Source organism: Onychomys torridus, chromosome X, assembly GCF_903995425.1.
Source record: "Onychomys torridus chromosome X, mOncTor1.1, whole genome shotgun sequence".
NCBI lineage: Eukaryota > Metazoa > Chordata > Mammalia > Rodentia > Cricetidae > Onychomys > Onychomys torridus.
The window spans coordinates 116,993,953-117,066,041 of record NC_050466.1 but is presented as its reverse complement, the minus strand read 5'-3'; the positions used below and the strand labels follow the sequence as shown (position 1 = coordinate 117,066,041).

Genomic DNA, 72,089 nt, shown 5'->3' with positions numbered 1-72,089 from the left:
AAGATCACTAAATCTAACATTTGGAATGTAAATGACTCTTTATAAGGGTGTGGACTTATAAGATGTAAATTTCCAAGAAAAGTCTTCCTAGCACCTTGAGAGCTTAACCAAGGGATTGTCTCAAACTATAATCATTTGCTTAAAGAGGAGCTGAGAAGGTCTATTATTCTTTTTTGTGAATTTTATGGACTAAAACAACTACCTCAATTTGCAGATGAATGTAGGATGAGTTGAAATGAAAAAAGAAACATTAAAATTGTGCTGAAAGACATGTTAAAAATTGTTGTATAACCTGTGCCAAATATCCTACTTTATATTAGATAAAAATTACAGGAGGCCATTGTTTGGGATTCTAAGCTTCTGCAGGAAGCCCCAACACAGCATAATAAATATTGAAATATTGTTACTCATACTGAAGCAAGTTATCCTACCTTCCAAAAATGAGAGGCAATAATGCAATTTCTCAGACAAGCCAGTTATAGTAGGCATGAAAACAAAACCCTCCCTGTTTCCAATCTTTATCCCAAAAAGTAACCTAAAGTTAACCAGTGTGTTTTCTTTTGTTCTCTCTATATATATCTTCTTCCAAAGGAACCTTGAAACAACTAATATGGTTTGTTATTTGTGTATGCTTTTTTCAGCTTCTCTTCGTTTATCAATCTTCTGCTCACTTCATTGGAACATGTCTTTCTGTTTAGCGATCTTTGAGATAAATTCATTGTATTTTGCCTTTTGACAGCAGTCTCGTTCAGATTGCCTATGTGCACATAACTTGAGTATGCTTATTAAATAATCAAACGTAATTATTTTCTATGCTTTATAGAGTATCCTGTGTTGGTAGCATTTTTACTTCCTGAATATGGTGCTACCCAACAGATATAAAGCAGGGTGAAAATGTTAGAAGTCAGAAGTCCAGGCAATGTATATAATACCTACTTATCTAGACTTGAAAGCAGCTAGAAGTCTGAATTCACAAACAAATCAAATCCCAGGTAAAACACCCAACTAGAAACCATGCCTGCAGGCAGAAGACATAGAATTGTAAGGCATGTGGAATGGAGTGAACTTGGCACCAAGCACAGATAGCTATGTCAAGGACATTCGGAGAAGAATAAACACTGAAAAACAAGGAAAAGAGGGTAGTCAGATATTCAAGTACAGTCAGCATTTCTTCCAGGGCCAAAGTGGATGAGGTAAAGCAAAATGCAAATACATTGTTTCCTATATTGAAAGAACAGTATGTACAAAGTTTGTGCTGGCCAGAGGATACATGTGTACTCTGTGACCAATCATAGGGCTGGCCAGGAGCACCAGAAAGAACAGAAGGGAAAGTGGAAATTTCTACCAACGATATGACAGTTTTTCTAGTCTATTAAAACTAATTCCAACTCTCCATTTACCTTTTGGTAACTTTAAGATGAGTAATTTCACCAAGCAACATCTTCCACAAACCTGAAAAGAACTGTAGCTTACTTAATTCTACTTTTAAAACATTGACATAACCAGGGATCTGTTTAAAATATGCTAACTGCATATGGCGAAAAACTGATGTAGCTATTTTTTTTCCGAGTTTCGAGACAGGGTTTCTCTATGTAGCTATGGAGCCTGTCCTGGAACTCGCTCTGTTAGACCAGGCTGGCCTCGAACTCACAGAGATCTGCCTGGATCTGCCTCTCGGGTGCTGAGATTAAAGGTGTGTGCCACCACTGCCCAGCTGATGTAGCTATTTTCAAAGGACAAATTCAAATTTTCACACAGAAAAAATATTTATTTTATGTAATTTAAAAAAATTAACTAGTACATACAGGTAAGCCTACATCATATTTATATATGACCCATGTGTCTGTTCTGATGATTTCCTGTCTTACACCAGTTATTAAATATTTTCAATGTTTTCTTTCTATATATGCAGAAAATGTTCACTGAAGATCTAGCTGTGATATCTCTCACTCCTGTGTGTTCTAGAAATCTACTTTATTGTCCTTTAAACAAAAAATAATAACACTAAAAAGAAATAATTAAGAGCTAATCCATGTTGCCCATTTCCCTCAGGATGTAAGCAAGTGATTCTCAAATCTCACAGTGAACTAGAACTGTCCAAGTACTTTAAGAGCTATAGAAAATTTCTTTTAATTGAGTGTGGTAGGTATGGACACAAATATATCTTACAAATATTCCAAGTGAGTTTAATATGCACTCAGAACTGAGAATCTGCCAGGAACACAGGTGAGACAACTAGACAACTTGAACTTGAATCTTGGCTCTGTCATTTATTCTTCATATAGGCAAAATACTTAAGGCTCTCTCTACTTCAGTTTTCTCACCTGACAAAAACCCATGAATGTTAGTAGCAACTATTTCTTACAGTTTTGTGAGATTAACCCTATGTACCCCATGTACACATAAAATGTAGGATAAAGTTTCTTCTGCCCTCCGGTAAGTATTGTCATCCCGGATCTGGTAGCAGCTCCTCATTTAGCATCTGTAATAGAGTGCTGCTAAACTTATGTCCTATTAAATAATATATTATTTACAAAAATAATTTTGAAACATCTTTCTTCTCTCAAAAATGCAGCCCTTAAACATATGAGATCTTCTCCCTGAAAACAGGAACTTTTAGCTAACTGAACTTTAAAATCATTGTTCTAGACAATGACAACCTACTTAAGCTGAAACCTTTTCTGGTGCCATATAGAATCTTGGGGCAGGAGGAGGTTCTGGATTCTCAGTGAGCCTCATTCATTCTATTATCTATCCTCAATCCATGTGCTAATCTGGCATAATCTGTGAAAAGTTAGATGATGTATGGTAGAATGGGGAGATGGAATTAACAAGAAGGTAGTGTTACATTTGGGTGTTGTGTAGCTAGCTGCGGAAGTGGGAAGTAGCCCCTGATAGCAAGGAAAAACGCTGATAAAAGGTTAAGGAATAGAAAGGCAAGTTCAAAAGAAATCTAATATCTAAAAACATGTCACGAGGTTCTATTTTCTTTAGGAACTTATTTCTTCACCTATAAAATAGACATTAAAATGTACACATATTAAAGGGTATTGTTCCTGGCACTTACATTCTCAAATTCTCAGCACAGGTTCTTTGCATATCATTATTCCTTCTAGCCACTCAGAAGAATGAAGATTAGAAGAGATTGTGGGAAATTTAATGCATTTTGTCTAATCCAATGCCCTATCTCTTGTGCCATAATATGAATAGACACTATATAGATTCTCTGCTTCTGCTTAAAATGGGTAGCCCAGGAATTTGATTGGTTAGCTCTGGTGGTAAGTGATTGACATATTGGCATTTTTGCAAGACCATTTAGGTAATCTCTAAAGATAATGAGACTTTTTCTATAGCTTTCATCTATAAGCCTTTCATCAGACTTGTTCTTATTGTGTTCACAGCAAAGCAGGTTTTTTGTTTTTTTGTCTGTTTTGGGTTGTATCGGGTATTTTGTTTTGTTTGGAGACAGGGCCTCACTATTTGCTCTAGCTGTCCTGGAATGCACTAGGTAGACCTGGCTGGCCTCAAACTCACAGGAGATCTGCCTGCCTCTTCCTCCTGAGTGCTGGGATTAAAGGCATGTACCTTCAGGCAAGCTGCAAAGTTTTGGGTTTGGTAGGTTTTGTTTGGGGGGTATTTGGTTTGTTTTGTTTTGTTTTGTTTTTTTTAACCACATCATACTGCTTCAAATGATTCGATCTTATACCCATGGCCCAGTATCCAAGCCTCTTTCACATTTTATTTATTCTATGTATGAATTTGTGCCCTGATCTATTTGAACTAATACCACGGCCTGAATAATTAATAAACAAGGAAACATAATGCCTACAGCCCTAGGAATTCTGAGATGGAGGTGCCAGTGGGTTTGGGGCTTAATGAAAGCTCATCTATCACAGAATCCCCTTCCAGCTCTGTCTTCACATGGCAGAAGGACAAAGGGGGGGCAAAAAGAAGCTCCATCAAGCCTCTTTTATAAGGATACTAATGTCATCTGGTCACTTGCAGGAAGTCCCACCATTTTTTGTTTGTTTGTTTGTTTTGTTTTTTGTTTTTCGAGACAGGGTTTCTCTGTGTAGCTTTGCACCTTTTCCTGGAACTCACTTGGTAGCCCAGGCTGGCCTCGAACTCACAGAGATTCGCCTGGCTCTGCCTCCCGAGTGCTGGGATTAAAGGTGTGTGCCACCACCGCCTGGCAAGTCCCACCTTTTAATACCAATGAGAAGTCAGTTTTAGCATATGAATTTGGAAGGACACAAAGTTTCAGGCCAAAGGCAATGGTGAAGAATTTGTGACAATTTTTGTCATCCTGCTGCCTTTTTTATCTTGGTAACATACACCCTTTTGTTTCACTAACTTCTCATAACAAATACACAAGCAAGTAATATTACCTTAAAATTGTTTCATCACTATCATTAAATTTCCATTGGTATTTGTGAGGTTTGAATAAAGTATGGTGATTGTGCTATGGGTACTGCAGGGGATGCTGCCTGTCTCTGGGCCAGGCTCCCAGCTTGTTCCTTGAAAAACATATTCCAGTTATTCCCTGCAACTTTGATGTACAGCATTATCGTTTCTATTCACTAGATGGCAGTCTTGGGTAATACAGTAACTATAGAAAGATTTACACTGTAATCCGTGTCCTTGTGATACTATAGTCAATCTTATTGCCTTTAGAATTACTCATCAGCATCAGGTACTGACTTGCTGAAGGAGGGGGAGGCAGGAGGATCACGAGTTTGAGGCCAGCCTGAGCTACACATTTGAGCTGGGCATAGTGGTGAACACCTTTAATCCCAGCACTCAGGAAGCAAAGGCAGGTGGATTTCTATGAGTTTGAGGCCTGCCTAGTCTAGATATTTCCAGGACAGCCAGGGCTACAGAGAGGGACCCCATCTCAAAAACAACATACAAATAAATAAACAAACTGAAAGGTGTCAAGTGTTTTTAAGTCATGTGGATTCTGGAAAATAAAAATGTGGCTTGATTTTGTGTTAAAGAAACAGCTGGATAGAAAGGCTGATTTTGTGTTAAAGAAACAGCTGGATAGAAAGGCTGATTTTGTGTTAAAGAAACAGCTGGATAGAAAGGCTGAGTTTATCAGCTGAGCTTTTGTGACCATGGTCATCCTGTGAAAGTGGCACACTGGCTGTCTTGTGATTAATGTCTCTTAATCAACTATACCCTTACTAAATAGGTCTTTTGTATGCAGAGGTCTATTTAGAAATTCAGCTGGTTTACATTTTAAATTCTGGTACTGTGAGGAAGGCCTGAAATACAACTCACTACATTATTATTTGAGTGTAGAAAGGGGGCCCCTGGTTGTGAATATATGGATACATACACACATAAGTATGTATAATAGGAAATAGTGCCCTTAAGTAATAGATACGTGTTGGTTTGATAGAGACTTGGTTTAACTGTCATTGAGTTGACTCTCTTATGTTAATCTGGATTCCATCTTGTAGTGAAATGATAACTACTACTAACTTCAATTCAGGGTGCATTAACTACTTTAACAAGCATCTCATAAAGGTGGAAACAGGATCAGAGCAACTGAATGAAGACTGGAGAGTTGGCTCAGTGGTTAAGAAGACCTCAACTCTTGCTAGTAATTAACACTAGGTGCTTCTTGATGCCAATCTACTTTAGTGTTATGAACCAAAGGGTGTTTAGTTAAGACAGTTCACCTACACCCCACATTACCTTCCTGTGCAATTATGGATATTTGAGAAACAAAGTAGATGAAACCTTGCTGCTATGTGAAGTAAAGAAGACAGGTGATAGGTCAGGTTTATAAAAGGTTGTTAAAGTTCTTCAGTTAGGCCTATCAGAAAAGGTGTCCTGAATTCACTCTAGTGGTCTCTCGAGCAGTCAAAATACTTTTTTTTTTTTTTTTTTTTGGCTAAATCCCATCTCACCTTTAAGAAGAGTTCTTGTGCAGGTACATTAGCAGGGAAGAGAGAATAGCATGTCACATTTTCAAACTTCAGTAGTTACAGGATTAAATACACACTAGAGTTGGTAAAGAAGAAAAGGATATATTCTAACATTTTTCTTTGTGTTGTCAAACCCCTGGGCTTATTGTTATTTAGTAGAAAATTTCCTGTTGTGTTCCAAAAGTAAAAGATGATGGTATAAAAACCACAGCACGGTGCCAAAATTGCTAGATGGATAAATGAATTCAGGAAACTCATGCTGTTTTACTCAGCCATTGCCTCCATAGTGACTGTAACTGGCCATTTGTTTTGTGCACTTGGGTTTTTATTTTTCACACTTTAGTAGACTGCTAATAATAACTGGATGGTGTCAACTGATTGCATTATCCTTCCTTTTCACTGCTTACTATCCCTTCTGTAGTAGATGCTCTCTAGTGAGCATTAGTACACAATACAAAGATTTCACTGTTTACTGACCTCCTATTTTCTAGTCCCATGCCTTCTCCCCCAACACCGCCTTGTACCTGATATGCCAGTCATTCCCTCTGCAGTACTCAGATCATTTTAAGAAGTCATCTTCCTCTATGTATAAATTTACAAACATTTTACTTTTGCTTCAAACAAAGTAAATGGCTCTTCACCTTGTGCCAGTACTAAGAAAAGCCATCCATAAATCAGGTTAGGTCATTTTCCTTCTGTATTCACCAAGACCAATAATAATGTGGAAATCTGGAACTCCCTGCACATTCTAGAGCTGCATACGCCAGTCTTAGAAAAACCACTTTCATCATGCATTGAGTTATCACTGGGCCCATTCAAACAGGTAATTGTGTAGGTTTAACAGTATTACATTTGCAGTGGGAAACTTCTGCTCTATACAAATTCTTTGATAAATGATCAGATGTTCTGTCTGTACCAAGGCCCAATAATATGCCAGAGACTCTTTTTAACTCATGTCTAATTTTTCACTGCAGATAGCATGCCCCTGTTCCAGACCATCAAAGATTATGCTGTAAATTTCTTGTGATAGTTGTCACAAATTGCATATGGAATCTGTTCCCTCCACATCTATTCTAATACCATTAAGAGCCATGAGATCACTGTTTCTCAACCTGTGGGTTGTGACCCCTTGGCATCACATATCAGATATCCTGCATTTCAGATGTTTACATTATGATACGTAACAGTAGCAAAATTATAGTTATAAAGTAACAATTAAATAATTTTAATAATACTTAAGTATAACCATCAATTCTTTCTCACAATTATTGGTGTTATCTGTATAGTGGATTAAATTCTCTCCTTCAGAATATCCATATGATCCACATCTTTATACAAAGTGGGAGTGTTAATATATCCCTGAGGCAAAGCCATCAATTATTTATGTTGTCTAAATAATGTGAATGTAATTTACTCCTGTTTGTTTTTCATGGAAAATAATTTTATTAGATTGATGGCTACATACCATGTATCTGAAGTCATGTTAATCTCTCCTAGCACATATACCATGTCTAGTATGGAGAAAGCATCTTGTTTTGAATGTTTGGTAATTATTTTCTTTTTCATAATATCTTGGGATTTTTATAATGGCATAGACTGGCTAACTAAGTAGGGAAGTGACTGCCATCAATTCCTATGCATCATCAACTCTTTAAGGATGGCATGAATTTCTGTTGTTCACCACAAAATTTTCTATAGCTGTTTTTTGTTGCTGTGTAATTTACTGTTTTGGATATAGTAGCATCTTCAGAGTTTTCACTTACAGATATTCCCAGAATCAGAACACCTTTTTCTTCACAGATTAAGGATGTGCTGGTTAGCATTAACTGTCGACTTGATACAACCTAGAATCACCTGAGAAGAGTCTTAATGAGGAATTCTCTAGATCAGGTTTGCCTGTGGGCATGTTGCCAGTAGACTGACTTAATTGTTACTTGATTTGGGTAGACCCAGTCCACTAGGGACAGCACCATTTCCTAGGCTTGGTCCTGAACTGTATAATACTGTAGAAAGTGAGCAAGCAAGGACTCACGTATTTTTTTTTCCTACTCTTGATAATGGATGTAATTCTTAATGTTCTTCCTTGACTCCCACACCGTAATGGACTATATCCTGGAACTGTAAGCCAAATAAGTCCTTTCTTCCCCAAGTCGCTTTTTGTCAGGGTATTTGTAAGAGCAACAGCAATTGAAGGCCACTGCCATACAATCAGATTCTCAGCACAGGTAAGTCTAACTTAATGGAAAGCGTTTCCATATACTTGGGGTTAACCAGTAGAATTTTCTGTACATTTTGTGGTGTTTATAAACACGGGAAGTGTGAAGCATGATTTTGGAATAGAATTGCATACTAAACATGTTAAGATATTTCTTTTTTAGACTCATCTCTAATCTGACAAGAAAAGTGTGCGTGTGCGTGCGTGCGTGAAAGTGGCACCTTTAGAAGGTAATTAAATTAGGAGAAGAATGCCACTAGCAGGGCTTGAAGACACATGCATACAGAAAGTGCACACACGTATGCGCGCGCGTGCACACACACACACACACACAGTTTATTTTGTAAACTAATCTATAAAACCATTTTTTAAAGGCCTGAGGGAGTTCATTATCTTCTGTTCTTCTACTGTGAGGACACAGCATTCATCCTTTAACCCTCATTCACCATTTCCACCAGTGTCTTAATCTAAAAATCTCAGCCTTTAGAACAATAAGAAAAAAATCTTGTATCCTTTCTTTTGAGGTAGGGTATCACAGTTCTAGGATTTCAATCATGAGTCACCACACTGTTTATAAATTTGTTTTGTAAATTATTTAGCAGCATAAATACACCATTTTCTGCATTTGCATTTGTGTATCTTAATATGTCTATTCGACATCCTTTTAATATTGTTGAACAACTTTAGATATTTCTATCACTTATCACCTTTGAATCATTGGTTTGATAAAATTAAGCATTTCTGTTCTATCCAGTAAGATTCACCTTTGATTTTTTTTTAGTTGTGAGCTATAGCCTTTAATGGCTGAGACATCTCTCCAGCACTATTTTTTATGTGTATGAGTGTTTTGCTTGCATATATGTCTGTGCACCAAATATATGACTGGCTCCCACAGAGGCCAAAAGAGAATGTTAGTCCTGGCAGTTATAGACTGTTGTGAACCACTATGTGGGTCCTGGGACCTGAACCTTGGTTCTCTGCAAAAGCCTCAGGTATTGTGTAGAAGACAGCAGCATTAACTAAAGAGAAATAGGATAGGTTATGGAAGAAATGCACTATTATCTAAGTTTCAAGGAGTGTGTGAAGTTTATTAGGCACTTGCCTAATATGGGAGGGAGTGAAAAAACAGATTATCTGATGACACCATGAAATAACATGGTTTTCACAGGAATCTGTAAGACTGAGTATTGTTGATTCCTTTAGTAAAAGGGAGAAGTAAGTACAGTGAAGGATAAGATCAAGGAAATGAGGACATCAGTAATATAGAACCATGTCCCTACGCTTCATCCAACCAAACAAGGGAAGCTAGTGATGAGTAACAGCAATATGGAAATAGGCTGGAGGGATGGACACTAGAGGAGAATGATCAGTGGGACTGATGCCACAGCTCTGTAAAGACATGACAAGGAAGTAAGCAATGAAAGACTGGAAAGGAGAGCAAACACAAAGGAAACAATGTCCAAGTCTGCTGGGTTTGTCTATTAACAAGGAAATAGCTGAGTCTGTCCAGGGAATAACTGCAGCTTCAACTAGCAACATGGATGTAACTTACAAGCACCATGTTAAATAAATGAACTAAGTCCTAAAATACTATCCAAAGAAAGTTCCAAATTTGAGTGAGTTTCATAACCAAACCTAAAGAATACTATTTATTCACAATGTGAAGATGGTTGTATTACATAATTATTTACTTCTGCCAAGTAATTTTAAAATTGCAGGCCAAATTTAATACTATCAAAAAGACTCACAAATTTTAAAATACAGTATTTTTTTAAATTTTATGTCTTCTTTGTTTTTTTAAACAACCCAATGAGTCCAATTTGTGCTGCTCTTACATTCCTGGTTGTGGGGCCATCTGCCGGAGCATTGTGGACCTACCAGGGGCCACAGCCTTAAAGATAATTGACCCTTCTTACCCCAGAAGCCTTGTCAATAGCTGCCCAGCTATGGTTGAGCTCTTAAAGCCCTCTCCCCAATGATGGAATGTAGTCTTGAACAGGTCCTGTGAGGGCTCTGAATTCCTGATGCACCTGTCTTATGCAGAGGCAGTTTTACTTGTCCTCTCCAACCTCTGTCTCTTACAATCCTGGCACAACCTCCTCTTCAGTGGGTCCTGAGCCTTGCCAGGACGGGATGTGACATAAGTGTCCCATCTGTGGCTGTGCACTCACAGACACTTCCTTCTGTATTTTTTGACTAGTTGTCAGTTTCTGCATTAATATCCAGACACTCGCTGCACAAAGAAACTTCTATCATGTCCGAGAGCTGCACTAATCTGTGGGTATAGTGATAGGAATTTAGAGGGCAGTTTGCTATTATGTCCACTTAGCAAAACAGTAGTAGGCTCACCCCTGGGGCCTATGAACTCCCCAGCCATGGGTTCTTGGGCAGATTTACAATACTGGACATTTGTTTCCTTTTAAAAGAAAATTTTGATGCATGGACCCTTACAGAGTTGATGAACAGCTGGCAGGACTACCTAACAGAATACAAGCAGTAATTTACTTGAAAGAGTCTAATAAATACCAAGGATGAAACTGTTCCCTTTAAATTTCATTTTTGGGGTCTGGGGAGATGGCTCCACTGTTTAGAGCACTAACTACTCTTGCAGAGGATTTGGTTTGGTTCCCAGCACCCACATGGTGGCTCACAACAGTCTGTTTTAGTTCCAGGGGATCTGATGCCTCTTCTGATCTCCTTGAGCTCCTGAATGAACTGTGGTGCACTTGCACACACAAAGATGCACACACCACACATACACACACACACACACACACACACACACACACACACACACACACACTTACACATAACATTAAATACTTTTTAAATTAAAAAATAAGTCTCAATGCTGGAAAAAAGCTTGGAACCTTTCAAATTTAATGTAGGTGTCATAAGCATTATTTGAAACCAAAAATAAATTTTGTGTTTAAAAAATGAAAATTTTGCTGGGCGGCCAGTGGCACGTGTCTTTAATCCCAGCACTCGGGAGGCAGAGCCAGGCTGGTCTCTGTGAGTTCGAGGCCAGCCTGGTCTACAGAGCAAGATCCAGGACAAGCACCAAAACTACACAGAGAAACCCTGGCTTGAACAACCAAAAAAAAGAAATATTTTAAATTTAGTTACTTATAAAACTGTTCTAGCTTTTAAACAATTTCTTTAGAGAAATAATCATATTATAAGTAGCACTTCTAAATACCGATTTCTGTATATGTGATCAATTTGGAAAATCTTTAAAATTTAATACTTGGGAGCAACAAACTGAAACATTATAGTTGGGGAATTCTAAAATATAAGTAATGCTTCACTCAGGGCCAGGCAATTAGATTATTTCCATTAAATACATAATCACATTCACTTTTCAAACTAAAAGTCTTATCTTGATTAGTAATACCAGGTTTTAAAGGTTCATGATTATAACAAAATCATACTATTTAGGCATATATCTCTGTGACAAATTAGTATGTTTTAAAGGCAAGGAAATAAACAAAATATCGGAGTTCTGAGAGTTTGGGGTAAAAGTGATGATACTTAAATAATCAGTAATATTTCAGTTCTTCCACTGAGTACCAGATTTACCGTAATTTAGATGGAGAAGCTGTTGTTTAAGGGGCCATGAAGACTGTAGTACCAGAGTCTGCTTATTTCAATCCTAAGATTTCTCAAACAGGAGAAAAATGTCTTTTAGAGGTATTTTGGAGGTAGGATCAAGAAATATGCTGACATATTTTTTAAAAATTTGAGTGTTAGAGTAGCGTTTCAATCCCCACCGTATAAGGACATTTGTTTTCCCATCCCGCGCTTTTTGCCCTTCGCCCTTGGCCATCTTTTCTTCCTCTCAGGAGGGAGGTCCGTGATGCAGAGCCAAGAGGGAAGGGGGAGGCGTCCTGCGGGTGCATGGCTCTCTTATTGGTGAACACCAGGAGCCAGAATGAGGCCCGAGTTGGAAAAGAGGAAGCAAGGGACGGGGGCGGAGCTAGGGAGAAGGCGGGGCTTAAAAAGCCTAACGGAATCCAGACGCCAGTGCAATTGTGCGCGCCAGGCTGCGACGGCGGCGGCGGCGGTGGCGTCGCCGAAAGCTGTAGCTCAGCTGGCGAAGTCTTCCCCTCGGGAAGCTCCCTAATCTGTCGCCTCCGCCGCCGCCTACGCGGCGGCAGCGGCGGCGGCCTTGCTGGTGCCTCCCTCCTCTGCCACCTCCACCCCTGCCTGCTCACTTGCCGGTGCGTGGAGAAGGCGGCAGCAGCTTTGGCGGCTCCACTATGGCGGCGGCGGGGAGGGGGGACAGTAGTTTTAAAGTAGACACCTGCCCTTGCCTCAGAGAAGGTGAGTTCCCGTCCCGGGACGCGAAGGCGGCCTGTTCGCCTTCGCCGCCAGTCTCCTGCCGGCCCGAAACCCGGGCTGGGCGCGGTTCGACACCGCCCCACCCCCCACCTGCTGTGGCGCAGTAAAGGCCAAGCTCGCCCCGCCCCGCCCCGCCCCGCTCCGCTGGGCTTGGTCCCGTCCCACCCCACCCTACCCCACCCCACCCCACCCTCCCTTATTAAGCCCTAGAGTGCCAGAGGGACTGAAGCTGTGAAGGGCGTCCCTAACCTCTCCTTCCCCAAAGGCCCCCAGGCAAAGGAATGGCAGGTACTCTTAAGGCAGGAGTTTGAAGGGAAATAAAAATAAACATATTTTTTGTTTAAGACAGCTTTAGTGTAAAGTAGGACTCAGAGGTGCGATTTGCGACGACGAGGCAGAGCAGAAGTGCTGTGGATCTCCAGGGCCAGGGAAAGGAAAGGGAGAGCAAAGAGAGACTATCATAAGTGTAACAGGAACCCCTACCCACCCACCCTGAAGAAATTCTAGGTATTACAGTGTAGAAAGTCAGTGTAGAAACTTGGCAGTGAGATATTTACAGAGATGGAGTTTGTAATTTGGGTAGGGTAGCATGTGTACTTGAGAATTCAAGTAGAATTTGTTGGATGATAGGGTCATAGGGTCCTCTGGGGCAGTGAGGCCTGTACTGAAGAGAAACAGTGTTTGGCAGAAGCACAGATTTCAGAAGTCATTTGGAGAATTTTCTTTGGTATTTGAGGTTATGACCTAGTAAAACAGGGTTTAAGGGCCCATCTTTAACATTTCTTTGGTTTCCAGTAAGTGCTGTTGTACCTGCCAACACTTACTATGCCAGACATGGAAAGATGTCTCTTGACTGTTTGAATATAAGCGATCTTCACACAGACTATTATAGATCTGTAAACAGCCTACTATTGGACTGTGAAATTTGCCATTGCAATGTGTTTTAAAGCAGTTTTGGAAATGTACTTAAATGGTTAAGACTGATTCTGCTTCAGAAGCTCTCAGATTTAATAAGTACTGTAAAATATTTGCTGGATTACCTTATCTTGCTCATGTACATCCAAAGTGAAAGATTGTGAATGTAAAAATAGAGGAAGTAAATTAAGTTCGTTTTTTCTTGGATAAAGGACACTCATTAAAATTAACCTCATAAAATAATTTCACATTTATAAATTATATACCCTTGTGTGCAATTCCATAGTATTTCACACCTTCCACTTTGGTGGAATGGCAAAGCAATAAAAAAAAATCCCCCATTATATTTGTAATAGGCACATTATATAAGTACCACCTATTAAATACAGAAATTGGGAATCCACTGTGATATCATGCTTTATTAACAGTTCTTACTGAAGACAGTCTTTGAAAGACTAATATCTTTAATCAGCCATGAATTATACCATTGTTTGGAAACTCCTGGGCTTTTAAATTTTCAAGGGATTTTGTGATTGTTTTTTTTTTTCCCCCTTTTTGTCTGTTTTGTTCGGAAACATGGTCTCATGTACTTCATACTGGCCTCAAACTCACTGTGTAGCAGTGAACCAACTGATCCTCCAGTTTCCATCTCCTGAATGCTGGGATTGCAGGTTTGTGGCACCATACCTGGCTTTAACTTGAATAACAAACTTTGTCTATAACCAGCAAATAGGTGAGCGTGGTTTTGTAGGCATCAAACAATTTGGCTCTGGTGACCTGTTCATAGTAAAGTTTTGAAACAGTATTTCATAGAAAAATGGCTTTTTGCCTCACTGTGTAACTGCTTTGGTTGCAGTGTCTTTAAATATATGCAAGTAACAAAAGCATTATAAGAGAGAGAATTTCAGGGGCCTCTATGATGGCACAGTAGGAAAAGGAGCCTGCTATCAGGCTTCAGGACCTGAGTTAATTTCCAAGAACCCCCATGATGAGAAAGGACTCCTACAAGTTGTCCTCTGACCTACACACACACACACACACACACATGAACACACACACACACACACACACATGAACACACACACACATGAACACACACACACATATTGTGGCACACACATACTCACACAAAATAAATAAATGTGAGAAAAGATAATTTAATAAAGGAGAAACAATATCTGAAGTCTGGTACGGGAAATACAGATTATGATGCTCACAAATGCACTAGACTTTGTGATCCATTTCTGAAATATGGGACTTGGACACGACAGACTCTGAGATTAATTTTTGATCTGAAAATATGAAAGATGATTTTGAAGTTGGCATTGATAATTCTTTTGGTGGAATTTCTGTAGCTTTATATAAAAACAATAATTCATAAATCATAAGAAACTTTGACTATAATTACCACTTGGCACTCCCTGAGTAGCAAACTCTGTGTTGAAATACTGTTGAGAAAGTTTACTAGGATATGAAAAAACATATGTACTTTCAATCTAAAAATTATCTGTCATGTCATTTTAGTTAAGTATCCTTCACTAACCCTGAAGTCCAAACTAAAATCCCCTTATGTTTTCACCAAAAAATGGTAGATATTTAATACATTGTAGTAGTCAAACACTGTTAGGCCTCAGAATCTTGTTTAGGTATTTATAAAACACTATTTTCCTAGTTATAGTGTACAAAAGACAAGGAAATATTGCTTAGTTGTGTGCCAATGTCCTAGTTTCTAAATTCTAGTTAAGATATTACTCTGAAATATGTCAGAGTATTGTCAAGATCCCAATTATTACACGATCACTGCTGCTAAGATCATTAAAAGTGGTGTGAAAAAGTTTTTGCTGGCCCATTTACAATTGTAGCCAACATTCACAAGGCCTTTTTTCTACCTTAGGAGTGAGCAAATGGCAGGAGACATAAAAATTGTCATACAGGGAATGTTAACATTTTTCAAAACATTCTATTGTGATATTGAACAACAAACTTAAAACAAGCAAAAGAAATGCCAAGAAAATAATATGCAAAAGACATACACAGAGAGAATAGCTGGATAAGGGGAGTCAGAAGGCTTTTTAGGACACTTCATATTTCGTTAAGTGAAGTTTTCCAAAAATATTTATGACAAAATGAATCTGATCCAGTAATGATGCTACATGTATTTGTATTTTTTTAGCCCTCCTTGCATATTTTTCCCTTTAAAAACAAAATGAAAAAAGGTTCTGAGATTGTATTTTAGATTAGAACCATTGTGAATTTCAATTTAGTTGTTAAATAGTTCCCATAGCAATTACCTTCTCATGGCAATTACAAGGGCTTTCCTTTGTCTCCCTAGTGTTCAGTAATGCTTTGAGTCATATGTCACTAAGTCCTCCATCAGAAAACCTAGTTAATCTTTCCTTCATTTACTAAGTAATAATTGAGTGCCTGTGTGTGTGTGTGTGTGTGTAAACCATACTGGCTAGTGCTGAGAACCTACAGATGAATTCGAAACATCTGTAATGGGCCCGGGCAGATGACTCAGTGGTTTTAAAGGTACTTACTGTTCTTCCAGAGGACCCAAGTTCGTTCCCAGCATCCACGTCAGGAGGCTCATGACTGCCTGGAACTCCAATTCCAGGGGATCTGATGCCTGCTAATACATGCCCAAGGCATACATTTATGCACATACACACAAATACAAATAATAAAAGTAAATCCCTAAAGAAACAGCTATAAAAACAACTCAGTAATGGTCTGTGGACATAGCTCATTTGGTAAGTGTGTGCCTTAAATGCATAAGGCTCTGAGTTCTGTCCCTCAGAACCCATGTAAAAACATACATGGTAACACACACTTGCCATCCCAGCATCAGAGAGGCAAATGCAAGAGGACCTCTGAGGCTCACTAGCCAGCCAGTCTAGACTAGTTGGTGACCAAGCCAGGGAAAGATCATGTCTCAAAGGACATGGATGGCAATCTTGAGGAAGACACCACATGCATATGTACGAGTGTGCACACAGATGCATAATAAAGAAAAGAAACTATGCTTGGTAGTGCTTGATAGGAAAATTCTAACAAATCAACAGTGGGAAAAGTATAGTTTCAAATATGACTGATCAGATTCCTGAACTGTCAGTACTGTTCAGATATTTCTTATAAATCTGATTCTGTGATACCTTATGTACTATAGGCACACCAAAGCATATTGTGAGTCTGATGTTGGTGTTTGACAAAAATAATTAGTAAACAGGATTAAATTTCCATTTTCTACATTTGGCAGATTGGAGATATCTAGACTGAGATAAATGGGCATTTGTTGGTGTCTGTCTCCCTGAATTATATCAATATGTAAAAATAATCTCTAGTCATTCTAACAAGGAAGTCTCCTACTATGTGTTACATATATGCTAGAATAGAACTTATTTACTCTCCGTCAGAAACAATCTTGCACATTCATTCACATGTATTAAATGGTTGGCATGAGTAGCATATATTTATCTGATATAAAGCAGCTGTCACGGATCAAGGAAATTAAGATTACACAGAGCCTTAGCATTATTGCTGGCTTCATAAGCATGACTCCTGAGTTCCCTAGCCACAAAAGCTTATTATTCCAAAGGTCAAATACTCATTGTGCATAAAACAGCACAAATATTAATCATAAACATAGTATTCCCAATTGTTTTAATTCTGTTTTATTTTGTTATTGTTGAGGTACCATGGAAAACCCTGCATTGACTGTGATGACCTACGTAAAATTGCAAGAACTTGTCAAACTCATAAGCCAGAAGCTATTTTAATCATCTTAAAACTAAGGATGCAAAATAGCACTATAGTTATGAGCATTTGTCATGCTGATGGGTACATTCTTATAAAGTTAATATTTCTGAGTACTCCTTAAATAGAGTGTAGCTGAGAGAGAGAGAGAGAGAGAGAGAGAGAGAGAGAGAGAGAGAATTGAAAATATTGTGGCAAGTTTAACAGTCATCCCCATTCTCTTCTATCTCAGGACTAGTCTCTGCTGATTTTTTTCCTATAATGATGGTACTAAAGGAATACAAAAGTCAACTCTTGCCCAAAAAATCCTCTTTAATTAAGAATGTTTAAGGAAGACTATCTTTAAAGGTCTATTCACAGAAAATATAACATGTATGTTCTTTGCAAAAGCAAAATTAATATTTCACAGATTTCTCTGTGAATGATGAGATTTGTGTATATAGTGCTGCAGTTCACTCTTGGATTTTCTCTATTCTGTCACTATTAAAGTGGAATATATAAGTTCTTTACAATGCTGTGTTTCTTTACATCAAGATCATTTAGATTATGAAACTCACAATTCAGAAAAGCATAAAAATTCATATTAAGTAATTGTATAAACATCTGGGTTTCCTAAGGATAAAATTTGATATTTTATGGAACAAAATCAAATTATCATTTAAGAAATGTGAGAATTATTTTGTGATATATAACCAGTTATATCTAGAATCATCTAATCTGAGTAAGTTTAAATTTATCAGACTAACCGAAGCACATTTCATTACAGTAAACAGACAAAATTCTCATTCCCAGAACTGAAGAAATATGATAACCTTCCATTTCCTTTCTTCAGAAATACTCTGTGGTTTATAATTCCATAAGTGAAATTGGACCAAAACCATTATTCTTTTCTGACTTCTGCCATATTAACCTTTTGTTACAAAAATCTATTTCACCCTAAATTTCCTGGTTTGTAGTGTGATGAAAAAGTCTCAAATATAGTCATTTAGATTTCACATGCAGTTGCATTATTTTTTATTCAGAAGTTAATGTTATTTTACTCCAACATGACATGACAGTTTAGCTGTTTGCAAAAGGCACAATCCGACAAAAAAGTAAGTTTCTGTAGAGTGGATTAATTTTTATATTATCAAAGCATACATTCTGATGTAAACTGAATGAATAATCAATAAAGGAAATTCTACTAATTCCTAAGTCTAGAATGTTACCAATATTAATATTCATAACTATAAGTTACCTAAGAGCATCCCTCTGCTGTTACTATTGTCTTTCCCTAGACTGTTGCAATTATTTTTTTAACCAAATCTATGTAAACTTAGAATCACAAATTTAAAATTTTAGCTCTCCCAAATCCTTTATTTGTTCTGTGGTCTCTAGCTTTTTCTTTTATGAAGTAAAGTCATAGATTGGATTGGTTCTACACTGTAGGTGGTTTTATCCCACAAAGAACATTTGGCAATGTTTCCAGACACATTAGGTTTTCATACTAGGGAATGCTACTGCCAGCTTACTGGTCAGAAGCCAGGGATGCTGCCAAATACTTGCAGTGCATAGGACAGCCTCCAGCAATGAGTTCTGTGGCCCAAAGTGACTGTCGTGTCAAGACTGAAAAAGACTAGATGATCTCTTAAAGAACACTGAACTAAACTAGGGTGATTATCTACTAGTATATCAAATTTGCAAAGCTTCTAGATAAGTAAATAATTGTACTTTTATTGAGTATAGAACAGTTGTTGAACTTTTTGTGGGAAAACATCTTTTAAGTTTGTCTGATCCTGGGAATTAGAAATTATACACTATATGTCTGTATTATTAAGGAGAAATAGGTTAGAATAGTTAAATGATTTATTCAAGGTTGTAAGTCTTTTTACTAATACAACATTTTTACTTTTTTCCTGTTACCTACAGATCAGAGGCCCTAACCTCATTCCAAATTATTATTAAAGTTATATTTTATCAAATTATATAGCCCTTCCATGTAGGAAGGAAATAAAATAGAAAAATACCTTTTTGAGGTGAAGTCTCACTGTGTTTCTCTTATTGGCCAAGAACTCTCTGTGTAGAGCAGGATAGCCTCAGACTCACAAAGATCTGCCTACTACATGCTGGTATTCAAGGTATGCACCACCAGACTCCACTGATATTTTTTATTAATAGGAAACTAGGGTTGATTCATTCTCCTTCTGAAGACTGAAGGCACATTTCAACATCAATCATTGAATGGATGAACTGTCTCATCCAATACCATTTATAATTTGTCATAAAACTGCTCTTCATTTCAGATAATCTTCCTAAGTGTCATGCAAGGGATGATCACTGACATCATGATACGAAACCAAAAGTTAATGAAAAAAATTTAAGTACAAAATAAACTTTAGCAATAGAAATCTGAAAGGTTAGCCTTTGTCCAACAACTAACTAGTTAACAGCAGAATGAACCCGGCAGTGCTCTTTCTCTCAGTCTGGTGCTTTTTACAACTCATTTCTTTTGAAATTAAGGATCTTCACAAGTTCATATTTACCTATCTACCAAAAATGTTAATACGGAAGAGGAGGAAGCATGGGAAAAGTGTAAGGAGAAAAAGGACAAAAGGAAGATAAACACCCCTCAAGTTTCTCCAGCTGTGCCTCAGTTCTTAAATCCCAATTCTTTCCAAACACTTCTCAGTTTAGGGGCCCAAGTATTCTCTGGAAGCTAGTTTGTTAAAAGGAAGGTTTTGCTACTAGGGAGTGCTAGTCACTTGTCACCTCAGGAAAGTGGACTCTCCCTCTCCCAGCAGCTATGGGATGCCAATAGCCTCTCAGCTTCTCCTCCGAGCTTCCAGCCTAAAGAACCCTGGCATTCAATGCTTCAACCCACTTACGAAGCAGCTTTCAGGGAATGCTTGGGCAGAAGGAGATTTGAATCCTGCCTCCAATCCATAGTAAATGTGTGACTCTGAGAAGATCACTAATCCTGCAAGCTTCACATTGCACTTTTGAGCAAATAGAATCCCGGTCATGATGAATGTGGGGGACATGCAGCTTGAGAGGAAATTGGACAGCATAGCCTGGGCCTTAAGAACAATAAATTTGTTCTCAGAAGAAATCCAACTTCCACAATCCCCCTGACCACAAGTTTAAGACTTAAAAAAATCTTTATTTTTTTTGTAAATTTGGGGGGAGGTGGTGTGTGTTGATGTATACCACAGCATGCATGTGATAGTCAGAGGATGACTAATGGAAGTAAGTTCTGACCTTCTATCGTGTGGGTTCTGAGAATCCAACTCGGGTCTTCAGGCCTGGCAGCAAGCACCATTACCCTCTGTGCCATCTCATTAGCTCAAACGGAATCTTAAAAGGTTGAAATAATTAGTTGGACACAGCAAGACAAAATGTAAATAGAAGTAATTAAATATATATTGGGTCTGCTTTGAGGAGCCGTTTAATCAACTCCAGGTGGAATAGAACCATGTATATGTTAGAAATCAGCCAAGTGTGAGTCAGCAATATTGTATGAAGTTGTCTTGGGCTATGTTAGCATCAGATATGTATTCAAAATAAGAGTTTATGTATACATAACTCTGCCAAACCGTACATTTAAAATGGTTGCAATGCTAAATATTACGTTTTTCAGAATTAAAAAAAAAAAAAAAGATGGAGCAGAGTTGCAGGTATCACACATATAATAATAGCACTTAGGAGGCTGAGTATATAAATTGAAGGCCAGCCTGAATTACAGAATGAGACACCATCTCAAAACAAAAACAACAATAAAGGGATGGCCCCTTTTTAATGGTCATTATTATGACATTGTTAAGGGGACTGTGGTTAAAAGAACTGCAGTTAATTTACAAAAGAAGAGAAAGGGGAAGACGAAAAACATAATTCTAAATATTGAATGAATATTATACTGGAAGAAAGGGGATTTATACTTACTGTGTGTTAGGAAACAAAGTGGATCCAGTGGAGGCTCTAAGTAGTAGTCAAAGAATTGGTACTATACCAGCACCATTGGTATTGCCAGGGAACTTTTGAGCAATTTATAGCTTGAGCCCCACCCCGGAACTATGGAATCATAAATTCTAGGTATGGGTTCTGATGCTATTTCTTAACATCTCTCTAGTTCTTGAGTACTAGGATTATAGATGTTTATCCCTATATCAGATTCATACAATGCTTGGGATTGAACCCAGGTTATGATACACTCTGCCAGATGAGTCCCATCCCCAACACTGAAACCCTGAATAAAAATAATTACATATAATAATGAGTTCCAAAAATTTGAGATTCAATAATATTCAAATTGATTAGGACAACTTGCTATTTAGATAAAATTAAAGTAAACCTTTAGTATATTTTTGTTTGACGTTTTTATTTACATTGGTATTATTGAATTAGAATATAAAATAATCTATGACATCTTAATACAAACATATTGTGATTTATTCAAGCTTACCTCCTCTTACCCTCCATTGACTTAGTTCCTTTTTTCTCTTTGCCCCTTTCTTTCTGACAATTGTATATTTAATATTTGTAGTTCTTTCCTGAACTAGTCTCTTTTATTCTTCCCTTATTTCCCTTTTAGACCCCTTCCTCACGTGACATGTCCAGCCTTTGACTTTCATGTCATATATCTATATAAATAAAATTAAATATATCATATGTTAACTAAAAATTATGGAATAAAAGTATTTCAAGTAAGGCAAGTGTATAAATAATAATGGAAAGCTTAGATTGGAACCAAATAATGATAGGTTTCATTAGGGCATTTGAATTTAATTGTACATTAAAAAGGGGGAAATTAATGATTTAACATGAGCCTTTAATAAAAAAATTTGATATATGACATAATCTAGATTCTGCATAGGAGAAAAACATAGTATTTGTCAGAGTCTAGCTAATTTTCTTAACATTTCCCATCCATTTTCCTATAGTTGACATAATTTCATTCTTATGTATGAGTGAAATACTATATTTTCATTATCCATTTATTTATTGATGGGCATCATGAGTAGTTCCATGTCTTGACTATTTGTGACTAGCACTCTAGTAAACAGGAATGTGCAGATTGCTCCGAGAATTATAACAAAGGGTTGGTATATTAAGTATGCTTCAAGAGTGAATCACCACTCATCTTCTATAATTTCTCATTTCATGTATTTCAAGTTTTTATACTCTAAACTTGGAACTTCAACACTTCTATGCTATAATCACAAAGAATTTGCCACTGATAATTATAGATGGTAAGGTTGAATCTCCACCTCTTATTAGGAGCAGCATTACCTAAGCTTAAATGCAATAGATCTAAATGTCTACCATATTGACAGCAAAAGCTAAGCTCAGCTTTTAATGCCCTTTGGTTTTGAAGATGGGCCTTTTCTTTATGTATCTAAACCACTTTTCTGGTTTAACCTTCAAGCCTACAACTGACTGACTGTTAGTTAATATACCCATGTTGAGTCACTCATTTCTTTCTAATGTATATTCAAATGCCCTAAAGTAGCCTGTCATTATGTGATTCCATTCTGAGCCTTCCATTATTATTTATTCTCTTGCCTTCCTTGAAATACTTTGATTCTGTTATTTTTATTAATTTTAAAACTGGGTATTAATATTTTTAGTAAGGTGTTTGTTTCCTTTTGGTGTTTTCTTGTATGTATCATTATACATTGTTCTAATTTGTCTCCCTTCCCCATTGCCCTCCTTTGTGCCTGTGTTTCCCATGGTTGGTTCTCTGCCACCCTTGAAAGTAATCTCCATTTTGCTTCCTTGTTCCTCTTTTTCTCTCACCCCTTAAGATACCTTCCTCCCCTTTCACAATCCCCTTTCTAGCTTGGTGATCTGCACACGTACATGTATGCATATGCATATGCATAAACACAGGTTTATACACATACATATAATTTTAAATCTAGGTTCCACATATGCCAGAAAACATACAGTATTTGTCTTTTAGAATTTTGCTTATTTCACTTAGCATGATTTCCAGTCCATCCATTTTCCTGCAAATGTCATGATTTCATTTTTATTCGTAGCTTAGTGAGATTCCATTGTTTACATGTATTTTAAAGCTTAGACAAGGCCTTATTTATAATTTTCATCCCAGTTCCCTCAGAAAGAATGTACTGTACTCTCTTATATCTTTTATCACCTGAAACATTTTGGTCTGGGGATTATAGTTTTTCCATACACATCTTCCTTATTCAATTTTACTCTCCTTGGAGTTAGGGATTAGTCATTTCCAACATGTATAACAGTTGTGTATATATAATGGAAAGAGTCAAAGTAAAGCAAAGGTTTATGTACCTGCTCCACCAAAGAAAACATGACACTTTATTTCAATTTCACTTGTTCCCACTTTCCTAACTCAAAATGTACAAAGTGCTATTTACTGTATACATTTGTGTTAAAGTCTAAGGGTTTAACATGAAAAGGTCCTCAATTATCCTCATTTTGTCTACTTCCTTCCAGAATATGTAACATAATAGTTTGAAGTTAAGCTCAATTAGTATCAGTAAAGCTAAATCATGTTAGAATCTATGGAGGGCGTGAACTAAAGTATTGTTATGTGGAATTCAAAGGAAAAAGTAGATAGGAAAGGATATTATAAGTCAGAATTGTTAGGAATCAGTGATTAAGTGAAGAGAATGGCTGAGATTTTGAACCCTGGTATGTTGTGCCATTTGATAAACAAAAATAGACCAAACTTTATTTGAGAAAATAAGTTGAAGACAGTAAGTCTTAACTGCACGATTCTGAAGGAAAAAAAATACAGTAGAGTAAACAGATTTATTAAGGAAAAGGAAAGAACTCCCAAGAGTGGGAGGGGCTCCCAGATGGGGAATGACACTTTCCTCCTCAAGAAATTTTCCGTCTGTAGTAATATTATTTTGTCATCAAGGGATTACCTATCCAAAACTTTTTGACAAGCCACATGATGTGATCCTTTACAAGGCTCAGTGCTAGTGTCCTTGTGCACTTTCTGGCTTAGGTCAGCAAATGGGCATGCCCATGTTATCAGGATTGACTCTAAAATCTGAATCTGGTGTGGTAGACTTACTTGTCAGTTATTTAGAGATGGGCCTAGAGTCTGGGTCCACAAGGGTGGTCCTGGATCTTGTACCTGTGCTGAGCATCCTGAAATCTGGGAACTTCAGTTCCTGGGGACTGACTAGGTGTATAAGGGCTTAGTATAGGTCATGGAGCTCCAGGAGCCAGCCTGGGAACTGGTTACACAAGAGTAATGCTGGAACCTGGGTATGTGGGAAGGTGTCCAGCTCTAAAGTCTAGTGGGACAGACCTGAACACTAGTCTTCTAGAGCATGGGACTGCAGGGTCTAGCATGGAGGGTGATGCTGCAGGTATTGACCTAGAGATATAATGTTCTAGTTGGCACTGTGACAAGCTAAAGGTTCTGTCCACAAGCACAAGCCTGGAACTTGTGTCCACAATAGCTTGCTTAAGAAGTTGGGGTCCATGTGAACTGGCCTGATGGAGCAGGACTTACAGGAATCAGCCTGATTGTCAGGCTAGCCTAAAACCCAAGGCTGTTGAGGTCAGTCTGGTGTTTGAGATCAGTCTGATGCTAAGATGAGGTTGGCCAGACCTTATAGCAGCCTGGAAACTGAAACTATTGCACTGCCCTAGAGCCTGAGATGGCAGGATCCAGATAGTTCCCAGAGCTGGCTTAGAAACTCAATCTGGAGCCACCTGCCTGATTAGTCTGGAGCTTTTGGGTGCCTGCTAGGTGCTAACTTTTAACAATGTGTGCCCACTATTAGGGTTCAAAGTAAAACACGATTTTCATTACCTGCTTCTTCCTTACACACAAAGTATCTTCCTTCATTCTGTCCCACCTAGGATTGGAGAAGGCATGATCTAGGTAAATGAAAAATTCCATCTTATGCTATTCAATTGATTTCATTTCTGAAATATACCCAGGTACTATAATCTACAGCCTGATTTCCTTAACTTCTGCAAAGATGTTTTGTGAATGGATAATTTTTTGAATTGAGGTCCTACCATTTTGCTGGTATCTATCCTCACCATATATAGAAATCCCTACATGTTTTTTACAAGACAAGAATTATAGTGAGTAAAATGTTAAGACTTCTTCTCTTGTCTGCCCCCACTTTCTGGAGATAAATACATTTAAATTTAGTTTAAACCATTCTGTAACTTTCTATGTATATATGTATGTACACTTCATGCTATCATTGTTAGAAATGGAATATATTGTATTTTAGTAAAACTTTTATTTATTCAGTATATCATCCATGAAAGTGTGTGTAATACAGACTTACTCATTTAAATAGCCAAATAACAAGCAAAAGTATGATTATTTTGATTAATAACCTATAGATAAACTAATAAACATTGACAACAGAATACACTGAAGTTGTTTAGGACATTAGATATAAGTGTGGACCCAAAGTGCAGATATAAAACTATTTTATATGTGCTATTTATTATAGACACAGGCACTACAGCATAAACTTCTTAATTGTAGTACATGAACATTACTTTATATATTTGGAGGAAGACTTATGTGAGATCTGTGTATACAAATAAATGCCCTGGTATTTTTGCAATGATGGGAGAGATTTGCCTATCATATATAGTTGTGATTTTTAAATAACACTGGAGCCATATCTCAAAGTATATGACAGTCTTATATTCCTTAGGGATTGTCTTACATTTCTTAGGATTGTCTTCTATAAAACAAAATATCAAGGCTTTTTTTTTAATTCAGCCTTTCATTACTGATTCCTTAAATCATTCTATAAAGTTCATGTAATTACCTGTATCCATTTAACTATTCCTTTATAATGTTATTGCCTGGACTTGCCATTCTAAATTGGTAACTATTGCCATATTATACATTAAATATGTATGTGTGTATATACTTGCACACACATATTGCGCATTGAATAACATATTTGAGGAAAAGGCTACTACTACATACTCCCAAACTTGAAAATTTGATTAATTCAAATTTCATTGATCTGATAGATTTTTGTCTTTATTGATAGATGCCACCTATGATGGACAAGAAAGATCTGCATACTTTACAGATGATTTTTGTCGAGCATGCGGAGTGGTACTGCAACTTGAATCAGAAAGGATTTCACATTATGAGGTTGGTTAAATGCAGTGGGAATAAGGATGAGAAGTCATATTTTAAGTGTAGCAATTCAACTTCATATAAGTCTTCTTACTTGATTAATTTAAGATCCTGAAACATGGTAACATTTCTATTTGACAGACAAAAATATTGGTTCAGAAAAAGATAGTCACGTAAAAATTTAAGTTTAGGGAATGTAGATTAAACTCAGTGGTTTGACTGCAGTTTCTTTTCTTTCCTTCACACCATTCTGCCTCCATTTGTATTCTCTATTATCGTAGTGAATATAATGTAGGTATTAGCAAGTTTGAGCGATACTGTTGAACTCCTAGAGTCTCCCTTTATAATAAATGTAGACTACAGATTTGACTTGTCAGCATCCTGCCATTGAAGTTGGAGAGGCTCATCCATTGATGGTTAACAGGTGCTAGGAGGCAGGAGATCATGAGTCCTCATCACTCCCTGCACATCTATTGGCAATTGATGGTTGCTGGGAAAGGGAGAGATTTTCTACAGCAATGTAGTCACTGATAAGGTGCTCATAGTCCTGTAAATATCTTTTACTAATCTTCATGTAGGCAATCCTAATGAAGATCATTGTGGTACACATAAAAAGACACGAAAGTAGAAGAGGTAGTGAGTTGGGAAGAGGGAATAAGCAGGCCCTGGAGAAGAAAAGATTATAGGTAATATAATGAAAATATATACATGCATGAAAATATCATAATGAAACCCATTATAATGTTTAACTAACATGATAATAAAAACATAAAAATACTGACTTGTAAGTTGTAGAATCATTTTATTTGAATTTTAACTGAGATTTAGAAATTTGAAAGGAGGGAAACTCTTTCTAGTTATTGCAGTCACAGGTTGAGGATGTAGCTCAAAAGTATGTCATTTGCCTAGCCTGTTCAAGGCACCGGCCTCAAAAAAAAGTTAATGCAAAGACTACTAAAACTGATGTCTCCTGACCTCACATTCAAAGAGGTATACATTTTGGGAGTCTATTGTTAAATAAACAAAGTCATATCTAAATAAACAAAGTCATATATTTTTTTCAGAGTGAAATACATGCTCAGAATGTTAAGTTCTATTTTCAAGTGCATGGGGAACAAAACAAAGTGCCTGGTAGAAAAGTGAGCATGCATGTTGAGAATTCTCAGGTGAGTTGTCTATGTTGGATGTTATAATTCTGAACTGTAAGTTTTTTAATCTTTCCAAAATGAAAAGAATTGATTTGCTTTTTACAGGTGTGCAGACTTGGAGAAGTCAACAGAAACAAATTTAGTGGTTTCTGCAACATGACTTTTGACTCCTCAGCTATTGCTCACTCTCCCTATGTGGGAAAGAGCCATACACAAAACCAGAAGCATTTACTGGAAGAATGTGACAGACTATCTCCATCAGGATGTCAACCAAAGATGGGTAAGATTCTGTTCATCTCTTTGTCTCCGATACATAATATATATATTTCCCCCCACTGTACCATCACTTTTGGGGAGCAAACTTTTACTACAGTTCAAACAACTTGATTGCTCTGCTTAGTAAATCACTTTTTGTGTCCTTGTCTATGGAGATAATTGCTAACTAAATTTTAAGAAATATTATGGCCACTAATTAGTTTACTAAATCCACATAAAGCAAGTGACTGCTGTATGCTACAAATAGCAATGAGCAGCTAGAGAAATCAAAAATCTTGCATTTTTTTATTATGTTTCCCCCCTTGCCATAATTTTTGATGTACTCCTTTCTCAAACTTCATCTCACTTGTCTATGTACATCAATGTCTTCCCTGTGGTATGGTTATATACTACACTGCGTATAAGATATAGTATGCTTATGAGCAAAACTGTAAAAAACTCTCCTACAATCCTGATGATCCATTATTTTATTTCTGTAAACATGAAGTACCAGAGAGTAATTACAGTATGCTAACTCCCAAAGGTACAGAGCATTATAGAACATTGCTTCTTCCTTCTAGTAATATTCAAATGAGCAAATGAAAGACCTTCTACTGAATTACCTGAACTGGCAGACTGCATTTTGGAAAACAGCTTACATTTTGAAAAATTCACATGCTACCACAAAAATGATGATTGATCAGCTGGAATAAATAATTTACAGATTCTTAGGATCTTTAACACTATGTCACTAAGGCATTCATTCCTAAAAAACAATTCATCAGTATTCATGTCCAGCACATCATAGTCATATAGGTATTGTCCAGAGCAAAGACATTACCTCAGCATATTATTAGAAATTATTTTTTCTAATAAGCTAAACTATAATAATTTTTATATTTATTCTAGTCTCTCATATTATCATATACTTGTTTCCCTATCCTTTGATTTAAAGAGGGACAGAGTCATTGTGCCTTACAAGAGAAACCATTTTGTAAATATCTTACCTATAGTTCCCAAATTCATTTTTTGGCTTCAATGAGGAGAGTAATTGAAAGAGACATACAATAAAACACATAGAGCCAGGAAGTGGTGGCGCATGCCTTTAATCCCAGCACTCGGGAGGCAGAGGCAGGCGGATCTCTTTGAGTTCAAGGCCGGCCTGGTCTACAGAGCTAGTCCAGGACAGGCTCCAAAGCTACAGAGAAACCCTGTCTTGGAAAAAAAAAAAGAAAGAAAGAAAGAAAAACATATAGTTTCAAGTTATTAAGTGCTGAGAGTTCATTCTGGTGTAAACATCACAAGTCAAGACAGACTAGATATGTTGTTCAAGAAAAATATCAACCTAGGATTTCACGTCATCTGATTTATCCTTTGAATTGCAAAAGAATAATCTTTAAATGGTTCCCATGCTTCTATTATTTCCTTAAGCGAAAAGGGTTGAACAATACTGGATGTAAAGTAGTCCTTCCTTCCCATGTCTTTAGTGTACAAACTAGGTGACAGACTAGATTCACATTTGTCTCACAGAAGAGCCTTCACAACTTAATTTCCTTTATCCAGAAGCCCTGTGCTGAAAATGTAGAATGATAGTACATTTTTAGAGAATTTCTTTAGTTCTTTACAATGGATGCAGTTCTACTATCTGATCACACGTTGCTAATTTGTCATTGCAATTATTTCTGCAGATAAACCCAATATTACTTCAGTAGCACCAACCTTCCTAAAGTCTGTTATTGTGAAGCCTCCTCCAGGTAGGAATAAAGACAAAACTTCTCCTTTTCCCCCTAGCAGCACTTTGGATCTGGGTAATCCAAGCAAAAAGTGGAAGCTCTTTCCTGCTTCTTTTAATAATCTGCTAATGCTCCACAACATTGTAGTAGGAGTAAAAAGAAATGAAGCTAGGAGAGCATTTCTAGATAAATGTCTTTCAGCAAATCAAATACAAATGGCGAACAGGACAAGTATTCTGTCCTCTTTCACAGGAAGTTTGTAGTTTATAAAATATACTAGTTTACCACTTTCTTTTTATTGATTCAAGAACTGGTAGCATTCAAACAATCAGGTCCATATATTTTGATTTGTTTTTCTAGGACATGAGAGCCAGAAAGTCTTTTATGTATCTTAATGTTAAAATCATATGTGCCCTTTCATTATTCTCTCTTCTACCTTCATTTCTTCAACTCATTGTATTTCATCTCTTCTTAGCAGATAGACTTTCTGCTCCATGTGAAAATGTTCATTACTCTTGGCTTCATAAAATTCTGTTCTTTCTTTGCACAACTCCTGATGGTCTGGTTCTTCTTTGTTTCTGTTTATTTGCTTTCTATATCAGTTCTCATTGCCTAGATTTGGGTGCTCCCAGCTTTCCATTATGCCCTGACTCTACAAGCACAAATCTTTGCATTCCCCTGGTTTTACCTGTCATCAGTATTCTCATAACCCATCCATCTAACTTTATACTGCATGTCAAAATGGCAGAGATTATTGCACTTGGACACCTCAAAGCCATTTTAAATTAATACTCTTCCAAGTAAAAACCTAAAGTTAACTGTCAACTCCCCAATACCACACCATTATAATACCAAGTTGTGGTTGTTTTATCTCCTGAATTATTACTGTCCTCTTAACTCCATCCCTTCTCTTCTTACACTGCTACAGGTCTTTACATGCTCCTAGAGCTTTCTTAGTCAGACTGTGAGGTATGGACCGGCATTGTTGGTATCATTTGAGAGATTATCCAGCCCTGCTTAGAGACCTAGTTATTCAGAATTTACTTAACAAGACCTATAAATGATTTATGCTTAAGAAACTTGAAGACATAGAGCCATAGCCTTCTAAATACTTTCCTTCCCACTGGTTTTGTCTCCATGAATGCACTCTCAATTCAATTACTGGAATGTTTCATTCAAAACACAGTTATTTCCATGACACTGTCTAACTTGAATTTCTTCACTGTTTTTTTCAAACTTCTAAGGGTGAAATCTAAACGCCACAGTTCTCTCTTTCTTTTCCTCTTCATGCTTGTCCTCTACTACTGACCTGCTGTCATCTATGCACGTCAGTACCTGCTTCCAAAAACAATTACCTTACTTCTTTTATTTGTACTCTTTCTCATACCTTGTTGCCTGAAATATTTCTATAACCTGCTTCTGACTGATTCATACTCATTCTTAAACATTCTGATATTACCTGGACACACTTTTATTTCCCTTAAGGCTACCTCTCCTTCTGTGTGTCTACTTGTCTCTCTACATGTTTTTTCTGCCATTTCAGTTTAAGGTCTTTACAGGAGGAAATGGCATACAATTCATCTCTATTTCTAGTACTAGACTTAAAAACAAGCATAGAGCCGGGCAGTGGTGGTGCACACCTTTAATCCCAGCACTAGGGAGGCAGATGCAGGCAGATCTCTGTGAGTTCAAGGCCAGCCTGGTCTACCAAGTGAGTTCCAGGATAGGCGCAAAGCTACACAGAGAAACCCTGTCTTGAAAAAACAAAAACAAAACAAAAACAAAAACAAAAAACACCAAGCATAGAAATATCCCTACCTTGGTAGAGATTAGTTTACTATATGAATTTGTGAACTATTAATGACTCTTTATCTCAAGTGTTCTCCCTATGTTTGTACTACTTCAGTTTCCTACAGAGTGTGCTTCAAAGTACTAAAACATTTTGTAGGGACATGTAGTTTTACCTGGTATTTTAAAGAATGTTGATTTAAGTAAGCATAAAAGTAGAAGTAGCAGTGTACTTTAAAAATAGATGTCTGAAGAAATGATGAATTGCCAGTTGTTGGGTATGTTTCCTACTGGTGAGCTGAGAGTGTCTGAAATGTGTGGCTTCTGTGTAAATTTGAACTGAATCTAAATGAGAAGTATTTGGACTGTTGTTGCTGCTGTGGGAGATAGCATTTTAGCACTCTGAAATGTCAAGGCTATTAGAATGAAGGAAGAAGAATATCTTAGTTTGCTTTCTGTGATAAAACACCATGACCAAAAGCACTTTGGAAGAAAAGGGTTTATTTTAGCTTAGCATTTGTAGTCAACCATGGAGGGAATTCAAGTCAGGAACCTGGAAGCAACAACTGAAGCAGAGACTGTGGAGGAATATTGATTACTGGCTTGCCATCATAGCTTGCTCAGTCTGCTTTCTTATACAAATAGCACTACTTGCCAAGGGGTGGCACTGTCCACAATGGGCTGGGCCTTCCACATCAATCATAAATCAAGGAAGTTCCCCACACACTTGCCTGCAGTCCAATCTGGTCAGTTTTCTCAATCGAGGTTTCCTCATCCCAGATGACCCTAACGCTTGTGTCAAGTTGACAAAAAAAAAAAAAAAAAAAATCTTACCAGCAAAAAATTTGGTTCTTACCTGATCATGAAATAGCATCAGTAAAATTTAGTCTCCTTACTGAAAGCATTTTCCACTAATCTCTGAAGCTAGTGCTCAAAGAATAGATGTACCCTGTTGTACCTCCTGTCTTCTGAGCATAAACAGTTAAGCATTATGAAAACAGCTAGTTCAGCTGGACATGGTCGTACATGTCTACAATGTTAGTACTCAGGAGGAAGAGGAAAGAGGATTACTGTACACTATATGTTTGAAACCAGCCTAGGCTACATAGTGAGTTCCAGGCCAGCAAAGGCTACATAACAAAAGCCTTTTTCAAACAACAGCAACAAAAATAAAACCAACAGCAACAACAAAATCATATCTAGAAATTAAACTAGCTAATGAGAATTTCCAGCTGGGGGCTCCACAGCCTTTGGTTCATAATTCATTATGGGGATGTAGAGATAGCCCAGAAGCTAAGAGCCCTGGCCTCTCTTACAGAGGATCTGAGTTCAAGTCCCAGCATCAGAGGATCTAACACCATCTTCTGTCCCCTATGGGCACTGCATAAACACAGTACACAGACATGAAGGCAAAACACCCCTCTATACATAATATTTTGAAAAAGGCAACTTAATACCATATGCCACTTTAATTATTCCACTATTTTCATTTCTCCTTTCTATCTTTGCCTCTGTTCATCTGCTATTATGTGCATGTCTCTCCATATTTGATCTTTTTCTTCATCATTATCACTGCTTGATTAAGTCTCTAATCTAGCTCAGCGCTTAAAGCTTAGGATTGGCTACAAGACTAATAGAGAACTAAAGTATGTCTGTATTTTTTAAATGTTGTGTTTGTTTTAGTTATCTTACAAATTCTAGCTCCACTATTGCACTCAGATGTCTCAGCTTTACTACTAACTCAACATATCTAAAATTAAATTAATAATTTCTAAATCCAACTTAAATTGCAAAACTTTTGTCTTTACCAGTATCACTATCAGATACCTACACTCGAAGCTCTCACTGCTTAATTCCCTATATGCTTTCTATATGCAAGTATCATCAACGCTACTATTTCTCTTTTCTGTACTTCCCTTACATTTCCATTACCATCTTTTCATATGGAACCATAAGTATATGGCAGACTTCTGTCCTTTAAACTCCTTTGTGTATGATAATTAAAAATTAAAGTAAGACTTTCTAAAAGGTGCAAAAAAAGCTGAGTTTCCAGGTGAACTTAGAAATGATTGTAGCAGAGCTACACAGGCCCAAGGAGCAGTCTCTGAGATAAGAGAGTGGAGGGTGTAAGAAGCAGTCGAGACAGGTTATAAGATTGGGCCAGCTAGCCTACAAGATGGCTCATCAGGCAAAGGTGGTTGGTGCTAAGCCTAACAACCTGAGCTCAGTTCCTTGAACCACATGGTTTAAGTAGAGAACTACCTCCCCTAAGTTGCCCTCTGGCCTCCACATGCACAACATGGCACAATGCTTGGACAACATAATATACACATCATATATGTGCACATACAAAATAAACGTTAAAATAATTTTAAGATATTGGGCCATGAATTCTGATAACTGGGGCATTGAATAGGCTTGCTGTCTATACAGAAAGGTTTTATATATATTTTACTTACTATATCTGAGTTACCCATATTCTAGAAAATGGTAGCATCAACATGTGCAAGAGTTTAGGTAATAGTAATCACACCACAGTTCTGGAATTGCCTCTAAACATTTCACATGTGACCAGCAACCCTTTTAACTCCTGTATTTCCACTATTAGAATCTTAATAATGATGGAATCTGTGGAGAAACACAGGTGGAACTCAACAGACAATGGTTCAGTAACCTTTATAAATACTAAAGAACTATACAAACAGTCAAGTTTAAGAGACTTTATAATCACAAAGAAGATCACTGAACTCAGTAATCTAGATAGAACTTCAATAGTGGCTGCATAGTAAAGTTATCTAGAAAGCTTTCATAAAGTATGACAGTTCATTTCTACCCCTGGAGATTCAGATTTAATTGGTCTCATGTGAAGCTGACTAATATAATTATTCTAGAAAAAAAGTGATGAACATGAGTGTATGGAAAAGCCAAGGTCTAAGGACACATGAACATTGTCCACATGACTCTATTGTATAACCAGCTTGGAAAACCACAAATCTAGAGAAACCCCAGAGTCTTGTTTATCCTGCATCACTTTGGTACACTCTCTCTATGTGCAGTTGATCAAGGCCCTTTCTGGTTTGGTTTTCACATCTATAAAGATAGCAGTAATTTCCTGGAAAGGGCAGCTATGAATACCCACAATTTCTGGTTGAGTAGTTTGTTTTGTAGGAAATCCTTAGTCTTCAGTTAATTGTCTTTAAACTGAGGACTCACTCACAAACAAACTTGAAAGAGGCCAATAGATAACCAAGGAATTATAAAAATGTTCCATTCAGGATAATTCTCACGTCTTTGATAATCTACTGGCAGTATTAGTTTGCAAAACTAATTCCCAATTCCATTATAGAAACTGAACTCTGATCTCCAGGATGGAGTTCTAGGAATCTATAGCTAACACCCCAGGTGATTCTTACCAGAGGAATTTGGTAAACATTGTACTTCATGTTAGTGAATTGCCATTCTAGTATTCATTTACAGTAACAGGAGACATTTCCAGTTTTTTTTTCTTTTTGATGTCTATGAATCCACACTGTACTTTTCCTGGTTTCAAAGAATATAGGAAACCAAATTAGAAACAGAAAGTTATTTAATCAGCATGCAATAAGAGCATAGAGACAGAAGATGATTTTAAAGAATCATTCATTCAAAGTTTTCAAACACACAAAAACATTAAAGCTGTAAGTATGTGTGGGAGTATCATATTTGATACAGGTATACTTTGTGTAATATATAAGACAAGTTAAACACATTTATGTCTTAAGACATTTATGATTTCTTGTAGTGAAAATTTTTAAAATCTATTTCCTTGCTTTTTGAAATATATAGGTTGTAATTGTTATTTATAATTACTGTACAATGGACTAATACCCCAAACCTTCTTGCCCCATCTCACTGTTAACAGTACACATTGACCAACTAATACATACCCTTTCCTTGCTTCCTATTATCCTTGGCCTTGGTGATGACCATTCTAATCTAAACTTCCATTGTATTAAATATTTTAGATTTAACATAGGCAGAAGGTACATTTCATACTGGCTTATATCACCTAAAATGGTTACATTCAGTTCTGTGTTGTCACAAGAGACAGGATTTTAGTATTTTTTTGGCAGAATAACATCCATTCAACAATTGGTGAGCACTTGAATTGTTTCATTTCTTGCCTATTGTGAATAATGTAAAATCATCATGGGAATGCATATGTCTCTTACATATTGATTTCAGTTCCTTTGGCTATACACTAATATTGTGTTTACAACAACATAAGGTAATTTTTTTCTTATTTGATAAGTGGCACTTTAAATGGCTATTTTAATTTTGGTTTCCACCAACATTTTCTCCACATCCTCACAAGCATTTCCTATCCTTAGGGTTTTTTTTTTTTATATTAGCCATTCTTCTTCAGGTATGGTGGAATCTTCTTGTTCTTTCAGTTTGCATCTACCTGATGATTACTGATGTTCTGTGATGTTCATGTACTCATTGGGCATTTGGATGTCTCCTTCTGAGAAATTAACAAAGGTTTTGTTGTTGTTGAGGTTTTGGTTCCTTATATATTCTGGATATCAATTGCTTGTTACACACACAAATCACAATATTTTCTCCCATTTGTAGATTGTTAATTCTGTTGTGTGCTTCTTTTGTCATGCAGGAGCATTAACATTTTTTAAAATCCTATTTTTCTGTATTTGCATTTGCTTCCTGAATTTTGAGAGACTTTTCTAAGAAGTCCTCACATACTACAGTATCCTGGAGCATTTTACCTGTGCTTTCTTCTAGTAATTTCATAGCTGACAGTCTTTTTGTTGTTGTTGTTTAGTTTTGAAATTATATTTTAATTACAGCCTTGATCCCTTCCCTTTCCTCCCTCAAAGCTCTCCTATATATTCCTCCCTATGTATTCCTCCCCCCTCCTTGAAATTTATATCCTCTTTTTTATCAATTGTTATTGCCTACATATATGTGTTTGCTCCTATGCCAATCTTATGTTTAAGACTTTAGTTCATTTTGAATTGATCAACGTTACTGGTGAGAGACAGAAATCTACTTCCATTTTTATGTAGATAATCAATTTTACTAACACCAATTTTGAAAGACTGTTTTCTGTCTAAAGGATGTTCTGAGTATTCTTATCAAAACTTTCATTCAAATTTTAATGTAACCTGTTGATTCCTGGTCATTAACAATATGTATTAATAGTGAACATGTTATTCAATATCATTTTTATTTTACCCTGCAAGTAGTCTCTTGCTTCTGTAAACAATTTTTGTTCAACAAAGGTCAATGCACTTGAATATGATTAACTTATCTCCCTTTAAGTTGATTAAGCTACTCTTTGATTTACAGGAAGATGGTTGTGGTTGTCTTAAAATTTATATGGTTCCAATTTCTTGCCTTGTCTCTAGAGTAGTGTTTATTTTATACTTGTCTCATGCGAGCTGTTCATCTTCTTCTCACCAAGAAGAAAGTGGAAGGCTGCTGGGATCGAAAATAAGTTTATTGTCTGCTTCTAATTCGACTTTGAAAGCACAACAGTGAGCTGTTATACAGCCTTTTTATAATTTTGAAGTTTTTGTTTGTTTGGGGGAAGAATTTGTTTTGGTTTTGTGTTTTTGTTGGTTTTTGTTTTGTTTTGTTTTTTACTCACTTTAAGTGGCAACTATCATTTCAGAATTTTTCTTTCAACTTTTATCCTATGCATGGGGCTCACTGATTCTCTTTTCTAAAATTTGTGAGAATTATTTTTGGTAACTAGTGAACTACAGTGATTTAATAATAGCGAGCAAAAAAAAGCTGTTGAAGAACAAGGAATAATAAGTGTGTTAACCATGTTAAGTTTAAGGTCCTTGCTATACAGTGTATATAGTAACAGCAAGCAAGCAGATAGCAGGTTCTTAGGAAATAAATGAAGACTATAGATATAGTGTATAGTATAAAGAATTCTGAGCTGGGCGGTGGTGGCGCACACCTGTAATCCCAGCACTCGGGAGGCAGAGCCAGGCACATCTCTGTGAGTTCAAGGCCAGCCTGGGCTACCAAGTGAGTTCCAGGAAAGGCGCAAAGCTACACAGAGAAACCCTGTCTCGAAAAACAACAATAACAACAACAACAACAACAAAAACCCTGTGCATTAAATTTAGAGACATGGGCTAAGAGATGCTAACTTTACTCTTTGTTTCTGTGGATATCAGCAAGTGATTTTATGTCTTGGGACCAGTCTTTCTTGGGAAATTTCAGGTAGAGGGTCTCTAATAAATGATTATCCATCACTGACATTATATGATTCTAAGTGTTTCCATATTTATCTTCTTAAACTCTATCATTTTTATAGCATATAGAATGAGAACCTACGTATGCCATATCTGCAGTATCACCTTTACATCTTTACATATGTTCCGGTCCCACATGCAAGGAAGTGAACATCAAATTAAGTAAGTGGTTTTTGCCAAAAACATTTTCATGTTACCAAAGGCCAAAGCTTCATAGTCAAATGCTCTTTAATATACTTTACAAACTTTCTGGATATTCATTTTCCTATGACCTGAACCTAGAAGTGGTAGATGGTATTTGTAACATATTACACACTAGTACCAAGGATATTTTCTAATTACAGTAATGAACTGGCAGATATGTCTGGCAAATATGGTACCCCATCCTCCAACATTATTCTTCTTTGTAGATGTGCTGAAAGATCTTTTTTTTTTCAAGCTAGCCATGCAAATACAAGGCATCTCAAAAGGTTTTCTTGGTTCTAATCATCATCTTTATAATGAGGTATATAATGGTTAAGAACAAAAGACATGCTGTATAACTAGAATACAGATCCACATATGTTTTTAGACACTATTAATATATGGTTTTAAGATGAGGAGAAATTGGTAGCAATTATAGAGTAGGTAATTTTGGTAGCAGAGCAAAAGGTCATTTATATTTGGTATATTTTTGGTTGTTGATTTTTAAATCAAAATGTAAGATTTATTATTTTATCCTATAAGGAAGTATTTATAGTATTGGAGTGTGATTACTTAGAGCTGTCTTAGTACTTTTCTATTGCTATGACAAAACACCATTATCAAAGGCAACTAATAAAAGAAAGCATTTAATTGGGATTAATGGTTTCAGAGGAATAAGAAATCAAGATGATGAAGCAAAGGCCTGGTGGCAGGAACAGCTGAGAACTCACATCTTGATACACAAATAGAAGGTAGAGAAAGAACACTGAGAATGGCCAGAGTCTTTTGAAACCTTAAATTCTGCCCCCAGTGATACACCTCCTTCAACAAAGCCACACCTTCTAATCCTTTCCAAACAATTCCACCAACTGGGGACCAAAGTATTCAAGAATGAACCTATGGGGGCCATTCTCATTCAAACCACCACAGCAGGGCCGGTGGTGGTGGTATAGGCTTTTAATCCCAGCACTCAAGCAGATAGCAGGTTCTTAGGAAATAAATGAAGACTATAGATATAGTGTATAGTATAAAGAATTCTGAGCTGGGCGGTGGTGGCGCACACCTATAATCCCAGCACTCGGGAGGCAGAGCCAGGCAGATCTCTGTGAGTTCAAGGCCAACCTGGTCTACAACTAAATTGTCAGACTCAGGAAATGGAACTACATTTTAGACATTAAAAAGAAAAGCTCAGAATTTTAAATAAATAATCTGTCACATCTGTGTATCTAATCAAAGAACTGGTTTTTAAAATGTTATATTCAGACAGTTTATTAGGACATTAGTTATTAATGTTGATTAGCCACACATACCAACATATATTAATATTTGTGGTATTACAGTAGAATGAGATCATTCCACTCTTACGGCCATCCTCCATTTTATCCCAGGCCTGAAAATTTATTAGTGTGTATTTCTTATGCAAAATACTTGGTTTCATTGTGATGTTTTCATGTATTTATAAAACACAATTGGATCATATTCATTCTCCCATTATCCTAATATCCTACCTCTTCCCTAATGGCCCCCCTTTTACTGTGATGGGAGTTTTAAAAAAATTACCTAGATCCCACATATGAAAGAAAACAGTCAATAGTTGCCTTTCTGGCTTTCTGGGCCTGGGGTAGAGGCCCACTTGACACCATAATCTCCATGTCTATCTTTTTTTTTCAGCCAACAATATGATTTTTTGTGATTAAACAGTATTTGAACATCACAACATATCCTTTATTTATCTGCTGGTGGTCACCTAAACTATTGTGTTACTTAGCTATGGTAAATAGTATTGCATTCGGTATTGCTGTATAGGCATCTCTCCTGTAAGCAACGTAGGATTATTTGGGGTATATGTCTGGGAGTAATATAGTTGGATCTTATGGCAGTTATACATTTAGTTTTTGAGGAACTTCCATATAGATTTCCATAATGGCTGCACTAATTTACATTCCTACCAAAATGTATATTCTTTTTTGCTGCATTCTCAACATTTTTTTGTCTTGTGTTTTCCTTCTTTAATAAGTAAACTTTGTTCTTTAACAATTTTCTACATGTACACTATGTATTCTTTTTTTACTCTCCATATCTCTTCTGTTCCCTCCCCCCCCCCCACACACACACACCCTGCTAACCACCTTTGCTATAAATCTCTTCCCCCTGTGTTCTAGCTTTGGTTCTTTTTAGTGTTCCACAAAGTTTATTTAGGGCTGTTTGCATGATCTTGAGTTTGGAACTAACCATCAGAACCTTGTGGGATCACTATTGGGTATACATCTGGATACCATGCTTTCCCTTCTCCAAGAATCTGTTGGTTGACAATAGTATGTGGTAGGACCTCATGAATCCTTTTCCTCTTCAGAGCTGTTAGGATGGCCAAACTTCTGTGGACCTGGTAATGGTATGCACAGCTGCTGTAAGTTCATAGTTGTCACTTCTGTGTTATGATTAAAAGATACAATTTTTAGCCCCTCTCCCCACTCACCAGAACTTAATATTCTTTCTGATCCATCTTCCCTAGTATTCCTTGAATATTAAGTGGGTGGTGTAAATGTCTAGTCTAGGGCTGAGCCTTTATTCTCAGCATCTTGGGCAATCATGGGTCTCTGCATTTATCTGCAAAGGAGAGGATTCTCTGTTCAAGGCAGAGAATAGCCTTTGTCTGTGAGTATAAACCTAGACATTTAGAGGATGGTCTGATGCTGTCTTACCATCCCTTCCCAGAGTCTAAGACCTCTTCAACCATGGGTTTTGGAGCAGGTTTATAGCAGTAGGCATATTCCCTCTTATGAAGCAAGCTCCAAATCTGTTTTCTCTCCGTTCCGTGGCTGTGCAATTCCAGAAGCTGTTCAGAAGAATATGTATCCTGCAACTGCTGAATCAAATGCTGTATGCTTAGTCCACTTGATTAATGGTGCAATCTAACTCTAAAGTCTCTTTGATCTTTTTAGTCTTATGATGTATGTATTTGGTGAATCAGAGGGATAGTTGGGATTTTGGAGATATTAAAATGCATGGGTTTATACATCCACAAGTAAGGCTGGACAACGTGAGATGAACCTTTTAAGATGGTTTTTCATTTCAGCAACAATGAGTTAAGCTGTGAAATACAGGAGACTCCTTCTTTGGGGCCAGCTTACTAATAGATCATAGGCCTCCTATCTTAGACTGTGTTTTTACAAGGTTCTAGTTTCTGTACTTTGAAACTCACCAAGAGTTTCCTTCTCTCTTCTGCTAAGAACCCCACTGAGGGGCACCTTCCTTTTCCGTAGTTTATTGCTGTGTGCTTGGTATTATGGTTCTCTATTTAAATCTCTTACAGTTCACACATTTAGTAGTCCTGTAGTTGACTTTGTTATTGTCTACTGTTGCACTCTGCTATCTTTCCACAGCATTCCCTCTCCCTGCTGCTCTTCATCTGTGAGTTTAATTCAGTATCATGCAGAAAATGAAAGTGTCAGTGACTCCACTCTACCATCTTCTAAGAAATGTTTTTGCATAAAATTTGTGGAATTATGGAGAGATATCTGACTATCCATGCTATGTCTTTTGAGCATCAAAATTCTTTTTATAGTTTAAAATTTTTATTTCAGCCTTTGTAGGTTTTGTTTAAACTAATATTTTAGAGCAAAGAAAATATTCATAATAATCAAAACTTTGTGTTATTTTCTTGTAGAGAATCTCATGTTATCAGTCAAGTGAAGAATTCAAAGAAAATACAAGAGTCTTACCAAGGTGAATGTGCAGATTATATCAACTTGAAGAAATCTAGAGAACTAGAGTCCAAGGCTCATTTCAGGAAGATGGAAGATAATTATTTCGAAGTCCATGGGTACGGAGAAATGGTTGATTCCAGACCCAGACATAAAATGCCTGAACAAACACTTCCACTTGAAAATTTCTGGGCACACCCAGGACTATACAATAATTCTCGAGCAGTAGAAGACCAGTTACCTCATTGTTCACCAGCACAGTCAAAAACATATGACTCTTTCCAGGATGAGCTTGAAGATTACATCAAAGGGCAGAAGGCTAGAGGACTTGATCCCAATATTAGTTTTAGACGGATGACAGAAAACTATAGGTATAGGGATCATAGGTACAGAGAAAGGGTTGATTCTGAACACAGACAAAGGATGTGTGAGGAAAGATTTTCATTTGAGAGTCCACAGACCTACCAGCGACAATATAATGGTTCACCAGTGGAAGGCCAGTTACCTCACTGGTTGCCACCTCATTCAAAGAGGAGAAATGATGAGTTCCAAAATGAATTTGATGATTACAACAAGATGCAGGAATCTAGAGAACTCAAGCCAAAGACTTCTTTTAGAAGAATTGATAGTGCTGCTGAAACTCATGATTACAGAGAAATGGTTGACAGAAGATCTAAGCATAGCATGTTTGAGCAAAGATTCCCATGTGAGACTTTCCAGACTTACACAGATCCATACAACAATTCACAAGCTATAGAAAACAAGTTACCTCATTATTTACCAGCTTATGAGAGCCAACAGAGCTTAGACTCTGAGAGCTACTATCATTTCACCAGAGATTATTTCTCAGAAAAACCTGTTCCCCTGAGCCTTAGTCAGCAAGAAAATAACCCTGGCTCACACAGTGTAGAATATGACATTTATAAGCAGATGCTGCCCCCATATGACAATGCCAGTGCCCATGAAACAAGTCATAAAAGACGACATCAGAAGAGAAGACGACACCTGGGGGAAGAGAAAGAAAGGCCAGAGAAGGAACAGTCCAAGCATAAAAGAAAAAGGAGCTATCAGGATAAAGATTTAGACAAAGACAAGAGCATCGAGCAAACAAAAGGAGAGGAAGATAAAGCTGGAGTCAGTTTGGAGAAAATCAAGCATAGAAAAAAGAAAAGAAAACATGAAGCCTCCTCAGAGAAAGAAGAACGTAAGCACAAGAAAGAGAAAAAGAAATCTGTTGAAGAGAGAACAGAAGAGGAAATCCTTTGGGATGAGTCAATTCTTGGGTTCTGAACTTTGGATACCCAAGAATGGCTAAGAGAAAACAATCTTGACTTAAAGACAGGACTAACTAGTGAAGTTAAGGAAAGGGAGGTATGGTATCAGCTCAAAAACCTTTGGGGATTTTGTTTGCAAAAATTTAAATTGAACGTGAGAAACACAAGACATCTAAATCCAGCTTTTAAGGAAATGTTTTGAGGTAAACCTATTCAAGAATTTTGAACTTTTAGTTTTACTTACAGAAGAGTGAATCAAGAAAATCTGGTAGAAAAATTCCAAGTAAATTTAGATAAAATAAAACACTTCAACTAAAGAGAAGAGTTCACAAAAACAGTCTCTCTCTCCCTCTCCCACTCCCTCTCTCTGTTTCTGTGTATGTATGTGTGTGTCCTTTGCTCTGCTTTCCTCTTCCCTACTCCTCCTGTCATTCCCTCCTTTCAAAATGTAATTGAAAGAAGGACCACAAAGTCTAAACCTAGCCTTCAAGAAGCAAGAACATAATACTAAGAAGAATGGGAGAGGAAGAAACCTACTGAAGAAAATCCAGAAGATGCAGTGCTTTCTACTTTGCAGTTTTGTTCCTTTAAGGTTGAAGAAAGGTTGAACACTTTTGGTTTAATGAAATTTGTGTTATTTGTGTTATTTGTGTATTTGTACATGTGTACAATAAATCGCTAACAAAGGCCAGATGGAGTAAAAATATTCAATATGCTTTTTAAAACTTACTTTCTCTGATTTTCTAAGAAAGAAAATTTCTTCTATTGCTTATATATAATATGGTTTTCTTAAGTCGAGGTGTTTCTGCTTGGTCCATCAAGTTACAATGAAAATGAGTTGTTTGCTCATGGAAATAATGGACTTAAAATGGTGAATTACAAAGCAGTCTACAGCCATACCACCCTGAATTTTTCCCAGTCTTGTTTGATTTTGGAAGAATGGTCAGGCCTGTGGGAGACCAGACTTTACAGAACCCATTCCTTTTAGAATTTGTGTTGGTATTAATGGTATTTTACTACTGTTGTGTGTTTCTGTTTTCTCCAATGAAAATGTATGAAGCAACTTAGACCTTTTTGTTAAATCTAATTTGCAGTGTATTTTTGTATTTTCTAGTTCTGAAAGTGGAAAATTCATGTATAATAAATTAGATGATATATACTTTTAAAATGTTCTCCAAAGGGCTGATAGAAATCAGTCTATATTCTGAAAAATGTTTATATTAAAGTGTTTTAATTTCTAAATACTTCTTTGTGATCATTTCCATAAAAATATGATTATTCTACCCATATGAGGGACAAGAAATGGAATTTGCAACTAATTTCTAGGAAGACCACACAGTAAAGCTGTAATTTCATTTATTCTACAGATTTCTTGGTAAAAGTTAGCATTCAGTTTTGAGTTCAACTTTAGATTAGAAAAAGACCATCAACTTGAAAGTGAAGGGAAAAAAATTTATAAGTGGTTAAGGACTATGGGGGTTTGTTAACTTTAAATTATGTGATTTTTAATTTTTTATTCTAATGCACTATGTTTAATGACCAGTACTTTCTGTAAGAACTTTATTGGTGAAATTATTAAGGCCACTCCACGTAGTTAAAAGGGAGGTTTGTTTAGTGGCGTAACTTACAAATGAAGGGATAGGTAGGTTGCAGGGTCTGGGAAAGGTATGGCGCAGTCCAGTGGTGTTCTCTGGAGAACTCTGCTCGGTCTACCTCCAGCGTCCACGGTCCTGGAACCAAGCACGCCCCTGCATCCGGAACTCGGGTCTTTAATGTCCTCTCTCAGCCCCATCTTGTAGGCGTGACCATTACCAAAGCCTCAATGGGGGTTGGAACTTCCAGGTCAAAGCTAGAATGGCTACCCACTCAGAACTTGATCATTATTATGCTATAGTAGGAAGTGTAAAGGCCTAAGATTTCCAAATCACAGGATTATGACCTTAGTTATGCCATCTGGTTGCTACATGATTTTGCGAAGATACCACCAGAACCCAATATGCAGTCCAGAGACAGAAAATATAAGATACCATAGGCCCTGTATATGCTAATCTTGTCAAAAATCATACCAAATGTGATGGTGGTATATCTACATCTGGGCAATCAATTTTATGTTTTTCTGAGGTTTCAATTAATGGCAAGTAGAAGGTAGAACATAATGAGGATTGGGTTGATTCTTAGATGAGTGAATTATTCCAAAGAATGTTAGGTTGTCATAAAATCAATTTATCTTCCATAGTACTTTTAGTATAAGATAAATTTATATGAGTGTATTAACCCTCTCTTTAAAGAAACATTTGAGATACTGATTTAAAAAAATATAGTAAGACAGAGAAAGTAGACTGAATTTCCAGCCATAATGCTGGCAAATTTTCTTTTGATCACACACACACACACACACACACACACACACACACACACACAAACACACACACAAACACACATACACACACGTGGTCACATAAGATAGAAATCAATTGAATTGATAGAATTTTTAGAATTGCTAGATTCTTTCTTGAATATCCATTTTGTGCTCAATTCTATTGGAGACATTCAAAACTATAATATTTTGTGAGTAAACTGGGGGCGGGGCAGATGAGAACAGGAGGAATCAGGTTTGTGGGTGGAGGGGGGGAGAGAGTACTGGGAGAAACGACTGGAGTTGGGGAACATTTGGGGGGTGATGTGGAAAGCTAGTGCAGTAGAAACTCTCAGAATTCTATGAGGGAGACCCTAGTGAGAACTTCTAGCAATGAAGACTACAGAGCCAGAACTGCCAGTCTTCTATAACTAGGCAAGGCTTCCAGCAGTGGGACTAGGACACCAACCCAGCCACAAAACCTGCAGCCTACTATCTGTCCTGCCATGGTGGTGCAGAACTTGTGAGGGTGACCAACTAATGACTGGTCCAACTTGAGGCCCATGCCACAAGAGGGAATCTATGCCTGACACTGCCTGAATGGCAAAGAATCAGAGGTCGGACAGTCCAGAGACCCAGAATAGAATCAAATATGACTGTGGGAAAAAAATCAAGGAAATGATTACTAGTGATATTGTGCTAAACTCATTGATTTGTGCCTATCCCAGTTGTCCTCAGAGGGGCATCATCCAGCAACTGATGGGAGCAGATGCAGAGACCCACAGCCACACACTAGGCAGAGCAGGGGAATCCCACAGAAGAGGTGGAGGGAGGATTGCAGGAGCCAGAGGAGTCAAGGACACCACTAGAACACAGGACACAGACTCAAGAAATCTCTCTTAACAATTTCCAACTGACAAAATGAGTGATATAGAAGAGGGCAGCAATTACAGTGCCTCAGAGGAGGGCCCATCCACGGGGCCACTATAAACCTCAACAGATGGCAAAAGGTCCAGAACACAAGTCAGGAGGTAATAATCATACAGTCTTGTAGGGAACATTAAAAGTCAAAGTCAATGAGGAAAATTGCTACAACAAAATTAAAATAAATTTTGTTTAGTAAGGCGAAATGCAATTGTACAACTGGCTGGACGATGTATCAGAATTCTGTAGAAGGATAAGGTAGTTAGCTGTCAGACTCCTCCATAAGGAAGAAGCACCTGGAAGTTTTATGAAGAAAGTCAGTTAAAGTAGCACGGTGGTAGCAGATGCCTTTAATCCCAGTACTCGGGAGGCAGAGGCAGGCGGATCTCTATAAGTTCGAGGCCAGCCTTGTCTACAAATTTGAGTTCCAGGAAAGGTGCAAAGCTACACAGAGAAACCCTGTCTCGGAAAAAAAAAAAAAAGTCAGTTGAACTCAGCATCCAATTGAAAATTCAAAAGAAAAATAAATAGCAGAATATTATTTTAAGATGTATTACATTTGTTTATGCTGTGGAATATTTTTAACGATGCAAAGATGTGTTACATTCTTTTTTTTTTTTTTTGGTTTTTTTGAGACAGGGTTTCTCTGTAGCTTTGGAGTCTGTCCTGGACTAGCTCTGTAGACCAGGCTGGTCTTGAACTCACAGAGATCCACCTGCCTCTGCCTCCCGAGTGCTGGGATTACAGGCGTGTGCCACCACTGCCCGGCGGTGTTACATTCTTTTATGTTGCATTTGTTTGACTCTGTGAAGCTGTGTTACTGTGCCTGTCTAAAATACTTGATGGCTTAATGAAGAGCTGAATGGCCAATAGCTAGGCAGGGGAGGGATAGGCAGGGCTGCCAGGCAGAGAGAATAAATAGAAGGGGAAATATTGGAAGAAGGAGAAGGAGAAGGAGAAAGAAGGAGGAGGAGGAAAAGAAAGAGCAAGAGAACAAGGAGAAGAGGATGCTAAGGGCCAGCCACACAGCCACACAGCCACACAGCCACACAGCCACACAGCCACACAGCCACACAGCCACACAGCCACACAGCCACACAGCCACACAGCCACAGAATAAGAGTGAAAGTAAGATTTACAGAAGTAAGAGAAAGATAAAACCCCAGAGACAAAAGGTAGATACGATCATTTAAGTTAAGAAAAGCTGGCAAGAAACAAGCCAAACTAACAAACTGGGCATTTATAATTAAGAATAAGCCTCTGGGGCTGGAGAGATGGCTCAGAGGTTAAGAGTACCAACTGCTCTTGCTTAGGTCCTGAGTTCAATTCCCAGCAACCACATGGTGGCTCACAACCATCTGTAATGAGATCTGGCGCCCTCTTCTGTGTACATAATAAATAAATAAATCTTTTTTTTTTTTTAAAGAATAATCCTCTGTGTGTACTTTATTTGGGAGATGGGTGACAGACCCCCCAAAAGAGCAAAAAGAGCCAGCATCAGAAATAGAATTCTACTGAATAATTTGTATAGGATTGTCTAGCAATGTTTCCAAAGACACTCGTTGGATATCATGAATAGCTTTCCATTTCCCCAAACAAAAGTTGAATCCAAGTTACAAATATGGTATTCTGTAGCAAATTAAACTTACCCATACACAGATGTTTGTTTATTAACCCAGTTTGTTGTTTTAAGTTAACTTTTTTTTTTCCTGCTTGGAATTTTGCAACGTTTTTAAACCATCCCTCAACAGTCCTGCGAGAAAGAAAGTTTAGATTCCAGCAAAGGCTTCAGAGATATCCATGCCCTTAAATGGGGGAACATTTTGTAAACAGGAACCAAGAAAAAGAAAGGCCAAGAAGAGGGGGCAGTATTCAGAGATCTAGGCATCTGTGATTATATTTAGCCATCTTCATTTTTATGTATAAATTTCTCTCTAAAAAACTTTAATTGCCATGTGATAAAGAAAAGTAACTTCTATTAGATAGTTTACCTCTTAGCTGTTCTGGTGTTCTCCCTCTCTCTTTCAGAGACAGATGGTTGTACTGACCCAGGACAGAGGCTTTGGAAAAAGCTTTTTAAAAAACATGCCTGGTTCTAAAGTGGGCAAACCAAATCCCATCTCCAGAACCAGTTTTTCAGTGAAGTAAAACCGCATGTGACAATTTTCCATTACTATCCATACCCAGAAGTCATTTGAATCTCAGTAAGACTGAACCCAGTGAACCTACATATCCATAGCGAGTTTGTGTATGACTGCAAATGGAGGCAGACATCCTCAAAAGTTTAAGTAGGATTTTTTCTAAGATCTAACCTAAAGGCCATCAAACAGAAAACTATAAAATACAACTAAGAGTATCTAGACATGATGGAGCGAGCAGAAATGAAGTTAGATTAAAACTGCAAAAGTACAAGCAAGAATATTCAGGCTTGGTGGGACAGAAACAAAGGCAGAATATAGACAGAAAGACTATCTCAGTTTATGAAAGCAGGCTTGGAGACCTGGTAGAAATGGCAGAAATTCCCAGTAGAAATGGTTGTCATTAGGACCCTGTATAACTTTTTTTTTCCAGTCTCCCTCGGAGCCACAAAGACAAAGCTTTCCACTCCCACCCCCAAACCCCTCCCCCACATCTGCCTTAGAAAAATGTGCCTTGCATAGAAAAATTAGCCTTGTATCCCATAGCATTTCTGAGGTGGGGTTCTGGACTCACTGGTTAGCAAGGCTGCTGGCATGCTTAGGGTCTTTGCAGGGCTAAAGAAGTAAGACCTGCCCTCTGCTCTCTGTATATATTGCAGCTACCACTCTGCTCCCCTGTAGCCATCATTCTCCCTCTGCAGCCAGCTATCCTAGTGGGGATTTTATCCTGACTTTATGGATCATTTTCCACAGGAGCCCTTTGGGAAAAGATTTATAGGAGTTACTTAAGTTTGGGCTCTGGTTGTGGTTGTAAGCAGAAGCTGTGTGGTAGGAATGAGAGGGGTTGAGATGAGCTAGAAGTTATATGGGGTTGAGGGGCTTTATATTACTCTCCATTCCATCTTATGAAGTCATCTATATTAGTTTGGATATTAAAATTGAAAGTGCCAAATTCAAACCAGCAGTGGCTATGGTACAATGTATATTGAAACCAGATTTGGACCAAGAGCCAGACAAATGTAGCTAGTCTAGGGTCTCCCAAATGGAGGTCTTTTAGATTGCCCTGCAGCCAGGCTAAACATGTAATTTCACACAGGCAATTTGGAACCTGTGGTGGGTGTGGAACTTAGGTCAAATCAAGCTATCTGGAGGTGTTTCTCAAATTTCAGATTGACCAAAGGTACCTGGAAGGTAGAGGGTCATGCCCAAACATAGTACCTTCTGGGAGTAGAGAAACTGGGAGGCCAGTGGTATGGGAGCCCACAAGTGACTCAGTTTCCCAGTTTGAATCTGAAATCTATTCTGAGCCAATAGAATATAGTAGGACAGGCCCATAGAGTCAAGGAAATTGGCTCAAACTAGTTGCCAAGGCATTCGTATAACATACTTCCTTATGAGCCAACCTGGAGTCTGCCTAAGGGCCTAGCAACAGATGCTGTCAGAGTTCCTGATCACTGTCAGAGTTCCTGATCGTGCCCAGCCAATAAGGGATGACCACAAAATGCCACCAGATTGGGACACAGCTTGGGTGCTGGGAGGAGGGTATACAAGGCCTTCCCTGTTATTAAATAAACAAGTCTGCTATTTACCTTCAACCAACACCCAGTGTCTGTGCCATTGACACCATGCCCTCTCACCCCTACCCCAGAGGGAGCCGCTAGGATCCAGTGACATCTGGTGCCTGAACATGGGGCTTCTCTTACTTTCTCTTTCCTGGTGCAGATTCTGATTATCTCCCTCTCTTCACTTGCAGTGCTTGACAGTGAGAATGTCCCTCAGTGTTGTGTTCTTTTGGTCCCTTTGTCAGGTAAGCATTGGGCCCCATTTCTTTCCTTCTTCTGTGTTGTTTGTTATGTTCATCTGCCCATCCTGTTAGGAAGGCACATTTTTTTTCTTTTCAGTTCACCCAGTGCCTCCACATAAGGATTAACACTCCAGGAGTGGAATCAAGGCTCAGCTACCAAATGTCCCTCTTCCAGAGACATGGTGTGGGCATACAGTCATGGCCTGAAAAAACACAGAAGTTCCCCACTAAGCACAAGACATAAGGGTCTGATACAAATTCTACCCCTGTTGACTGTCATCTTCTAATTGTTGTTTGCTTGCTGTCCCCTCCAAAAGATGGGTAATCTTTTCATCACCCCCACCACTTCCATGTTGGACATCTCTAAGATATCCATGATGAGACAGACAGTTTGGGCCCCTCGAAATCTGTAAAGGAGAATGCAGCTGTCAGTTTGGGCTCCATGAAATCTGACAAGGTTTCTGACTGCTCCCCCCTCTACTCCACCACCACCACAGGTGGCTACACCTCTGCCATGGTATTCTTGGGGCAATCTACCCCAGTACTTGCCTGCCTCAAGAGGTAGCTACTGTCCCGCAGTGCCAGGCCTCTTACAACCCTCACAGCCTGCACCACTGTCAATCTGTAGGCCCATAGAAGCCTTCCCAGGCAATGTGGGCCCAAATGTTGATGCCCAGCCAAGGATTCTCACTCCCATAGCTGATCTCTCCCTCATCCAGAAGGCAGCTAATGAGTCAGGCACAGATTTCCCTTCCTTTAAGGAGGTCCTTGCTCAATGGTCCATGCAGCTACAAACTTATTTCAATTGGTATCATTTGTTTAAAACTGTGTTGGAGCCTGTGGTCTCTGTGTTAGAGCTCAACACCCAAACCCATAATGAAGTTGTAGCTGTGTGAAATGAGGACATACATAAATGGGCGCAGGCCAACAGAGATCTTGACCCCAGCACGAGCCCCATCACCACTCTTACCACCTCCCTGGGTACTCTCCTCAATGACAGCCAGCATGCTGATGACACTCCCAAGGATCCCAAGTGGATAGCATTTGCTGGGGATGTGGTAAACCAGGCCATTTGCGACATGACTGCCCCCTAGCAAAAACCTAAGACCTGATGCCCCAGATGCAATAAGGGATTTCACTGGGCAAAGGATTGCAGGTCCTAGTCTGGCAAAACACCAGCCCCTTTAAACTCCAGGCGGGGCACTCGTCAGCCCCATCAGTAAGAGAAGGCTCTTGTAATCCAAAAATCTATTGGACAATGCCCATTTTCCACACTCCCCAATGCTAACCATCTATGCCTCTCAACAAATCAATGACTTTCTGGGGTACTGGAAGATGTCCCATACCACTGGCATCCCTACAACCTGCAGCGATAAGTCATTGTGGAGAGGTCCAACAGTGCTCTTAAGCAGCTGTTGACAAGGACTATGTTGCCAGAGGCTAGGAGAGATCCTCATCTGGCCTTAACCGAGGTCCTTTTCCATATGAACTTTCCCAGTTTTGATGACAAGGGTCTCAGCCTGGCCAACAAGCACTGGATGTCTCTTCCAAAGAACACGTTTCTGCCCCTGATGAGATGGAGAGATCTCCCTGTAATGGTACCCTCAACCCCCCCCCCACCGCTAACCCATGGGAAAGGGGATGCTTATGTTTTTTCCTCAGAGTGCCAATATAGGTCCCAGCAAGAGATGCGCGCTTGGCCACAGATCAGCCTGCTTCCACCAAGGAGGAAATAACCCAGGATAGGTAATGTATATACTCCCCTTTCTTGTTCTCATGGCCCCTCTAAAGGCTGAAGAATTGTGGACCCTTCATTTTTCCATCCCTGGCCTGATGCTTTCTGTAGACATCCAAGTTCAAGCTGAGCTAACAGTTTCACTGGGTAGAAATCCTGGCTGAGGGGTTTGATGGAGTGTGCACCAAGGACATCTGTCCTCTCTGCTCTACACTCCTCTGAGCTGACTCCATCAGGTTAGTAGGAAACTAGGCTTTGTTGCATTTTACTTGCCTTCAGATGGGGGAAAGGAAACAAGCTTGCTATTTTCCATTTAGCATTAATTCCACTTCCTGCAATTTAGACGTGGCACAAAATTGTTTCTTCTATCCTCTAATCCCTAGAGCTATCCAGAGATGAAAAAAAAATCTTTGTAGTTAAGGAAACTTCCAGAAGTCACTCAAGAGCATTTTTGTCTATTCTTTCAGTTTTCAGAGCCCTTAGGAATGGAGATTACCCTCTTAAGGCCAGGAAGAGGACATAGTATCCAGTATTACCCAGTGAGTTGGTAAGGCAGTACCTCATGAAGCTGACTCAAAAGCATGAACCAGGCCAAGTCCTCCAGGTATGCCTGCTAGCAAAGACATAGAACTTGTTCCAGTCTTTCCTGGTTCAGATTTGAGATACATAATGGAAGAGGACATCTTAGCTCACAAAAGCAATTCAAATGATGATAGATAATTGATGCTTTGCTGTCTCGTGCCACTAACACAGGTGAGTCATGGCTTTTTCCTGTGTCCATCGCCCTCCTCAGGATATCTACAAGTCTTCTGTATGACATCCCACAACTTTATTGCTGTACAACAAAACGTGTCTCCAAGGCATTGGAGGTATCTTGCAGTCTAGAACCCAACATAGGCCTTATTGGAACTCTGCTTGGGGATTTCTCAAAAGCAAGATCCTTCCCTCCATATAGCCATCCATCTCCAGCTGTCCACCGACCAAAAGCACTTTGTTCTTGAAGTGATCCTTGCTATAGTTTTGTTTGAGCCCACAATGGCCTACCCTGAGGCCACTTTTCTACAACCAGAATGGACCACTGAAAGTACCTGACAAGTACATACAGTTGTTTGTAGCAGGAATCTTAAAAGGTCTTATTAATGAAAACAAACCTGAAGACAGGCATTGGGGTGAATGCTGGAAGATCAGAGAAGCAGAACAAGCCACAGCCACCTCACCTTGCCAATTCCTCAGCTGTTGTTCCCCAAAAGATATTGTGTGTTCAATTCTATAAACTATTAGAAATATTTAGGTTTGTGACAGACAAACAAACAAGTTAACAAAAAATGAAATCTACCTGCAGGCATGCCTTTGTCCACCCTCAGAAAGCCAGGTTCATCTTAACATAGTGGATTTTTTTCTTCTCAGAATTCCTGCCATCTAGTGCAGTCCATGGAAGCCACCATAAGCTTTGGTTGAGTCTGTCTAATTTTCTAAGCTTTTACTCAGAAGCTTGTTAACTTTTCCTTTTCATTTTCTTCTACCTTCTCCTTTCAGAAGCTGACCAGAGCCTAAGTAGGCTTTGAAATTCCCCAACACTTCGGACATTCTTACTCTTTTTCTTTAATTTTTTTTTTTTTTATTTTATGTGCATGAGTTGTTGTGCTTGTATGTATGTGCCTGCTGCCCACCAAGATCAGAGGGTATCAGATACTCTGGAACTGGTGTAATGGAAGGTTAGAAGCTGTTGTGTGATGCTGAGAACCAAACCAAGGTCCTCGGCAAGAGCAGCCAGTGCTCTTAGCTGCTGAGCCCCTCTCCAATGCCTTACTCTCTTCGGAAGCTCCCCTCTCTACCACATGGTTGACTTCACACTCACTCATCTCAAATGGTGTGGTTTCTTTTTATCCTTTTTTTCTTTCTTTTCTCCATTCTCCCCCTCTCCTTAGGGCAGCTCAGATTTACACTTTACCTTTCCTGTTTTGTTTTTTTTAACTCTAACAAATTATCCTAGATCTTTCATTTGAGCCATTTTTCTTCACTAATGAGACTAAGAACCATAAGAGGGTAGCTGGGTGTAGTAGCGCACGCCTTTTATTCCAGCATCAGGAGGCAGAGGCAGGCAGATCTCTGTGAGTTCGAGGCCAGCCTGGGCTACAGAGTGAGTTCCAGGACAGCCAAGGCTACACAGAGAGATCCTGTTTCAAACAAACAAAACAACAATAACAAAAGAACCATAAGATGAGACCCTAATTTCCCAGGTAAAATATGCTAGCTAAACCGGGACTCCCCAAGATCTCCTGTAACTCTTATTTTCTACCTTTTAATACCTTAATCAACAGAAAAATGAACTTGCTCCTGTGCCTCTAGGTATCATTAAGACCATCCTAAAAAGCACTTGGACTCTGTGACTATTTTAGGTTACAAAGAAAAATGAAATTAATGTTACTAATCAGGAATTTCAAACACGGTGACTATCCTGGATTACTGGCTAGATGCTATCTTTAGAATAACCCTGAAATGGAAGTAGGTGGCAAACAGAGTTGGTGTGGAATGAACTTGTGAGAGAGACTTCAGCAACCACTTCAGAAGCAAAAGGCCACAGGCCAAAAGACATGGCAGCCTCCAGATAATGGAACAGGTAACACTTTACATAGAATGCAGCCCTGTTGACACTTTAAATTAGCCCCAAGGGAGCACTGAGATCCCTGATCAATAATTATTAGATAGTACAATTAATTGTGTGAAGTCACTGTCTGTCCTCCCTGTTTTGGTTAAGTGCCCCTGGCTATAGGGCATGGATCATCAGTACCGTGTTTACTTATTTTTGTTTGTTTGTTTCTTTATGTATGTATTTTTACTTAAGAAGGCTGAACTTAGGTAGTGGGTCTTTAATCTCAGCACTCAGGAGGCAGAGACAGGTGGGTTTCTATGAGTTTGAGGCCAACCTGGTAGATAAAGTGAAAGCCTGGCCCCATTCAAAAAAAAAATGCTTAACCTTGCTTCAGGATACAGACACAAAGACAACTCAGCACAACAAAGTCCAAATTGAGAAACACTTCTCACAGAACAGTCTCAAATGCATTTTACAGGGAGATTTTAAAGGCAAAGAACACAGAAAAACTACATACTACTTGACAGTTGCAGGAGGAAGTAAGGCAAGCAAGCAGTTTGATAGAAGCCAAACAGAAGCCATTAGCTGGGGCATTTCAACCACTAGTTTCTAGAACAGAGTTGGGAACTTTTCCACAGGACTTTTAATGGCTAGGATAGAAAAGGGGGTAAGACAAGATGAAGGAATCTTTCCCACTGGTCTTAGTGAATGAGTCAAATCTGCTCTAAAGGGATGTATGGTCCTAAGAACTATTAATTTCACTGAATTAATCCTTGGTTTTACATAATTGGACATACTATTTAAGATGCAGAGTTCCATCTTTAATCCAATCACAATGACAATTAAAGGCCCAGCCAGTGCTGATAGCAAAGTAGTTAGCCTGGGAGATCAAGAGAAGAGAAACTGGTAGTACCAATTATCTTATCCATGTCTCTCTCTCTCTCTCTCTCTCTCTCTCTGAGGATCTTCCACTGATGGCAAGATTTTCTCTAATTACTCTGATGGATTAGCATAGAAACAATCAGTTTCTCTCAAAGCCATACATAGTCCCCTTGTCTCAATTCTGTAAGATGATTTCTGCAAAGGAATCTAACTGTTGTTTTAATTCAGAAATGGAAACCCCACACCTCTAGGTCCTTATCAACCTATCAATTTCCTCCTGTCTACTTTTTTTCTTTTCTTTTCTTTTCTTTTCTTTTCTTTTCTTTTCTTTTCTTTTCTTCTTTTTTTCTTTTCAAGATGGGATTTCTCTGTGTAACAGCCCTGACTGTCCTGGAACTTGCCCTGTAGACCAGGCTGGCCTTGAACTCAAGCTCTACCTGTCTCTGTCCCCCAAGCGCTGGAATGAAAGGTGTGCACCACTGCCTGGCTTAGTTTCTTAAATTTTTCCATTATATAGGCTGGTGCACTTGTAGCTAGTTGTTAAACTGGCTATGCCAGGTCCAACCAGGAGTGACATGAGGACAGACACAGTGTTATTTATTGAGTGGCACTGTTTACTATGTGAGAGAAGCCACAAAGTGTTATTTATTAAGCACTGTTGTTTACCATGCAAGAGAAGTCATGTGTAACATTAAAAGATCTTATCAATAAAACACCAAGAGCCAGATATCAGAGTTAAAATCTGAGAGATCAGATGAATAGGAAAAGCCACAGCTAACCTTACCTCACCAACTTCACAGCTTTCAAGAGACCTACTTCCTGTATACCCACACCTATATTGCCTTTCTGTTCTGCCAACTCATTTCTTCTCTGCCCAGCTACATCACTTCCTCATCCAGCCCAGCTCTGTCACTTCCTGTGTGTCTGTACAGACCTCCAGACCTTTATCGTTAATTAGTGTTGGAATTTAATGCATGTGCCACCACACCTGGCTCTGTTCCCAGGGATCCACTCGGATCCCTGCCTCCCAAGTAATAGGATTAAAGGCATGTGTTACCATTGCCTGACTTCTATGTTTTATAAAGTGGTTGGCTTTTTCCTCTGATCCTCAGATAAACTTTATTGGAGGACACAGGTAAAATATCATCACAGTCACAAAATGTTATTTATTAAGCGGTGCTGTTTACCATGCAAGAGAAACCACGAGGCACAACAAAACTCATTCTATGAGTTTATTAAGGGAAAGGAATAGAAGGAGTGTACATAGGCCTATGGAATGATCATGCAGGAAGAGAAAGAAGGAATAGGTGAACTTGCTTTTGTAGCCCCCCCACTCTGCTGCATATGCGCATATGGGCCTACATAGCTACACCATACATGCACATAGATTACGTTATCACACTGTTCACAGATTATGTGATCACACATCACACAGATTACATAGGATGTAAGGCCCTAGGATGACTAAGCATGCCTGGCTACTGGACAATGCATGTAGCTGTGGGAGTGGCTAGGAATTCTAACATTCCAAACTCTTTGTTCTTATAAAAAATGGCAGGTGAATGGGAATGGGGGTGCCATGTCTCCCTAAACTGCTTCCAGCTGACTCAGTGGGCATTGGTTAACTTCTGGGGATAGGGAAGAGGCTTTTGAGACAGCCAGATTTCCTGAGATAGTTGATTGTCTTTTGCTGTCTTTTGGGAATCATCCATTGTCTTCTGCTGCTTCAGGCTCTGTGGAATCATCCATCAATGCTTGGATATGACTGTTTGGGTCTGACAAGGTGCTGGAAAGCAGAAGAGGAAGTTTAGAAAACAATTTTACCTTGGATGGGTACCTGAGGGATCCCAGGGTGAGGAAAGTTTGAATTATACTTATCTGAAGTGGATCTGACTTGTCCAGGTAGATTCAAGCAGGCTCTAGAGCTTGGGAGAATTTAACATATTAAGAAGCAATCACAGGGAATTTAAAACTTTGAGCTGGTAGCCATGATATTATAATGCTTAGTACTTTGCTATCAGAATTTTATTGGTTAGTGTTAGAGAGAGAGAGAGAAATCTAGAGCATGCTTTTAAGTTGTTATTATTATTATTATTATTATTATTATCATCATCATCATCATCATCATCATCATCATCATCAATTAGGCTTTTTGTCTTCACCTGAGACAAACCTTAAGGCACCTGTTTCCTCTATTAGTTGGCATCCAGGAGACACAGGTGATTTATTACTGAGGGCATTTAACAGTAATAGATTGTTATGTTATATTAAAGTCTGTTTTGGGGGGTGTTGTTTGTTTATTTGCAAAGTCCAGACCCTTTTGAGTCTGGGGGTGTGAATATTTCTGGACTGTTACTGTTCCTTACTGCCTGGCAATATTTGAAGGCATTAGGTTCCCTTAGACTTTTTAACTGCAAGTATGGGGGTGTTAAAAGGCGAAGAGGTTGAGCTGAGCATCTTTTTCTTGAGAAGGTCAGAGGTAATAGGCTTAAGTCCTCTAAGGCTCTGGATTGAGAGTGGGTACTGAGCTTGGGTAATGTACCTGGTAGGGTCCTGCAACTGGATTATAATAGAAGGATGGTGCCTAGCAATGGAAGGGTTCTGGATGTCCCAGATTTTGGTGTCCACATGAGAGGCTGGCAAGGGATATGAAATGTTAGAGCTAGTAGGCTAGGAGGAGGAGAGGAGTTTCTCATGAGTCTGAGGTAAGGCAAATGGGGGGGGAGCAAGCAAAATAAAAGCTCCTACCTTAGCTAGAAAATCTCTTCCCATTAAGGGCACAGGGCATGTTGTCACAACTAAAAATATGTGGGTAAGAGAGATACCCCTGAAAATACAATTAAGTGGTGGGATCTGGTGAGGTAGGTAAGGCTGTCCTGCTTCCCTGACAGTAGGGAGATGAGACGGAGAGGTGGGACCCCAAAACTCCCTCAGGATTGAGTAAGTGGTTCTGGTGTCCAAAAGGAAGGAAATGGATCGCCCCAATACTATGATGGCTATCCTCCATTCCCTGTGAGAGATGACTGTGGTCGGGCTGGGAACAGAGCACCTACAATCTTATCCATCGCCAAGCCTAGGAAATTGACTGGAGGGTAGTATCCCTTTGATAGTCACATGTCACAAGGTGCATGTGGCAGTCAGCTGACCAGTGTCTCTCTTGGTGGCACTTTGGCAAGGTGCAGATGGCGGACCGTGTGGGGCAGGGCAGGCACAAGCACAGTGGCCTTCTCTCCTACACTTAAAACAGGGACCTAGAGGCATTCAGATGGCTGGTCAGATAGCGTGTGCCAGCATTTGCCAGTTCTGTTTATGGGCTTTCTTATCTCTCCCATGGTATACCTTAAATGCTACTGCTAAGACTTCTGCCTGTGGGGCCAGGGGCCCTTTCTCCAGACACTTAAGATTAGCCCTAATGTCGGGGAAGCTCCTTGAGACAAAGTGGGTCATAAGGAGCTGTCTGCCCTCTGGGCTTTCAGGATCCAGACTAGTATATTGTAAGAGAGCTTTTTTAAACCATTCTAAAAATGAGACAGATTTTCTTCCTTGTCTTGAATTACATTTTTTAGCTTTTCATAAATTACTGGTTTGAGGGCAGCCTTATGAAGACCTGCCAGGAGGCAGGTTGTAAAACTGATCCCTAGCTAGAGAGCCACCTGGGGCATTATAATACTACTGTGGGTCCTGATCAGGAACTGCCTCAGCTCTGGCTGGATGGGCAGCATTTGTTTGATGAACTTAATATGCATGTATCCTAGCCTGCTCCCAAACTTGTCTGCACTCCTCAGGAAGTTGGTTATTAGCAAGTATAATATATACATCCTGAAATGTGAGACTATAAGGTTGGGTAATATATTGAAATTATTTAATAAAGGAAACAAATTAGAGGTACAAGAGCCCAGTTTTTTTCTATCTGAGAAAGTTCTGTGAGGGAGAAAGGGATGTGAACCTTAACCATCCATCCATCCCAGCCACCTCTTGCAAAGAGAAAACGGTTGCTGGGTTGGCATGGCTGGAGCTGGATCCCCTAGCAGCCCAAGAATGAGTGATAGGAGGGATAAAGTTGGATCCAGAGTTAGGTGGTTTGAGCGGCCCAATATTGTAGAGGGGTTAGTGGAGGAGCTGAAGGGGCAGACAGCCAAGGAGCGAGAGCAGGCAGTTGGATAGGCGGAGGTTCGTTAGCAGGGTCCAGAGAAGTAGGCAGGGATTCCTCACATTCAGGTTGCATAGCTAGGAGGAGCACATGAGCAGGAGAGACAGAATCAAGGAGGGAGGGTTTGGAAGTTAGGTTTTAAAAAAAAAAGCTTAGATGTAAGCTAACTCTTTCCATTTGCCCATTCACTGGCAGAAGGCAGAAGTTAGTTAATTCCCATAAAATATTGGGGTCCAGTGAGCCTTTAGGTGGCCACTTTTTATTGTTATCTAAGGGATATTTAGGCCATTTTTTAATGAACAGGTGAACAAGCTTAGAGGTCTTTAAGTAAGGCATTAAGCTGAGAGGCTTAAGAGTTTCTAGAAGACATCCCAGAGGAGAAGTGGGACTAATTGGATTGGAAGCCTTGTTTCCCCTTACTGAGGCAGAGAAAAAACATGTGATCCAAATGCTACAATCTTAGGCATCCCCCAGATCAAGTGAGGAATGGCAATTGGCACAAGAATTTCAATGCTTCAGCAAGTGAGAGAATGTGGGTCGGGGCATATGTAGCCCAAGGACGAGGGTCCAACAGAGAGAATGATAGCTCAGACTGCAGTCAGGGGGAAATAGCTAACGATCTAAGCCTGTAATGGGAGCCGACTGTAGTAAATGAAGGCCATGGACAGGGGTTCTCCAAGTCCTGAGGTCACCAGAGGGTTGCTGGATGATTGACAGTCATTCCCACCGGTCCAGGGAGCTGTTTACACTGGCTGGTCAAGGGAAAACTCACCAATCGAAGAAGCCAGTATTGTGTGAAGTATTCCAGCAGCCAGGCAAATGGAAAAGCGGGCAGTTGTAGGTAGAGCAAACCTCGATACAGGATCCCAGCGCAGGGTGCTGGGAGGGCCTGCTTCATCTCAGCACCAATTAAGCAGCACTGTTTACCATGCGAGAGAAGTCACAAAACGTTGTTTATTAAGTGGTGCTGTTTACTGTGTAAGAGAAGCCACAAGGCACAACAAAAGAGTTTATTAAGGGGAAGGAATAGAAAGGCTGTGCATAGGCCTATGGAATGACCTGCACAAAGAGAGGGGGGGAATAGGTGGAACCCTATTTTACAGGTTCCCCCCCCACACATGGACATATAGGCTTATGTGATCACACAGTACATGGATTACATAGGATGACTAAGCCTCATGCCTGGCTACTAGACAGCACATGTGTGTTCATGTAGCTGGGGGAGTGGCTAGGAATTCTAACACACAGCTCTTTTTTTTCTTTGTAGTCCAGAGTCCATATTAAAATTTATTTTCCCTTCTTCTCCATTATATGGGTATACCTATAGTGGGTAGCCATTCCAGCTTTGACCTGGAGGTTCCAACCCCCATTGAGGCTTCGGTAATGGTCACACATAGAAGGCGGAGCTAAGAGAGGATGCTGAAGCCCCTGGTTCCAGATGTGCAGGCTCTCTTAGTTTCTGGACACGGATGCTGGAGGTAGACTGAGCAGAGTTCTCCAGAGAACACCGCCGGACTGTGCCATGCCTTTCCCAGACCCTGCAACCTACCCCTTCATTTGTAAGTTACCCCACAAAATAAACCTCCCTTTTAACTATGTGGAGTGGCCTTAATAGTTTCACAAATATATACCTGGGACAGAATGTGTACTAAGACACATAAAAATGTTCAGTGTCTTAGTCAGTGTCCTATTGCTGTGAATAGACACCACGAGCAAGGCAACTCAACATTTAATTGGCTTGCAGTTCCAGAGATTTAGTCATTATCATCATGGTGGGGAGCATAGCACTGGAGCAGTAGCTGAGAACTACATCCTGACAGAGACACTGGGCCTGGTGTGGACTTTTGGAATCTCAAAGCCCATCCCCAGTGACACACTTCTTCCAACAAGGCCACACCTCCTAATCCTTCTCAAATGGGAACCATTCTTTTTTCTTAGTTTGTTTTTGTTTTTGTTTTTTGAGACAGGGTTTCTTTGTGTAGCTTTGGAGCCTGTCCTTGAACTCACTCTGTAGACCAGGCTGGCCTCAAACTCACAGGGATTCACCTGCCTCCGGAGCCATTCTTATTTGAACCACCACATTTAGTTTGGAAAGCATCAGAAAAGGCACATTTAGTCAAACCATTAATTAGTACATGCCCACTAAGTAGTCTCAAGGGCCCAGTAATATTGCTGTTGTCGAGATGAGTTAACCCACAAGGCAGAATAGCAGGCATCAGAATAAAGGGAAGTGCCTAGGTTAGAGGTTTTGGATACTAGACAAGTTCCAACCCTTGTAAGTTATGTTACAAGGGACTATTGTTAATTTGGACTGCCCCCAGTCACAGTGAGTTTGACAGTCTGGTTAGTTCCTGTTTTTTGTTTGTTTGTTTGTTTTTTCGAGACAGGGTTTCTCTGTAGCTTTGGAGCCTGTCCTGGACTAGCTCTGTAGACCAGACTGGCCTCGAACTCATAGAGATCCGCCTGCCTCTGCCTCCTGAGTGCTGGGATTACAGGCGTGTGCCACCAACACCCAGCCCTGTTTTTATGTAGTACAGGGGCCAGGTGTCCAAGCACAACCAGCAACCCTGGCCAATTTTAACTAAGTGGAGGACCTTATCAAGGGCGGCGAAGGCACAAGACTTTAATCCCAGCACTCCTGAGGCAGAGGCAGGTGGATCTCTGTGAGTACAAGGTCAGCCTGGTCTCCAAAGCGAGTTCCAGGAAAGGCGCAAAGCTACACAGAGAAACCCTGTCTTGAAAAAACAAAAAACAAACAAACAGACAAACAAAAAAAAGTATAAAAGAGGGAAGGGTGATCTCTCAGCTTTCCAGACAGTAAGAGCTGGAACTCTTGCCCAGGTTTTTTTTTTTTTAGAGGGGAGAGTTGGTCAAGACCTTGGCACAGGTAGTAGATCTTTGATAGGATACAAAGGTCTGGGAACCTGGGGAGGGGTGTAGTTTTTTGTTTTTTGTTTTTTTCTTCTGGATAATAAATCTATCCCAATGAGCCCCTTCCTGTGGCATAGATTTTAATTCCCCAGATTCTCCCTGTTTTTCAAGGGTCAGACTCTTTCTTAATGAATTTCCAGACCTTTAATTTTACGGTCATTGGATTACATTTTTTAGATTGTATATTCCTTGGTGTGTGTGTGTGTGTGTGTGTGTGTGTGTGTGTGTGTGTGTTTCCAGGAAGCCTATGTTTTACCCCAATTTTTGGAATGGAAACTCATTTGTTTTTGGCAATTAGGGGACCAAGGTGCAGGTCATATATAAAACTGTAAACCCTGTATAGCTATGTCAAAAGATAAACTCCCACATTTTTCCTTTTTCAAAAACAAAAACAAAACAAAACAACAAAAAAAAACCAAAAACAAAAAAACAAAAAACCCCGATACTTAATGTGGGCATCAATGAGCAATGGTCAAGATGGAATATGGGTTGCTGGTCTGTAGTTACATTAGCTATCACGTCCCCTATATCTGTCTTCCTCAGTTCATGTGGGTGTTGGACCTCATACCAAACATAAGACTCAGGAAGAGGTGGCAGGTTAGGAAGTGCAAGGGTCTGGGGCCTCATGAAACCTTAATTTTAATGGGGCCATAGTCTGGAGACAATACTGTTGTGTTAGGTGTTCAGTTCATGTGGGTCCGTGGAAGAAACAGGGTCTCTCTAGGATGATTTCCTGACTCCCCTTTGCAGCTGCAGGGGACTGCTACAGAAAAGGCTTTTTTATTTTTATACAATTTACACCTTAGCAGGTCAATTTCCGCATACCAAAACCTCTGATCTAAATCTCCCCAAAGAGACAAACGCCAAAGCAATTCCCAGTCACAGGACATCTCAGTTTTCTGAGTCCTCCCACAACCCAATTTTGCATAGGCTTTAAACCTTTAGAAGACTCTTAGTTAGGATTTACATACTTCAAACCAAAGGTAGTGGACACAAAAGGTAGCACTCACAAAAGACAGATAAAAGCCCAGGTGCTAATACTCCAGAATCAAACAGCTGCAATGCTTTGTGGGATCTCCCATTACACCTGATGCTCGTGTGGTGTGTGTGTGTGTGTGTGTGTGTGTGTGTGTGTAGACAACATCTACAGGACCTTATACTGGGAATGTAGAGTGCTTGGCCTATGGAAGATTGGTATTTGGTATTGCCCACCACTAAGGGGCAAGAAAGAGGTGGGTTGGTTACTATGACTTGAGGGCTGAGGTATTTGGAAAAATACCAAGAGTAGTGGAAAACCACTTGCCTAGTATGTGCAAGGCTCTGTATTAGATCCTCAGAACTACAAAACAAAATTAAATTTAAAAAAATAATGAGAACAGACTGTGTCTCATATTGAAATATACATATACCATATTTCCTAAAAAAATGTTTTAGAATCTTCATTTACCCCATCCTTACTAGTGGGAGCTAATGTCACCATACATAGACTGCAGTTCAGAGACTGGCCTATTGATTCAGTAATGGACTGGGGAAAATGAACACGAGAACACACACACACACACACACACACACACACACACACACACACACACAGTCCCAGCCGATGCCCAGGTCAGGTGATATGATGCAGAAGCTCTTTGTGTGTTACCTGTGGCTAGCCCAATGTGGGAGGCAAATTCAGGCTCTCATACCACAGGTCCAAACTCATATAGACACAACACAAAGTTTTTTACACACTGCCTTGAGCATTGTGGATTCCTAAGTCTATAGGTCCCACAGATATTGCCATTTTGTTAACATTACATTTACATCTACTAGTTACATTGTCTCTCCTTGTGTGCTGATATGGTCATGTGGTAGATCTGTTTTTCAGTCACCATAGCACTCTAGTGCTCATACTTTTTTTTATATTTTTAATTAATTTTTTTTTCATTTATTTTACATACTGGCCACAGTTTTCCCTCCCTCCTCTCTTCTCATTCCCTCCCGTTTGCCCTTCCCACCCCACCATCCACTCTTCCTTTGTTCAGAAAGGGGCAGACCTCCCATGGGAGTCAACAAAACATGGTATATCAAATTGAGGCAGAAGCAGGATCAAGCTCCTCCCCCTGGGCTGGGGCGAGGTATCCCAGCATAGGGAATAGGTTCCAAAAAGCCAGCTCTCCTCTCTGTCTCTGTCTGTCTGTCTGTGTCTGTCTGTCTGTCAGTCAGTCTGTCTGTCTGTCTCTGTGGTGGGTGAGAGGATCCGGTGGCCAAACCAGGGCCATAACAGGCTCCCCTGACAGCCCTGACATGGACCAGGCCTTAGTTTCGGTTCACTAGAACGGGCTGGATCTGAGCAAGCAATTCTCAGGAAAACCACAAGTTAGGGGCAACCAATCAACAGGTGCCCCCCAGCCTCCTGCTGGCTCAGCAGGCACCCCCATGCCCCTTCTGCTGGCTCAGCAGATGCTCCCAACCTTCTGCTAGCTAAAGATAGCTACCCCTACTCTTTCATCAAGGCCCTAGACACTAGACCCCGCCCCCCCACCAATGGGGACCATAACTACTAGAGCTTCTCACCAATAAGCCCCCAGACTAATCTTTCCTCCACCAATCAGCACCAGATTAATCCCTCCTCCCTGGAATTCCTCTAACTCTGCTTAAAAGGAGCTTGCGACTTCTCTTCTGGGTTACTGTTTGCCACCCCAACCTGTTAGAAATAAACGCTCTTGCTAAATTGCATACATGATTGTTGGTCTTTTTTTGGGGGGGGGGCTTCTCTCGGACCCAGCAATCAGTACAGAATATCGATCTTCCGTCTGTCTGTCTGTCTGTCTCTCTAAGTGGTGGGTACAGAATATCGATCTTCCACATGTCAAGCACTCTACATTCCCCAGTTTAAGGTCCTTTAGATGCTGTTTTTATACACCCCCCCCAAATATGGTGTCAGGTTCAGCTGCATTATTATTATTATTATTATTATTATTATTATTATTATTATTAAGATAGGGTTCTACTTTGTCGAAGAGGCTGGCCTCAAATTCATAGAAATCCAGCTGCCTTTGCCCCCGATTGCTGGGATTAAAGACCCACTACCTAGATTAAGTCTTCTTAAATTAAAATTATGAATTATGGTATTGATGATCCTCCACATCCTGCCCCCAGGGGGCTCTAATCCAGGGTTGACAAACACGTCAAAGTGGCCCAATCCAAACCTACTCTATGGCTGATGCTAGAGTTTTCGGTTACATAGCATGCTATGATTATGTGAGCTTCCGCAACCCATCAAGCCACGACTGTGGTCACGTGATGTTCAGTCGCCGCCGCCGCCGCCGCGGCCGCTGCAGCAGAGCACGCCCCGAGCACGAGGCAAGAACGCAGCATTCACAGAGCACGCCCCGAGCACGAGGCGAGAACGCAGCATTCACAGAGCACGCCCCGAGCACGAGGCGCTGTTTCCTGGAGACTGACTAGACTGAGCGACGGAGGTTTCGCCCTTGAGGTGATGTGATCCTCTCCAGACAAGAATCTGGAAGAGAGGTAGGATACCAAAGCTGGGGAGGGTTTCTCAATCTTACTGCCATCACTGAGAATAATTGCCAAGCTCCAGTCACTAATTATATTGACGATAGTAGCTTCAGCCGATCTGAAGAAGGACGGAGGACTCTCCAGAGGTCCGGCTCTAGCTCCCAGCTTGAAGTGAATCGTTGTGAAGTCAGACTAGTCAGCTTTCCCACTGACTTTCTATCTCTCTGATGGTGGGGTAGGTGGTTTTCTGGTAGGAGGACTACATGGTTCCGCGGGTTTGCTCGGGTAGAGCCTGCTGAGGCGCTGAGGCCAGGGGTTTCCATGGAGGCAAAGGGAAATTGTGTTTAGTGTGACCCAACTTTACCACTTATGACAGAGAAACCCTGTGTGCTGAGAGTGGGCTGGGCAGGAATCTTATCCAGGAGTCACTGGAGGTCTCTAGTTCTGGGGTGGTGGGTGACACTCAGGGCTGAGGCTGAGGAGGGAGGCGGGGAAGCGCGAGGCATGGCCACGTCGGGAAAGCCTCAAGAGAGTCGGCTACCCAAAAACAGCAGCTGAGGGGAGGAAAAGCAGACTTGTGATTGTGACAAAGCCACCTCAAGGTGACAAAGCTGCTAAGCAGGAGAGCAAAGGCCACCAGCCGGCCAAATGGTAACCTGAAGGGAGGGAGCGTAGGACACAGTCGGGAAAGGAAGTAGTGAGGGTGGGGTAAGAGCCATGGTGCGGAGGCGAAGCGGTGGCGGGGGCGGCAAGTGGAGGGGGCCGGGCGGCAGGTGTGGGGGCGGGCGGCAGACTGCAGGTCCGGGAAGGCAAAGCGGTGGCGGGCGGGGGCGGCAAGTGGAGGGGGGGCGGGCGGCAGGTTGGGGGAGTGGGCGGGGGCGGGCGGGGGGGTAAGTGGGGGGGCGGGGGGCAGGTGTGGGGGCGGGCAGTGGGCTGCAGGTGGGGAGGCGAAGCGGTGGCGGTCGGCAAGTGGGGGGGGGGGCGACGGGCGGCGGGTGAGGGGAGCGAAGTGGCTGGAGTGCGGAGGTGAGGGCACGGGCGGGGAAGCCTGGGTGAGGAGACTCTGCAAAGGGAAAGCCATGGTGGGGAGGGCGAGGAGGCAGGCGGGAGAGGCGAAGCGGCTGCTGTGGGAGTCCCGGGGTGCTGCGGAGAAGTGGCGGCCGGAAAACAGTAGTTGGGAGGTGAAGCGGCAGGGGCCAGTCTCGGCGCCGGGTAGTCTCGGTGAGGAGGAGAAGCGGCCACGGAAAAGCCGGGATAGGGAGCTGAAGCAGCCGTGGGGAGGAGAGGCGCAAAGCGTGCAGGCAGGAGAGGGGTGAGCGGGGGTGGGGGGTGACCACTAGGGTGGACGGCGTGGGAAGGTGAAGTGGCTCAGTCCGTCCGGGGTGGGCCGGGGTTGGGGCTTCGAAGTGTTGGCAGGGAAAGCAGAGTCGTGGGGTGGAGGGGAGCCAAAGGGGCGGCAGCTGCCATTCAAACTTTAGCAGGCTTTTCAGGGCCTCGCTGCACCAGGACGGTGCCTTCCTCTCGGAAGCCTCATCTTTTCCTTATCACCTTTTGAGTTATCCTCTGTGCATCTTTTCAAAATTAGCATGCGGGTTGGGGTTGGGGATTTAGCTCAGTGGTAGAGCGCTTTAGCAAGCGCAAGGCCCTGGGTTCAATCCTCAGGCCAAAAAAAAAAAAAAAAAAAAAAAAAATAGCATGAAAAACTAATGGTTCCTCTTAGGACATTTTTGTTAATGTTTATCTCCCCCCCCTCGCCCCCTGTTTGCATTATCATGTCCCTACCTCAGTTCCTTCTTCTGGACCCTTTCTTCTTGGCTTTTCAGAGAAAACACGCAGAAATTATACCCCCATTATCTTTCATTTTTCTCCTCCTTTTAGTCATCTTCTCTCAAATAGTTTCTCTGATTTCCTTTCATTCGTGTGTGTGTGTGTGTGTGTGTGTGTGTGTGTGTGTGTGTGTATGTGAACTTACATACATATATACATGCATGCATATGTTTTAACCTACATTTTGATTAGGAGAAAATGTACTATTTTTTAGTTTGACTTACGTTGTTCAACGTTTTCTTTTCTTTTCTCTTTTCTTTTTCTTTTTTTGAGACAGGGTTTCTCTGTGTAGCCCTGGCTGTCATGGAACTAGCTCTCTTGACCAACTGGCCTCGAACTCACAGGGATGTGGCTGCCTCTGCCTCCCAAGTGCTCAACTTCTTAAACGTCAGTTCCTATGGGCCATTCCAAATCCAATCTTAATTTATGCCTCTCTTTGGATTAATTTTAAAGAGAGGAAGAAGGAGAAAAGTATTGGAAATGTGAACATAAGCCATCCTGTAAAAATGTAGAGTTTGTTTCTGAATAATTACTTGAAATTCAGTTGTTTTTCAAAGTGTCTGTGGTGTGCCCTAATCTCATTGAATTGGGGAAATCCAACTATCTCACACTCCAGCCAAGTTCTGTCTTTGTTCTCCTTTCTCCAAGTTTCTAACCACCACTTATTTCACTCCCTCTTGAAAATACTCTATAACTTTATGTATGAATAGTGGTGTATTTTTAAGCATATTAAGTAAATGTATAAGTGGGGCATATTAAAATAGTATTTTTATATTTAATAAAATATAAATAACTAAAGCATAGAGCTATTGTGGGGATTTGAGATACTTAAATGTATTAAAATTGGATGTGGTTGATAGCCCATGCCTGTAAATTCCAGTGATTGAGAGGCAGGAACCTGGAGTAGTGCTGGCAATTTGAGACCACTATATATATGTGTGTGTGTATATATATACACACACACATATATATATACATATATACATATATATAGTGAAGTCCATGGCAGCCAGGGTTGCAGAGGTGAAGGAGCCTATTTAAAAATTAAAATAAAAATAAATTTTGTTTTAAAGCTATAAAACATTCTAGTTTGTGATATTTTATTAGCATGCAGCTTAAACACACCACTTTTATTTTTTTCTAATCTCAGGCCTTCCAAGGATCGGCACAACATTGATTTTGAGATAGAGCAACAAGAGTGTGATCTATCATACGAGAAATCTGTCATTCAGGTAAAAGGATTTTCATCTTATAGGAATTTATACATTGTTGCTAATATGGAATGTGATAAAGGAATATTTTCTCAAATTTATGTGCATTTAGTATTTTTCACATAGTATAGTGGTCTTCAAAAACATTTTTATTTTCCTTGGTCCTTTGAGCTAAAAATCTATTAATTTAAAAAAGTCAGCAGATAAGTCTTTATCATATGATCAAAGTATGTAACTACTAGTAATGTCCTGTTTTTTTAAATTTGTTTTATTTATTTAAAATATAATTACATCATTTCCCCTCCCTCTTCTCTTGCCCATGTCCTTCTCTTCCCTTTACAATTAGTTTTGTTGTATATATGGAAACAAATATATAAATATAACCTGCTGAATCTGTTTACTGTTGCTTGTATGGATAAGCTTTTTTAGAACTGACCACTTGGCATTGGATAACCATTTAGGGGGCTTATCTAATTCTCCCTTTCTCAGTAGACTTTAATTGACTGTAGCTCTTCATCTAGGAGTATATAGTCCCATGAACGTTTCCTCCATTTTTTAACATTCCTCCTTAATATCAGCTGTATCTTTGCTATTCAGTACCCATCTCTAGAGCTCCCTGTGTCATGGTCTCCTTTTACTGTCCTGGTTTTTTGTGATTACTTCAGGTTATAGACTCAGATCTGAAGTTTTGGAACTAGGAACCACAATTTGAGAGAACACACAGCATTTGTCTTTCTGGGTCTGGGTTATCTCATTCAGTATAATACTTTCTAGTTCCATCCATTTACCTGAAATTTTCATTTTTCTTTATAGCTGCATGGTATCCTGTTGTGTGCCACATTTTCATTGCTATTCATCAGTTAAATAACATTTAAGTTGTTTCCATTTCCTACCTGTTGTGGCTAGAGTGATAATGAGCACAGCTGAGTAAATGTCTGTCTGTGGACTAGGAAGTAGAGTCGTCTTGGCACATACTAAGGAGTGGTATAGCTGTGTCACCTGGTAGATTCATTTTTAGCTTTCTAAAAATTCCCTGCAGTGATTTCCAGAGTGGCCACACCAGTTTGCAGTCCCAGCAACAATGAATAGGGGTTCTCCTTTCCTCTCCTCCTTCTAGGGAAATGAACACTTAGCTTTTTTTTTTTTTTTTTTTTTTTTGAGAACTTTCTGTTCAGGTGTATAGTCCTTTGTAATCGGATGATTTGTTTTCTTGGCTCTTTGTTTTTGAGTTCTTTAGATATGCTGGGTATTAATTTCTGTCTGATATGTAATTGGTAAAGATTCTCTACAACTCTGTGGACTTCCTCTAAACTTGATTGTTTCTTTATATGCACAGGAAGTTTTTTATTCTTATGAGGTTCCACTTGTAAATTATTGGCCTTAATTCCTGGGGAAAAGGAAGAGTCGTATTCAGGAAGTCCTTTCCTATACATACGTCCCACATACTGCCTATATTTTCTTCTAGAAATGTCAGCATTTCAAATTTTACATCGAAGTCATTAATCCATTTAGAGATTATGAATATTCTCTTTAAGTTCATTTTCTTTCTTTGAGTTCATTTAGCTGTCTTCTTTAAGCTCCTTGAAATATTTAGTGAAGTTTGAGTGTTGTTTTGAGCTCTATATCCTGGGGTTCATCTAGGTCATTTTCATTGGAGAACATTTCTATAGGACTGATGAATTTAGTCCTTTAGACATAAGGTCTTTTCTATTGTTTGTGTTTTTGAAGTGATACCTGGGCATGTGTCTTCTTTTGTTGGTTGCGTGTCTGATGTGGACACAACAGGCCAGGCTGGCACACAGGATGTGCCACTGACCCCAAACTGAAGATTGAGGAAAGTGCAGGCTTACCAGACTGGGACTAGGTTTTGATACTTGAGGTAGTTCTGGGGATTAGAGAAAGTACAGGTAGGGTACGGTCCATCCAACTCACCAAGCTAGGACAGAGCACAGGATGTGCAGGCTTGGTTAGGGGTCCTGCAAAATAGCTCGGTGGGTAAAGGCACTTGACACACAAGCTAATTCTTGACACTTGACACACACTAACATTTGACACAGAGATAATTCTTTGCCTTACCTGTTCACACCTAAGGGTGGAGTGCACAGGGAGCTGGAGGTGTGGTGGGAAGAGGGGATCCTGCAAGTTGGTTATGATAAGGCGAAGAATTATCTGGAGAGCCAGGAATAAAAGCATTGGGCGAATCCTGGGTCTAAACCAAGAGTTGGAGTCTCCAGTGAATGAAGTAGATAGAGGGGCACTTGTAAGCAGGCTGTTACTGGGCTGAAGGTGAGAGTAGAGAGATCTTAGTGGAGGAAAGGAAGGATAGTGTGATTCACCTCATGAGTCTTTGCCAAGTGTGGCCACTGGGGATCCCAGATAGCTAAGTATCTGTGGCTGAGACAAAGGGATGGAAAGGAGGGGCAATGCTGAATCCTTCTTGAAGTTCAGTGGAAGCCACACAGACTGGAGGTAGGTGGGAAGTCTGGCTCCTGCAAGCAGTCTCCAGGCCTTGGGGTGAGATTGTAATGGAAGACAACCAGTATGGAGTGACTTCTTTTGAAAGTTTTAGCATCTTTACATGGTGAAGTTGGTTCTGTCATGCTGGAACTGGCTCTTATATAAAACCCTAAGCAAGCTTTTATGTCAAGTTCCCCAGTAGGTCACTGTTTGCTCCTCATTCTGCCACTGGGTGTTGAAGTAGAGATAGTTGAGGCAGTCTTTTTGCTTTATGGTACAATACTATTTACATACCTCCATATAGAAGTCTTGGCTTCTGGGTAAGGATTATTAATGGACATTGACCAACAATAGATTCTAAGTTAGTTGGCTTGATATTGCATTGCATTTCTAAGACCAGGTCATAATGCTCTCTCTTTCACCAGTCAGAAGGCCTATTTTTTATATTGGGCTTCTTGGACATGGGGGAGAACAGTTGCAGATAGCCCTTTTCTTCTTTAGTGCATCTTTTTGTGCTGTTAAACTAAAAACAGGCACTATGGTATCTCACTTGATTGTCTTAAATATCTGTTCTAATAGTTTTGTGTCTTAACACTTGTTTAACTTGGTGTGTCTGTGGAAGTTATCACTATAAGGTAATACTCAGCTGCCATCTTCCTCCACCCACCAAAATGTCTTTTTTCCCTAAGACTAGAACAAACTACACTCTTGGGTGGTCTCAACTCAAAATACTCTGGCCTTTCCAGATAAAAATTATTTTTAAAAGAAAAAGAGTAAATGGATAATTAGCCTTAGTTCCTGAATTTTTACTTTACAAAGAACCTGGCATTGGAGGAAGGTGGGTGAATTGTGGGAAATAATATAGCTTTTTTAATCAGAGGGAAAAAATGCTTATCTGGTTAGTGATAATAAACTGTTCATATTATATTAAATATGGTGAAGTGTCCT

At 39.6% G+C, this 72,089-nt stretch overlaps 2 protein-coding genes across 8 annotated transcripts in view; both read left to right on the top strand.

Moving 5' to 3' along the window:
* Window positions 1-12,143: 12,143 nt before the first annotated feature.
* Window positions 12,144-43,865, top strand: Zmat1 (zinc finger matrin-type 1). Of its 2 annotated transcripts, XM_036174917.1 has the most exons (7): window positions 12,144-12,474; window positions 26,178-26,284; window positions 27,334-27,435; window positions 27,523-27,697; window positions 29,361-29,426; window positions 37,525-37,624; window positions 41,313-43,865. In XM_036174917.1, exons 1-7 carry the CDS (start codon window positions 12,411-12,413, stop codon window positions 42,637-42,639), a joined length of 1,941 nt encoding a protein of 646 aa, XP_036030810.1. In that variant the 5' UTR covers window positions 12,144-12,410; the 3' UTR covers window positions 42,640-43,865. The 2 variants fall into 2 exon arrangements, with proteins under 2 accessions (XP_036030810.1, XP_036030811.1); XM_036174918.1 differs by lacking the exon at window positions 27,334-27,435.
* A 21,737-nt stretch (window positions 43,866-65,602) lies between these two features.
* LOC118574120 (nuclear RNA export factor 2-like) overlaps window positions 65,603-72,089 on the top strand; it is an 18,995-nt gene continuing 12,508 nt past the window's right edge. Inside the window, exons 1-2 of one of the 6 annotated variants that reach the window (XM_036174788.1) lie at window positions 65,603-65,658; window positions 68,624-68,705. The gene's annotated coding sequence lies outside the window, so the exon portion shown is untranslated. The other 5 variants (XM_036174784.1, XM_036174789.1, XM_036174787.1 and 2 more) reach the window with 5 other exon arrangements.

Excerpts from the sequence above, each read along its gene's own strand:
- Zmat1 (XM_036174917.1), top strand. The coding sequence starts at position 12,411 with ATGGCGGCGGCGGGGAGGGGGGACAGTAGTTTTAAAGTAGACACCTGC. Across the intron at positions 12,475-26,177 it reads CTGCCCTTGCCTCAGAGAAG|ATGCCACCTATGATGGACAA; the intron begins GTGAGTTCCCGT and ends CTTTATTGATAG. Across the intron at positions 37,625-41,312 it reads GGAAGTGAACATCAAATTAA|AGAATCTCATGTTATCAGTC; the intron begins GTAAGTGGTTTT and ends ATTTTCTTGTAG.